Here is a 72,089-nt window from a genome sequence, read left to right as displayed (position 1 = left end):
ATACGGCCACCACCACCGTGACCACCACTGCCGCCACCACGACCACCACCACCATGATGACCATGACCACCACCACCACCACCACCATGATGACCATGACCACCACCACCACCACCATGATGACCATGACTGCCACCACCATGACCACCACCACCACCATGATGACCATGACCACCACCACCACCATGATGACCATGACTGCCACCACCACCACCACCATAACCACCATGACCACCACCATGACCACCACCACCTTAACTACCACCACTGTCTCTGCTCAGCACAGAGCCTTTAAAGCATATTTCCCTCACCTAGAACACTCCAAAGCCAGAAAATATTGTAGGGAATTGCCTTCTTCCTGACACTAGAGCATACTCACATCCAAGACACTTTGGGATTCCAACTAACTACGTAAATAAACACCAATATGGTGCCCAGATCTTGTGAGTGGTGAAGTGTATCTGGAAAGATGACCAGTTCTTTAAAACATTACCCCATGAAATACCTCTAATTTTTAATATTTTTGTAGAGGTAAGTGATGTGCATTGGTCTAAATATCATCATTTTCAATAAAGTAATACTTTTGGCAAGGCATCCAATAACATCTAAATTTAAGAATTACTGCTATGTAATTTACATAATGACTGGAATATAGTAACATATAATTTGCTGTTATATAATTTACTGTTCTTTTCATTATTTTGCTCAATTTTTTTACTTTTGTTCTAAAATTGTTTTCTATAAACTCTGAAAGTTGTTCTATTGTAATTTGTTTCTTTTTATGATGCTTTGAATCTCCAGGAGAAGGCCATTTTATGAAAGTGTTTTGCAGTACTATATTGATGAGTTACTCTATCATTTTTATTTGCCAATAGTTACACCTATACTTATCATAATTTACTTATTTATATCTTCAATAACTCAGGTCACTGTCAGAACACATAAGATATGAGGTGGAGCAAAAATGAATTTTGCACACAAAGATACAGAGCTGTATCAGTTACCAAGTGGTTGACTTTCTCTTCTGGCTGTGGTAGACAGAACTGAGGTTTGGAATGAGAAGCTGTGAGTGCTGGTCTTGGCTCAGCCATTAACCGCCTGAGGTCAAAACCACCACCCTCCCTGGCGCTCAGTTTTCTTCCCACTGTAAAGAGAGGAGCATGATCACACTGGCTTTCTGCTCTGCAATGCAGGTCATAGGAAGATCAAATGATAAAATGCTTTACTACCGGTACATTTGTGGGCTGGTTGTTATCATTTCGTGGCATGCCAAAGCTGTCCGTGGGATCGTGATCCCTAATGCTGTGGTCGCATTGCTTTTCTTTGACAGATGTTATCAGAACAAATAGCAGTCCTCTCTCTCTTTATTGGAATCCTACCTTGGGAATGAGTGCCTTCTTAAATTGTGTGTGTTGGGGTGCCTGCCTTGCTCCACCTTAGCCGTGGCCCTAGTGCCCTGGGAGAGATGCTTACAAAGCTTGCAGATACAGAATAAACCATTGGAGTTGTTTCCTGGCCTATCGTGCTCTGGTTACTGAAGCTCCATCACAGAGGGGTTGGCCTTCTGCATTCCTCTGTATTGAGCTAACCATGGACCTAGAAGTCATTAGCTTTTAACTTGTGGCCGCCCACGGATTAAATCTCCCCTCTCTGCAAACTTTACATCTATGCATACACTTCAGGAAAAAAAATCACAAGAGCAGCTATGAAGCTGTATTGTAGATTCTCTTTTGTTTTTTGGTGGGTTTTTTTTTTTTTTTTTTTTTGGCAGGGGAGAGCATGCAAGCAGGCAGGAGTGGGAGGGAGGGGCAGAGGGAAAGGGAGAGAGAATCTTAAGCAGGCTCCATGCCCAGAGTGGGACCCGTCACAGGGCTCGATCTCATGACCCTGAGATCATGACTTGAGCCGAAATCCGGAGTCAGAGCCTTAACTGACTGAGCCACCCAGGTGCCCCTGTAGATTCTCTTTTGAATCTTGGACCTGGGGTTGATGTATCTCACCAAGTTGGGGGAATTTTGAACACTGGTATTTGTTCTTTTTTTCTTTTAATAATTTTTTTAAAGATTTTTTATTTATTTATTTGACAGAGAGAGACACAGCGAGAGAGGGAACACAAGCAGGGGGAGTGGGAGAGGGAGAAGCAGGCTTCCTGCGGAGCAGGGAGCCCGATGCGGGGCTCAATTCCAGGACCCTGGGATCATGACCTGAGCTGAAGGCAGACACTTAACGACTGAGCCACCCAGGCGCCCCTTGAACACTGGTATTTGGAATATATTTTCTCCCCCGTTCTTTTCTTCGTCTCCTTTTGGCACATAATAGACCCTTTGATACTGTCCCAAAGGTCACTGAGATTCTATTCATCTTCTTCAATCATTTTTCCCTATATTTCATTTGAATAATTTCTACTGACATGTCTTCCAGTTGACTCTCTGGCATTCAGCAGTTCCAAGTCTGCTCAATTAGGCCATCCAAGGGATGTTTTTGATTTCTGATCACTCTCAACCCTGGGCTTACTTGTAAGTCACGATCCTTTTGGTTTTCAATAGAAAGATGTAGGACTTCACTGAGCCCCTCCTACCTGTCAGGACTTGAACTTCAAACTAGTATAGACATTTCTGCCTAAAATTCTAGCCAAAACTTTCAGCTGGGTTCCCTGAGGTCTTGCCATGTGCATGTTCCCTCTAGGAGTCAGCCAGAGATTACAGGGAATTTATATGCACATTTTGTAGTTTCTCCTTATGACTCTCTTCTTCTGGGCAGCCCCCTTCAATTCCCAGCTGTTTTGGCAGCCCTAAAATCTAAGCTCCCTCTCTTCAGCTAATAAGACCTCCACTTGATATTTTAACTCTACTGGACCATGTCACATGTGTTCCTGAGAACTGGAAGTGCCCTCCGAGGAAAAGCCTAATAAATTGGAGCTAACCCTGTTTCCTTCCCTTCTTACAATACTCATGTTCCCTTCAATTCCTGCCCACTTTAGGTTATTTACCAGTGCCTTCAAGCAATAGCATTAAAAAATGTGGGGGTTTTTTGGGGGGGGTGCCCGGGTGGCTCAGTTGATTAAGCATCTGCCTTCAGCTCAGGTCATGATCTCGGGGTCCTGGGATCGAGCCCCATAGCAGGCTCCTTGCTCAGCGGGGAGTCTGCTTCTCCCTCTGCCTCTGCCCCACCCCCTTCATTTTCTCTCTCTCTCTCCCTCTCTCCTTTCAAATAAATAAACAAAATCTTTAAAAAAATGTTTTTTGTCCAGGGCTAGTAATTGCTATCAACAGGTAAGTGGGTCCAATACAAGATACTGTCATTTCCAGAATTAAAACCCCACCTTCCATAGCATTTTATTTATTTTTTTAAAGGATTTATTTAAAGGATTTATTTGAGAGGAAGAGAGAGAGAGAACCCAAGCAGGGAGAGGAGCAGAGGGAGAGAGGGTCCTCAAGCAGACTCCCCGCTGAGTGCAGAGCCCGACGCAGGACTCGATCCCAGGACCCTCAAAACATGACCTGAGCCGAAACCAAGAGTCAGACGCTTAACCAACTGAGCCACCCAAGCGCCCCTCCATAGCATTTTAAAGGAGCTACTTTTTCTCTGACACTTAATTGTAATAAACTCATACACAGTGAAGATAGAAATCTTAACGGTTTCCTTTCTTTAAAAAAAGTTTTTATTGTGGTATGATATCCATAACATAAAATTGACCAATTCCACCATTTTAAGTGTGCAATTTAGCAGCATTAAAGGTATTGACACTGTTGTACAACCATCACCACCACCTCCAGAACTTTTTCCATCTTCCAAAACTGAAAACGCTGTACCCATTAAATAAATACTCCCCACTATCCCCTGCTCCAGCCCCTGGTAACAACCATGCTACTTTCTGTCTCTATGAATTTGACTACTTTAGGTACCTCATACAAGTGGAATCATACGTTATTTGTCCTTTTGTTGGAATATCCCCTTTTCAAAATGAGTGAACTCCTGGTTATAAAGATGGCTGGATTTTTGTTTTGTTTTGTTTTGTTTTTTGTTTTTTAAGATGGCTGTTTAGGGACGCCTGGGTGGCTCAGTCGGTTGAGCGTCTGACTTCAGCTCAGGTCATGATATCAGGGTCCTGGGATCAAGTCCAGCATCGGGCTCCTTGCTCAGCGAGGAGCCTGCTTCTCCCTCTGCCTACCACTCCCCCTGCTTGTGCTCACTCTTTCTCTCTCTCTCTCTGGCAAATAAGTAAATAAAATCTTTTTTTTTAAAAAGATGGCTATTTAATCCCACCTTTTTATCTCCATGCCCTCCCAATACCCTACTAAAATAATAGTAAAGGAGGTAAAAGGTGCAAATCCACAACAAGAGATGGGAATTTCAATAGAAATCAAGAAATAAGACATTTCAGCAGAGTTATTAAAGATGTAAAATAGAGAATGGACACAAAGAACAAATATTGTATGATTCCCCTTATATGAGGTACCTGGAGTAGTCAAATCATAGTCACAGAAGATAGAATGGTGGTTGCCAGGGGCTGTGGGGAGGGGTGAACAGGGAGGCATTGTTTAACAGGTACAGAGTTTCAGTTTGAGTAGTTGGAAAAGGTCTGGAGGTGGATGGTGGTGAGGGTTGCACAACACTGTGAATGTAGTTAATGCCACTGAGCCATATTCTTAAAGATGGTGGAAACGGTAAATTGTATTTATGTTTATTTTACCCTATATATACACAAAAATAGAGAATGGAGGTAACCACTAAGCCAAGTACAGAAGGCCAAAGACTGGAATGCACATGGTGGGGGAGAGGGAAACGGCAGTCAAGCAGGGAGCAAATCACCCCCGGGACCCCCAAGTGGCTTGTGTCATATAAATACCCAGTACTACAAAGGGTAGGCATAAGACAAGGGCTGAGCCTTACCCTCTCCCCACCACTCTGAACAAACAGCCATGTGATGGCTTGACATGGCACCCCACGCCCAGAAAAATGGCAGAGGTTCTTCTCTAAAAAAGAATTGAACATCCCCGAACTCCCACAGTCTTGCTTTTAGAGGTCTGCCGGTTAAATGTCTAAGAGAGCGGCTTCCCACCTGATGACCCTAAGTGAAGTCCTTCAGTCTGAGTCCACTGCAAGCACAGAGGCCCCATCACAGAGAGGATTTACGATCTGTTTCTCCTATGTGCTCCAGTAGTCACCAGAGCTGGATGAAAGCCTCCAAAATGAAGACTCACTCGAAGACAGCACACAAAACATACACCCAAGAGGCGAGGGGCATCCTCATACAATGGAACTGTCAATAAAGCAAAGGCTGCACATAGAACAAGACACCACCCGGACATAAGGGGCCCACCTAACAATGCATGCAGCCTCGGTCCCGCACGACAGAAATAAAGGCAACTCGGGAATGGAAAAGAAGTTTAAAGTACCTCTAAGTACTACCCCCGTGAGAGAAACCTTCATTTAACATAGCTAGAAATTAAGATAATGTCTAAAATGGATGAATCAAGACCTGGTGATGTAAGCATATTATTTAGAGAAACCACCAAGAGAAACAGCCGAATGAGTTAAAAGGGGTTGGCCTCCATGGGACCACGGCGGGGGAGAGGTAGGCTGGGAATAATTGCTATCCAATATAAGCCCTTCTGCATGATTTGATGGTTTAACCTTATGCATGTATTAGCAGCACTTTGATTTTTTTTTAATTTTTTTTTTAAAGAAAATGCCTGGAAGGTTTTTGTTTTTTTGTTTTTTTGTTTTTTTTCTCGTGTAGCGTTGTTTCATTCTGGAATTTTCCAATTAAGCTTTTGGCTAAACACATACATATGATAATGATAATTATTCAGGAATCAGGAGGTTTGTAAAAACGTTGTGTGCCATTAGAGTAATCAAGCTCAGCTCTAACACATCTTGGCTTTTCAGGATAATTAGACCACACTGGAGGCCCAGATGGGGTGAATGAGAAAGCCATGGGTGTCTGCCACATAGTAACAAGAAAACATCACCCAGAACTACTCAACTGGCAATTGAAATTTGCATGTTAGCTTAGTACACAACAAGAAATGAATAAAAAATGCCTGGATTTGAGGCAAAACATTTCACTTTAAAAACCAAACATAGAACATAGGTGTGATAACGAAGCTCCTACACAACTCATTTTAAGCCCTCAAGCATTAAAATAGAATCTGTAGGGCTCCTGGGTGGCTCAGTTGGTTAAGGGACTGCCTTCAGCTCAGGTCATGATCCTGGAATCCCGGGATCGAGTCCCACATCGGGCTCCCTGCTCAGCAGGGAGTCTGCTTCTCCCTCTGGCCCTCCTCCCTCTCATGCTCTCTGTCTCTCATTCTCTCTCTCTCAAATAAATAAATAAATAAAATATTTTTTAAAAATTTAAAAAATAGAATCTGTAAAGCTAGAAGTGGTTCCTCCATATCTCCTATTTTTTAAAAAGGTCACCTTCTACTGTGAGCATCTTTCTTGAAAATTCACAAAACACCAAAAAATCGTGTGTCTATTAATTCACCCGACAGAGATGTTCTGCATGTCTGCACAAGTTCCTGAGTTGGTACTAAGAATGCAGAGACGACAAGGCATATACAGTCCCTGCTATCAGCACAACTTACTGACCCGGGTAGAAAATGGATACAGAACTAGGCAATTCACCTCAACGTGATTAGCTCAACAGCAGAATTAGCACAGGTTGGATAGGATCGTATGGACCAAGCAACTGTCTCAGACAGCTGCTCTCGGGACAGCAGTGAGAAGGCCCTGGGACTGGTATCTAGACGAGGAGTCTCAGGGAAAAGACTTCAGAGGGAGAAGAATCCCAGAGAAGTCTAATGTGGCTTCCCGAACCGAGGGACGAAGGCTGGAGGGTAGAGACAATGAAAGAGGACTTTAACTGCCTCCAATTTTGACCTCAAACTTTCTAGTTGGGTTCTTCTTTCCAGCCTGTCCCTTGGCTCAGGTGGAAGACCCTATGGGCAAAGCATCCCGTGCTGGGAACCAAAACTACCCCCTCAAGCAATAATGACTGTCCTGAGCCAGTAGACCCTGCCCAGGACTGTCTTTAAGATAGTGATCCATTTGAGCTTCACTGCCTACCTGCTCACACCCACCCACCTTTGTCCCACATTTCCCTAATAAACCTGGAAGTATTTTCTGCACTTTGGAGATAATCTTTGAGACCCTAGTCTGCTGTCTTCCCCAAGGTTGGCCTCACTGAAGTAAAGTCCTTTCTCATTTCCCCACCACCCATCTCGTGCCTTTGGATTTCGTCAGTGGTGAGTGGCCAAACCTCGTCTGTCTGAGACACCACCACCCCCCACCCGCCCACCAGGGATTGTGCACCACCCCAACTGACTACAAGAGCAGACAGTCGAGGGGTTAGAGGTAAGACAGGAGAATTAAGCAGGAGCCAGTTCACACAACAGACCCTAGGTTATTCTAAGGTCATAGAGCTGCAAGGAGTCATTGAAGGTTTTTTGGGATAGGACTTGAGGACCAGGTCTGGCATCATAAGATTTGCATTTTAGAAAGATTTTCCTTGGATAAATTCATTAGAGACTAGTTTCTATTATTTTGCTTACTTTCCAGTCACACACACTTCTTACCCATTTCTGTTGTTTGTTGTTAAGGTCATTGGACAGATATTTGAGTAGTGGTAAGATTAATAATATAACTAGGGGAGCCTAAGTGGCTCAGTCGGGTAAGAGTCTGACTCTTGATCTTGGTTCAGGTCATGATCTCAGGGTCGTGAGGTCGAGCCCTGCCTCAGGCTCCTCGTTGGGCATGGAGTCCACTGGAGATTCTCTCTCTCAAAATAAATAAATAAAAATATTTTTTAAAAAAGATTAACTAATTACAGAGTGCTATTAAGTTTACAAAGCACTTTATGCACTCTCATGGCAGGTACTTAGGAGGCAAATGGTATAGACTGAGATTTCCAGGTATCACCACTCTTCCACCTTGTGTCCACGGAAGATACTGATAACCAATCATGGCACAAAGTCCTGATGGTTTCAGACACATCCTCAGAATTGTCAACACGAATCTCCTGGCAGGCAGTGCCATCTACTTGAGTTGTCCTCTGATGAAAAATTCGATCTGCCATCCTAGAATGAGGTAAAGCACATCCATTATAGAAGCATACGGGGGCGCCTGGGTGGCTCAGTTGGTTAAGCGACTGCTTTCGGCTCAGGTCATGATCCTGGAGTACCTGGATCGAGTCCCGCATCGGGCTCCCTGCTCGGCAAGGAGTCTGCTTCTCCCTCTGACCCTACCCCCTCTCATGTGCTTTCTCTCTCATTCTCTCTCTGTCAAATAAATAAATAAAAAATCTTAAAAAAAAAAAAAAGAAGGTATCCACATTTAAAAAAAAAAAAAAGAAGCATACGGATGAGGTTGAAATTCATGACTTCCCATCTTAGTGTTGGATCTAAGTTACTTGATATCCCTGAGCCTCAGTTTCCCCATTTAAAAATAAGAAGGGCACCTGGGTGGCTCAGGTGGTTGAGCGGCCAACTCTTGATTTCAGCTCAGGTCATGATCTCAGGGTAGTGAGATGGAGTCCTGACTCAAGCTCAGGACTCACCAGGGAGTCTGCTTGAGGATTCTCTCTCTCCCTCTCCCTCTGCCCCTCCCCCCTCTCAATCTCAATAAATAAATCTTTTTAAAAAATTAGAAATAAAAACATGTTATTCAGAGCTACTATTAATTAAAAGGCAGCAAATAGGGGCACCTGGGTAGCTCAGTCAGTCAAGCGCCTGACTTCGGCTCCGGGCATGATCTCAGGGTCCTGGGACTGATCCCTGAGTTGGGGGGGGGGGGCCCTGCTCAGCGGGGAGTCTGCTTGTTCCTCTGCCTCTCCCCCTGCTCGTGCTATCTCATGCTCTCTCGCTCTCTCTCAAATGAATAAAATCTTTTCAAAAAGATAAAAATAAAAGGCAGCAAACAATGAAATTGTATCATCTGTGCATTTACTTACGGAAATTCGATGATGATGCTCTGAAAAGAGAGAGGGAGAGGGACAGAAATCAGTCACAGTTCCACATAATGTACTGGCACCGCAGACCAAACATGGGACCATCAATTAGTCTCAGTTTTAGTGTGTATCTCATAGAATGAGCATCTCACTGCACAGAGAGTGGTTCTTTGAAGGGACATATTTTCCAAAAACATAAGCCTTAAATGCAAGCCAACAATGTCATGTTACTTAACTGAAAGGCTAGCAGTCTATCCCAACTCTACTAGAAGAAAAACTGACTGGGAGGACCTCTCTAAGGATAAAATGTACATATGCCTAATGGATATATATAACCAAAAAAAATCTCCCAAATTCCACTTCCAATTAGATTGAAAAGGTCACAGCAGACAATCACTTCCCCTGTAATAATGGGGGGGAAGGAATGGGTAAAGTAAAATATGTTTCTTTTTACGGATATCACAAAGTAGTCTAAAGGAACTAAATTCTGGAGAAGGGGGACAAGACTTCATAGATGAGAAGAGATTAGTGGCTACCGGGGGCATTTACCACATCTGGGCATGGGCAGGCAAATAACGGGGCCTGCCACAGTCAGAGGGCTCTGCTTGGCAAAGAAGAAACTACTAATACTTTAAACATCTCTATGGGGTAAAGCAACAGATAAAAATAGATGAAAATTCAAAACACAGAGCTAGTCTTCCTCTTTGGTTAAATGGGTGGCAGTGCAGAAGGCTGGGGCCTGAACTGAAAGACATCATCATCTCCTGATGCTTGCGTCCAGGTCCTACTAGAAGGGGAAGCCGGTAGGACACATAAATCATATCTTGCCCTAAAGGCATTTGAAGCCCAGGTGAACTTGTTATACTGTGATTTATAATACATATTTGGTCTTCATCCTGTTTCTGGAACAGAGCTCCTAAAACACTTGGAATTTCCTAAGTAATGATAGTGATAAAGGTGTCTTCTTGTATGTAAATGAGGTAACTTCTAGAAAGCGCCTAAGAATGGAGGCTGGTTGCCAGTACAGCGGACCTGGTAATTACAGGGTTAGACCTCTCAGTGCCACCCTCCCATTCTCTACCCCCCACTCCGTTGCCTCCAGGGAGGCAAGAGAGTCTGGAGATTGAATCAATGGCCAATGGCCAATGAGTTAACCAACCATGTCTGCGTAATGAAGCTTCCATAATAACCCAAAAGGATGGGGTTTTGAGAGTTTCCAGGTTGGTGAAGATGCAGAGATGCAGGGAGGGCGGCATGCCTAGAGAGGGCATGAAAGCTCCAGGCCCCTTTCCATATACCTTGCCCTGTGCATCTCTTCCATCTGGCTATTCCTGGGTTATATCCTTTTATGATAAACCAGCAATCTAGTAAGTAAAATGTTTCTCTAGTTCTGTGAGTCACTCTAGCAAATGAATTGAACCCAAAAAAGGGGGTTGTGGGAAACTCTGATTAATAGCCAGTTGGTCAGAAGTATGGTAACAACCTGGACTTGTGACTGAGTCTGAAGTCCAAGGGGGCTGGGGGGTCGTTGGAACCCCCCATCTGTAGCTGGTTGGTTGGAAGCACGGGTGATAACCTGGGCTTGTGATTGGCATCTGAAAGGGGGGCAGTCTTGTAGGACTGAGACCTCAACCTATGGGATCTGATGCTATCTCTATGTAGATAGTGTCAGAATTGAGTTGAATTGTAGGACACCCCAGCTGGTGTCCAAGAATCGCTTGTTGTTATGGAACTCCCTATATGCACATTGGAATTGGGATCTTGTGGCTCTTAAGCAGGGGAGCAACATGGGATTTGGGTTTTTGGAAGCCATGGTAAATGAAACATGTCACAGTTCTCAACTGTTTCCTAGCACACAAGGTGGAGATTCATATACATAATATACTATGGGCTATCACACTGATCAGCTACAATTATGCATGGTTCCTGGTGCCATAGGGTGCGGGAAACCATGAGTTGCAAGACATTAACTAGAAGCAACAAGATTGGTGATCCATGGAGTGTAGCTAGAGGAATACTCTTGGTTTCAGTATTGGATACCTGGTTCAGTCCTGGGGCCAGTGATGCAAATGAGGAGCATGGATAAAGGGCAGGTTTATTTGGGGAAAGGAAGGGTACAGATGCAGATAATTTTGAACATGTTGGGTTGCAAGTGCCTGTGAGACACACCCCAAACAACTGCATCTAGAAAGTACATAGTTTGTGTGACATGGGAGTCAGGAGATCTAGAAGGAAGATGTAAATCTGGGAATCATCAGCTTTGAGATGGAAAAGGATGAGCTCAGGAAGCATGAGAAGCTAAGCTAGGTTCCAGGCCTGGAAGGGAAAGGAATGAACACGAGTAAGAGCTCAATTCCCTGTCAGGAAGGCGGTACTGAAGCAGGTTATCTCATAGCCTTCCTTTGAAGCCATTGTGCACCAGGCTCAACACAACCTCTAGTCTTCTTTCCTGCTTCCTGCTCTCTGCGTTGCCGCGCTTCTGGGTGAAGAAAGGGCGGCTAAAACAGAATCGTGAAATGAGGCAACAAGGGACTAAACCATACATGTTTTTATAAGCCTAAGTAAAGAGTCTGGCTTTCACTCGGTGTGACAAAGGATCACTGGGGAGAGGAGTATTGAGTAGAGGAAGGATGTGATTTGACTTAGATTTTGGCAAGATCCCTCTGGCTGCTGTGTGGAGAATTAACTACTTGGGGCAAGAACAGAGGTAGAGGGACCTTTTAGGAGGCAATTGCAGTAACCCTGGGCAGGGTAAGTTGGGTTTGTTGTAGAGGGGTAGGGATGGAGATGATGAGAAGTGATCAGATTCAGTTTATATTTTATAGATGGAAAGGACAGGATTTGCAATGAGAAAAGATTTCAGGGTGAGAGAGAAGTCAAGGATGACTCCAAGGATGAGCAGTTGAATAAATGGTACCAGTTACCTCAGTGGTGAATAGTGGGCAAAGGTTAATTTTAGAGGGAAAATAGGGAGCATTGCTTTGGAGACACAAAGTTAATTAGATGCCGATTAGACATCCAACTAGAGAGGCTGAGGAGACTATGGCTTATATGAACCCAGAGTTCACAGAACTGATCAAAGCAGCAGACAAATGCTTGGGATTGGTCTGTGTAGAGTGGCACTGAAAGCCACGAGTCTAGATGAGACCATCTCAAAAGTGTTGGACAGAGTCCCAGCTCCAGCAGCTGCGAGGGGACTTGGTTGGGTTATGGGATGCTGTAATGGGGTCTTGAGAGCTTCAAGAGGGGCACAGTAGCCTCAAAGGGGAAAGGACCGGGTCTTAAAAGGGCTCGCCAGGAGCTCACAGGCGGATGGGCCACTTTCCAGGCTGAGAGATCCGCATTAGCAGACACGGGACGCAAGACAAAATACGACGGGTCTGGAAATGGCGGAGGCCGCAGGCGAGGTCAAGAGGGCCGCGCGCGCCTCCACTCCAGCCCACCGTGTCCTGGCGACACAAGGTACTTCGCCTCTCCCTGAATCGCCTCTCAAGCGGCGCGACCACCGCTGCCCTGAACTAGGCCAAGCAGCACCGACGGGACTACTGCGACCGCCGGGGAAGGCTGAGCCGCCCGCAGCCGGCCGAGTCTCGCGAGAGCGCGGCCTCGCCAGCCCAGCATGCCCCGCGCCGCCGCCGCTGCTGCCGCCGCCGCCGCCGCGCCGCGGCTTGAGGGCGGGAGGCTGGGGGAGGGTAGCGGAGCCGGCGCCGCCGCCATGTTGGGTCTGAGGCGGCTGCTGTAGGCGCCGACGGAGCGAGCGGGCTTGCGGAGCGGCGACAGCGGCGTGGGATCTGCCTCTCTGCGAGCGGCCCGGAGCGGCGGCGGCGGCGGCGCCATGAGCGGGGGCACCCCTTACATCGGCAGCAAGATCAGCCTTATCTCCAAGGCGGAGATCCGCTACGAGGGCATCCTCTACACCATCGACACCGAGAACTCCACCGTAGCCCTCGCCAAAGGTACGCCGGGGCGGGCCTCGGGGTGGGGTGCTGCGCCCGGCTCTCGGCCCGCGGCCTCCTCGCTCCCTCCTTGCCTCCGCCGTGGTCCTCCCGGAGGCCGCTCCCTTCCCTCCCTCCGGGCTCGGGCGTCGCGGGCCGGGCCGCGGCCTCCCCTGGGCTTCCTGGCTTCTACCCCGAAGGTCCGCGCCTTCAATCCGGGAACTACAGGACCGAGAGCGGGGCGGGCGGGGCGGCCCTGAAGTCCGAGAACGGGCCGGAGAACACGGAGAGACGTGTCTTCCAACTCCGAAATTCGGGGGTTCTGTCGTCTTGCCACAAAACAAAGCCTGAGTATTCAAAGAATTTTTCCGCCTAGCTCGAGTTTAGTGATTTGTTGATTCTAAGGCACCTATTTTCTCACGTTCTTAATTTCGATTCGTTACGGTATTCATCAGGTGAACTGTTAAGTAATGTGCCAAAACTTTGGGTTTGCTCAGCGACGCAGACGGTCTCCAAATGCCACCGGGTACCATCGAGCAGATCGCATCCCACTTGTCTCCTACGTGGTATTTACCTGTTAAACCGGAATCCTCAAAGACTGTTGTGCAACGATCTCTTTAAAAACGCTTGCGCTTCTCGCATCGACCCTGTTTCTGGAAAGCCGGTGGGGAGGAGGGGTCAAGCTTGATCCAGGACCCTTGTTCCGAAGGCAGATCTGAGGAGTCGGTGGGCGCTGACCGGTCCCTGTGGAGGCTCCCTGGGATGGCGAGTTCTGGGCGTTGAGGAGGAAAGTGTCGTACGCGTAGTATTTCATTAAGCGTCGCACAGTCTGAGTGGGTTTTGTTTCCGTTCACACGTGCTGTGCCTTAGCTCCGCCAGAAAACCAGGAAGAAAATAAACTTTAGCTCCTGCTCTTAAAACAAATCTTACAAGTTTGAAATACTTAGGAGAGGGTGGCGAGATAACGAAGGTAGCTTTCCAGTACATCTAGTAGAATTATGGAATGAATACCGGCGTAGAGACAGAGGTTCAGGGCTAGGAAGAAATTTTCTAAATCTGTAAAAAGAAAAATTTAATCTATAACTAGTAGGAGAGTCATTTCACAGTATCACACAAGTATTTAGTGACATTTTTGGGGTCCTTTTTATTTTTTTTTAAGATTTTATTTATTTTTATTTATTTGACAGAGATAGAGAGCACAAGCAGTGGGGAGCGGCAGGCAGGCAGAGAGAGGGGGAGTAGACTTCTGCTGAGCTAGGAGCCCCATGCGGGGCTCGATCCCAGGATCCTGGGATCATAACTTGAGCCGAAGGCAGACGCTTAACCGACTGAGCCACCCAGGCGCCCCTTGGGGTCCTTTCTAATGACACTCGTGTTGGGACAAATTTTATACCCGAATAAGGAGTCTTAATTTTATTATTATTTTTTTAAAATCTTCGCTTCTTTTCCACTCCCACCTCATGGATATTTAGCTGTATAGTGTCTTAGTTTTTATGGCTTTATGAAATTATTAAAAAATCTTTGAATGTATCATTTTATATAAGAAAACAAAAAGTCTATATTGTTAATGAGCCACATTTTTAAAAAATCCTTTTCAGCTTCTAGAGTCAAAAAACTGCAATTTTATTAGTCTGTAATAGTTCAGTTCATATGCCAATTTGTTCCTTGTATCATGACTTGATCAATATAGCAATGAAAATATTTTTTTAAATCATTGAATGTATATCCGTACTTATGGCTTTGATAATTAATCCCACATACATAATATATGCTTTTCTTAAGCAGTAGGAGTTATTTAATATGTAACAGAGGTTTGGGAATCCAATTGTATTTGCAAAAACTGAAGTTACAAATTTTGGTAGCTTATTCTACTTAGCAGTATCTAATCTAAAACTCCTACATAGCTATCCAGTCAACACTGGGCACCTCAAATTTCAGAATTAGAAGTGGGGTGTTTGGTCTTAAAATTTTAGAATTTATATGACTTGTGAAGTAATTTGCTTTCTGATATTCCACCTTTTTCAAAATTTGGAGGAAGAATGGCACTCTAACAGATTAAAGCCAAAGTTTGTTTATGGAGTTTAGAATACAATGTGTATTTGCATTTAGAGATCCCTGTTATCTTTGTGAACTATCATTTGAGTTAATCTCTTCAAATGACATTCTTAGAATTCTCTTTTGGAAGTTAATTTTTTTCCCCTCTGGGAAGAGTTTTTTTCCCCCCCTTTTATTGTGAAATACCCCACATGTTGAAAAGATACATAGATAAGAATGAAGTATTTTTAAACAGAGATCCTTGTAACTACCACCCTGGGCAAGACAGACATTGCCAGCATCCCAGAATCCTCCCACTCCCTGCATCTTCCCATCACCACTACTACCCACTTAAGCTGGATATAAACATTATTTAACATTTATAGTCTTATCACTTAAGTTTACATCCCTAAATAATAGAGTTTACATTTGTCCTTTTTTGAACTCTATATAAATGGAATCATCTTGTATATATTTGATTTTGTTTTGTTGTGGCATAGTATTTCATCAGGAATATAACAAGTTTATTCTGCATGTTTTTAATATTCTACAGTTAATGTTTAAGTTGTTTACAGTTTTTGCTATTGTGAACAGTGCCTTTATGAACATTTGTGTTTAAGTGCACTGATGCCTGTTTGTGTACTTTTCTTGAGGGTGTATATTTGAATTGAAGGATCGTGGGGAAGGTGTGTCTTTATTAGGTAATGCCAAGCAGTTTCGTTGTTGTTTACTAGTTTTTATTTCAGTTATTAGTATATGAGAGTTCTAGTTCCACATCCCTTACCAACAATAGTACTTAGTACCAGATATTTTAATTCTGTCCAGTCTGGTGAGTGTGATTGTACCTGGCTTTAAACTTCCTGATTACTAATGAGCTGAACACTTTTTCATATCCTAGTCATTTGGATTTCACCTTTCATGAAATGCCTTTGAAATCTTTTGCCCATTTTACTACTGAAATATGGGTCTTTTTCTAGAGTTCAGTATTCTGAGTACGAATCCTTTGCTGGGTATATCTGTTGCAAACATCTTTTCCAATTTAATGGTTTCTTTTGGTGAACAGAAGTTCATTTTAATGTAGGCATGTTTATTACTCTTTTATTTATGGCTAGTGTTTCTTTTTTTTTTTTAAAGGAATTTTCCTGTACCCCAAGGTCATGAAGATACTTTGATTACTTTTTCAGAACTTTTTTGTTTTCCCTTTTCACTTAAATTTAGTAAGGGATTCACTTGGTTTACATGATCCAGATTAAAACTTAGGTCCTTTGCTTGGATGTTACTTAAAATTTAAATTCATGTGGGGCGCCTGGGTGGCTCAGTCGGTTAAGCGACTGCCTTCGGCTCAGGTCATGATCCCGGGGTCCTGGGATCGAGTCCCGCATCGGGCTCCCTGCTCTGCGGGGAGCCTGCTTCTCCCTCTCCCACTCCCCCTGCTTGTGTTCGCTCTCTCGCTGTGTCTCTCATTGTCAAATAAATAAATAAAAAATCTTTAAAAAAAAAAAATTTAAATTCATGTGGAACTATACAATGCTCTTAAAATTTTGGATTAGTTATATTTGATATGGCATATAGTTATGGTGACCATAAGGCCTGGTTTACCCTGGTGGAAGGTCCTTGTTTGTGCCTGTTGTTGTGGCATAATTATTAAAACATCCCTTTTCGGGCGCTTGGGTGGCTCAGTCGTTAAGCGTCTGCCTTCAGCTCAGGTCATGATCCCAGGGTCCTGGGATCGAGTCCTGCGTCAGGGAGCCTGCTTCTCCCTCTCCTTCCTGCTTGTGCTCTCTCTTGCTATCTCTGTCTCTCTATCTCTCAAATAAATAAAACCTTTTTTAAAAAATAAAAAAAACCTTAAAAAAATAAAAATAAAGCATCCCTTTTCTCTCTTGAAAATGTTCCAGTTTGGGTAATAAATTGTATGATCACACTAAATATAATCAAAAGCCCAGTCCCGGAGGTAGTAACTAACTGGGTGATGTCCTTTATTTTCTGCTAGAGATTTCACAGACTAGCTCTAGCTCTGTAAAGGTAACATTGAAGTAAGTTTGATGGGCTTTGATACACAGAATCTTCTATATGAATGTCAAGGAGTCTTAAAGGCAACCTAGTAAGAGACTGATGTCAGTCTATTAAGTATGTTAATAGATCATTTGGTCTGTAGTTTGTCTCTTGGAGTCTTTGTCACAGCTCTGAGTTTACTTTCTTCCTAACACTGATTATGACCTGCATGTAATCTTCTTTGCTCATTTGCACGTGTTTATGTCACCTTCCCTCCCCCCATAGAGTCTGAGCTCCTGGGAGAACGAATGTTTATTTAATGAATAAATGGAAATGATTTAACAGTTTTAGTTTATTAATCTTGTAGAAATCTCTTGGGGGAATCTCCAAATAGTACTTTCCATGTTCACAATTGTATATCTCTTTAAAATTGAAATGCTTAAGATATGTTGCCCCCCACCCCGCCCCCAATAGTGAGAGATTTTGGAGAACAGAAATGCAGGAGGATAAAATCTTACAACAAAACTGACATTGTTAGGGAGATGGAGTTTTTACCTTATGACTCAAGCTCAGTTATAATTTTCATTTAAAATTTAAGGGAAGAATTAGTTCAGGATGTTTGAGGGAATTGGAAGTGGTGGCATGCATGAATAGTTTGTAGAGTATTTCCGATTACTGTATATTCAAACCCATGTCTGTGAATATGATGCCCAAGCACATATACTAGAGCCTGGATACCAAGAGATTGCCCACAGAATGGAAGTTTCACGAATGCAGAGTTTTTTTTTTGTTTTTTTTTTTAAAGATTTTATTTATTTATTTGACAGAGAGAGACACAGTGAGAGAGGGAACACAAGCAGGGGGAGTGGGAGAGGGAGAAGCAGGCTTCCCGCGGAGCAGGGAGCCCGATGCGGGGCTCGATCCCAGGACCCTGGGATCATGACCTGAGCTGAAGGCAGACGCTTAACGACTGAGCCACCCAGGCGCCCCACGAATGCAGAGTTTTTGTCTCATTCACTGCTCTATCCTTGGTGCCTAGAACAGTGCCTTGACATAGCAAGCCCCCGGTAAATATTTGAATAAATGAAAGGATAGTTGTAGTTATCGAAGATTTCTAATTATGGGAATTTCAAAGTTGGAGAAAGTACATATTTCCCATAAGTGTTATGTTTGTAGATTTCTACAATATTTAAATAAAATGGGCTAAAATGAGTGAAATTCTTATGTAATATATATTTAGTTAGCTATACCGGGATAATTCACCACTCAAATGAAAACCAGGTTGCCACTGCATTAGGAGAAGAGACTTTGTGAAGAAGAATGATTAATAAGCCAGCTGCTTTTGAAATGATTTGTCCTTAAAATCAAGGCATTCGTAGAGGACTATCAAAGCTGGTCATGGATTATTTACTTAAGTCAGCTGCTAAGTCCTGCCCATTGGTATATCTTAGCCACTTCTTGATTGTTAATTAGCCACATACTCATAAACTCCATTGAGTGAGTAGGAGAGCTTTGTAGGATGAATGAAATTCCTGTGAAGTGCTTTATTGGTTTTTTGTGTTCTCACATGAGTTGGGGACCTAATCTAGCAATTCACACAATCACTACCTAGAATGTCAAAGATCTGGTAACACTTCAAGCTGCAGTTTCTTTTGGTTGCCCTGTTTAGTGAGGTTGCTAGAACTTGGAGCCTTGGAAACAGTTTATTGTTGCTATACAGTCCACAGAAATATTTAGTAATTTGGGGAGTCTGAAGTCAGTGCCAGAAACTAACTACATTTTCCAGTGGAGTAAGATAAGCTGTGGCTTTCTGAATTAGAAGTAGAGAAAACAGCATAAAGCCTGAAGAAAATAATAGAAGGAAGGAAATAGGAAGAGTAAAGAAATTTTATCTGTGCTTGACACATAGCAAGAGTTTTATAGTGTTTATAACTCAGTGCCAAAGTAATAATACCAGTAACTGCAGATGGTTTAACTTGAGTTTACTACTCCATGGTAGAAGATGCCCTCTACAGGAACAATTTACCTTTTTATTTCTCTATGCTTTACGTTAAGAGAGAGGCACATGTGTGCACGTGGGGGAGGGGCAGAGGGAGGGGGGTTAAGCTGGCTCTAATCTCCTGGAGCCCTACCATGGGACTTGATCTCACAACCCTGCGATCATGATCTGAGTGGAAATCAAGAGTCCAGCAATTAACTGACTGAGCCACCCAGGCATCCCTGAAGTAATACTTTAATTAGCCATATTAAAATCTAGATATCATTGAAGTAAGTTTTTTAATGTTTAAAGTGTGAGTTAGTTTGTAAAATATTTTATTCACGGGGATGTTATTCTAGTTTTGTTTTTTTGTTTTTTTTAAGATTTATTTATTTATTTGGGGTGGGGGGCAGAGGGAGAGGGAGAATGAGAGAGAATAGAATCTCACGCAGACTCCCTGCGGGGCTTGATCTCAACCCTGAGATCATGACTTGAGCGGAAATCAAGAGTCCAACGCTTAACCAACTGAGCCACCCAGGTACCCCTCTTATTCTAGTTTTGTGGGGTGTTTATTTCTCAAAGAAAATGTGGCCCAAAAGGCCAGTTGGAATGCTTAGTAGCTCTTTGGCCTTGGACATGTTATTTAACCCCTAGTTTTAACTTGTTTGTTTTTTCTTTTAAGTTTTTTTTTTTTTTTAATTTATTTGTTTGACAGAGAGAGACACAGCGAGAGAGGGAACACAAGCAGGGGGAGCAGGAGAGGAAGAAGCAGGCTTCCCGCCAAGCAGGGAGCCCAATGCGGGGCTCAGTCCCAGGACCCTGGGATCATGACCTGAGCCGAAGGCAGACACTTTAACGACTGAGCCACCCAGACATCCCTTAACTTGTTCTTTTAACTACAGATAATAGTGCCCATCATTCAGTCATTCTGAGAATTAAATGAGGTAGTATCAAAAGTGACTAGTTTATTGTAGGTGCTTAATAGAGTAACTCATTGTTTTTTCCAGCCGCCATCTCCAGCTCTCTCTCTCTAGACCTGAACTCCGTAAGTCATTCAGACCTACTGTAATCTACAGTCTGTTGAACTTACTACCTTTCGCTGTTCCACATCCCCCTCATGGCTTTACTCCCCTCTTTATCCTGTTTAAATTCCATGAGCAGTTACAATCAGTACTTACCATAACCCCTCTGCACTTCTGCTTTCTTGTACAAGCTTAGAGAAACCACAGTCCTGATTATATCAACACAGACATGCTGACCAGTTTTACTCTAAATTTACCTTCACTAACCTCATCAGTCGTGGTTACTTTCCTGCAGTCATACTGTATTTCCATAGTCTACTCATTCCATTTTTTTTGCATGAATCTTTCATTCCTTCTGTTTTCCTCCTCCAATACCTCCTACCCATCTTCACTTTCAACCTGTGGACCTTGCTTCCTATTTAATTGAGGAAAGAATAGCAAGCAGAAGAGAATTTTGATTAACTCATCCCACAACCCCACATATTCCCACTTACTCACATCTGTGCTCCACACCTCTACTTTTTCACTGGTCAGTGTAGAGAAAGTGTTCTTTCTTCTCTATCAGACCACCCTTCCCCTTATGCAGTAGACTTCATTCCCTCTTGATTCGAGGTCGTTGCTTTAGCAATTCTCTACTCTGTCCTGTGAATTCAGTTTTTCCTTCTTTACGAGATCTTTCCTGTCTATGTGGAAATATGATGCCAACTCACCCATCTTAAGAACAAGCAACAAGAAAACACTACTATTTTTTTTTAAACACTACTACTCTTAACTGTTTCTTCTATCACCCCATTTCTATCCTTCCCTTTACACCTAAATTCCTTGAAGGAACTGTCCACACCACTTACTTATATTACTTTTTGAACCCAGTTTATTTAGGTTTTTATTTGCACAGATGACAGACTTCTTACCAAGATCACCAAAGACTTCCGTGTTGCTAAATCCAGTGGTTGGTTCTTATCCTCAGTCTGCTTGACCAGTCACCAATATATGGCACAGTTGGGCTGTTCTCCTTGAAATACTTTATTCATCTGACATTATCCTGGTTTTCTCTCATACCTCATTGGTTGCGTCTCAGTCTCTTTTGTTGATTATTCAACTCTTAAACCTCCAAATGTTGGCAAGCTCAAGGTCTCATTCTCTGTTTCTGTGTGTGTGTGTCTTTCACTGTATCTTTTAAAAATTTATTTTACCATCTGCACTTTTCTCTTGATAATCTCGTGCAGTTCCTGGCTTTGAATACTCTCTGTACATGATTGACTCCTATCTCCAGCCTGGACCTCCTCACTTGTATACCCAACTGCCTCCTTAACACCACCACCTGGAGAAATGTCCAGTAGGTATCCACATACCTGTTTCTCCATCTAATTGAATGACAGTTCATCCTTTTAGTTGGTACGTCCAAAAACCTTTGAATCATCCTTAATTCTTCTGTTCTTCTCACACTTCATATGCATTTCTAGTCCTATCACCTCTGTTTTGAAAATACATCCAAAATTTGACCTCTTACTGCCTCTACTGCTCTACTTTGGTTTATTATCTCTCACCAGACTTCAGAGACACTCAAGCACTCGTATTTCAATGTTGGCCTCTTATTTGATTCTCTTTTCACCCCCGGTTGTGTTTTGAGTGCATCTTTACCATTAAAAAAAAAAAAAAAACTACATGGAATGTGTGGGTGGCAAGTTTTTTTAGTGAGCCTGTGTTTTTCTTAATTACTTGGCTGATTATGTCATTCTAAATTCAGAATTTTTTGTTTCAAGATTTATTTATTTGAGAGAGCGCCTGCGAGGGGTGGGGGCGAGAGGGAGAGTATCCTCAAGCAGGTTCCCTGCTGGGCAGGGAGCCTGGCGCAGGGCTCGATTCCAGGACCCATGAGATCATGACCTGAGCTGAAACCGAGTTGGAAGCTTAACCAGCTGAGCCACTCAGGCACCCCAAGAATCTTTTTCTATAAAACTTTGAGGGTGTTGGTTTGTTGTATTCTAACATTCTGGCGTTGCTGATGCCAATCTGATTCTTAGTCACTTTTCTCTCCAGAAGCTTTATTTTTGGAGTTCAGAAATGTTACCACACTGATTCCTGGGTGGTTCTCTGTGGACCTTATAAATCCGAAGATTCCAAGTATCTTTAACCTAATAAATTCTCTGTCTGCCTTAGTTTCTGTTCCTCCGTTCTTCACCCATGTTTGTTTTGAATTCCTCTTGAAAGCAATATTGTGTGTGTATGTATATATATTTTTTTTGTGTGTGTTATTTTCATCTATGTCTTTTGGTTTTATAGTCTGGGAGATTGAAATATAAAACCAACTACAAGCCTGGGTGGCTCAGTCATTAAGCTTCTGCCTTCGGCTCAGGTCATGATCCCAGGGTCCTGGGATCGAGTCCCGCATCGGGCTCCCTGCTTGGCGGGAAGCCTGCTTCTCCCTCTCCCACTCCCCCTGCTTGTGTTCCCTCTCTCGCTGTGTCTTTCTGTCAAATAAATAAAATCTTTAAAAAATAAAAAACCAACTACAAGAAAGAAATCACAACTGAAAGCAGCTTAAAAAGTAAAGATTAAATTTAGACTGCAGATTGGACAAGCTTTTACTTGCTGTTGATAAATCCATATAGCTAAAACTATATGCAAGGGACTTTTTTGTTGTTTTAGGCATAAAACCATAAAGGACAAGGTAGATTTGGAAAGGAGACAAGAGCAACAAAATATTGGAATTTGAAAAGCAAATGGATGAATTTAAATGACTTAGAAGAGTTGAGAAAGCTACAACCTAAGTAGATGGTGGGTTAAGCCAAGAACTAACCTGATTTATACCCAGACTCCTAAAAGGCTCAGCAATTGGCATCACCAGTTGCAATGGAAACTAGAAGACCATGAAGTAATGAGGACTGAAGATGGGAGTTCAAAACTGGAGGATTAACTCAAAATTTGTTTTAATGGTGGTCAGATTTCCAATCCCTTTTTGCATTTCACACAACTGGATAGCTATTCTTCTCCAAAACTGGGACTCTCTGGAGAGGGTAAAATAGAGTTTCTGGGAAAACGTGGGCACTGTTAAGAACAGAGGTATTTCCACACTAAAAACAGCTTGGAGCAAATGGGGCATAGAAGCAGCTTGCATCTGCCTGGTGCTTATTATTTAATAAGCTATTCATTGAGGAGAATTACTGAGCACCTACTATGGCTACATGCTAGACAGTATGCTAGGTGCTAGGAAACAAAAGAGCATTAGAGACAAGATTCTTGAGAACATAGCATTTAAGATGCAGCCTGACAGATAATTACAGTTAGCCACATGAAGAGGATATCTAGGAGTAAGTGTCTGGTCCCAGGCCACAGAGAGTTTGCAGTCTATCAGGGAACAGCTAGAGCCCAAACTTTTATCCTGACCCATAACACCTTGCAGCTCACACTTAACTCTCATTCAGGTCCTCAGGTCAGTCAAGTTCCTTCAGATTTGAGGCCTTTACACAAGGTGCCTTTGAATTGGAGTTCTCTTCCCCTACTCCTTATATGGCTGTGGTTGAAGAAATGAACAGTGCAACAGATTAAGAAGTCACAGTGGAAAGAAAAAAACTAAGCTCTGGAAGGCTTAAGTGACAATGAAAATGTGTCAAATAACAAGCTCAGGCACTGTCCCCTCCCCTTTTATTTTGCTTCCACTGCTAAATTTATCTTAATATATTCAGTTTGTCATTTGAATGACAGGCTACACACAAGTCTGAATTTTCTGGTGGATTTAGGGAGCCATTGAAAGTTTTTTAGCCAATAAGGTAACATGTCAGAGTCTAGCTTTAGGAAGTTTATGCTACAGCATTGTGAAAAAACTGATTGGGGGTGAGGGGAGAGGCTGACAATAGTGATGTCAGTTGGGAGTATTTTAAGAGTTTAGGAAAGAGGAAATATAGGCCTAAACTAGTTAGGAGAGGGAAGAACCAGATATATGAGAAATTAGGAAAGTGGGTTGGCCTTAAAAACGTTGACTGGGCAAGGAACAGGGAAGAAATGAGTGATGGTACATATAGTGGTTCCTATCAACTGAAATTGGGAATGGATCAGGAGGGAATTAGGTTTATTTTTCCGTCTGCTTGAGCATCATCACCCCTGCAAAGCCTTCTCTGATTCCCCTAAGCCAAGAAATGCTAGATGTACCTTCTGTGTTCTCTTTTTGTCTTCTATTTTCTTCTTGTGCTTCATGCCTGTCTTACTATGTTTCACAACTAGACATCAGCATCTTTTCCCCCTTGTGTTCATTGTACATAGTAAATTAACTATTTGTTGAACACATAAAGCATTATTGTTTCTGAAAATTTACCTGGTCTGAAAATGTGTAGTTGAACAGCGTGATATTTAATAGAAAAAGACCGTGTGATAAATGAAGACAGTATTAAAGATATTTTATTCTCTCAGATTAATAATGATGAGTGTAATTCAGTTTTCTTTTGCCATCCTGTGCTTTATAGAAATGTTTCAGGATCTTTCTTGTCTACAGTTTCAAAAGGGTCCTTGTAAATATGTTTAGCATTATTATTGCTGTTTTGTTGTTACTGCCTCACCATCTTAATTTTTGAATTGCTTTTTGGTTGTACAATTCTCTCTTCATGCCACTCTGCCTAAATTCTTATTCTCACAAGTCATTATTCCCTTATGCTTAGCCTGACATTCTCATGGTTGAGAAAAATACGTCAGGTAAATCTGCAAATATTAGTAATTCAAGGGGAACAATCTTGCATGGGGAAAGCAAGTGAAGTTGCAAATGAAAGGAGCTAATGAACTGAGCAAGGTCTCAAATCTGTAATTGTGGGAGATGACTTTAGGTTAAAAGAAATGTAAGGGTCCTTCCTCCTCTGAGTGCAAGCAAGAGGGAAGAAAATGAGTGAAGATGATGAAATGTATTAATGAAAAGGACAGGATGCTTTGGGATCTTTTTAGACAAACCAGAGGTTACTTTAACCTTTAGAGTCAAAGTAATAAGGAGTTGGTTTTAAGAATGTTTGGAAGGTGAGGGGCACCTGGGTGGCTCAGTCAGTTAAACATCAGACTCTTGATTTTAGCTCAGGTCATGATCTCAGTTATGAAATCAAGCCCTGCATCGAGCTCCACACTAGGTGTGGAACCTGCTTAAGATTCTCTCCCTCCCTCTGCCTCTACCCCCTCTCTAAAAAAATAAAATAAAAATATTTAAGAATGTTTGAACAAGGGCGCCTGGGTGGCTCAGTCAGTTAAATGTCTGCCTTCGGCTTAGGTCATGATCCCGGAGTCTCGGGATCAAGTCCCACACTGGGCTCCCGGCTCAGCAGAGAGCCTGCTTCTCCCTCTGCCCCTTACCCTGCTCATGCTCTCTCTCAAATAAATAAATCTTTAGGAAAAAAAGAGAATGTTTGAGTGGTGAGAGGAAAGTCACCTGCATTTTGAACTCGAGGTGGAGGTGGTTTTTGTCTTCGGATTGCCAGTGGTTGGTGTGTGATAAGTGCTGAAGAGATTGAGAATATTGCAGAGAGAAGGTTGCTAGAGATGTCTGTTGGGGTGACAGGTCTGTAATTGGGTAAAGGAAAAGGTGATAGAGGCCAGAGACAGATGTTTTCACTCAGTGCAGTAATATTCCCTAACAGAAAGTAGTGTGGGTGAGGGTGAAGAAGGGGCCAAAGAGGAGAGTGCAGGTGTATAGAAAGTGAAGCTTGTGGAAGACTGATGAATCACAGACCTGTACCTCTGAAACAATACATTATATGTTTAAAAAAAAAAAAAAGATAGTAGGAAGGGAAAAATGGAAGGGGAAATCGGAGAGGGAGACGAACCATGAGAGACTATGGACTCTGAGAAACAAACTGAGGGTTCTAGAGGGGAGGGAGTGGGGGATGGGTTAGCCTGGTGATGGGTATTAAAGAGGGCACAGATTGAATGGAGCACTGGGTGTTATATACAAACAATGAATTATGGAACACTACATCAAAAACTAATGATGATTAACATAACATAACACAATATGGTGATTAACATAACATAATAAAATAAAATTTTAAAAAAAGAATTCCATTTTGATATATCTATTCTGTTTTTGAGCATCTCTGTATAATTTTATTAATGATTGTGGTATTAAATAGATGTAACTTATCACAAAAAAAAAAGAAAGAAAGTGAAGCTTTGTGGAGGCAATTTTTGATGTGATACACAAGCAGTCCTGTGACCCTCCCAAGTAAAAAATCAGGAGGGTGCTTACTACCATCCTCCCATCAGGGTCTGTGCAACGGTACTACATTGTAGAAGAGATAGCTTTATAAAGCTACTCTTCGTATTTAAATAATTAAACCATATGTAACAGCATATTCCAAATATGCAGTATCTCAGATTTTTTCAACGATAGTGTATGATACTAGTTGTGTAACAAGAACTGTACTTATGGATAAATATCAGAAAGAGAAGAAAAACGCCAAGTGCAACTTTTCACTTTTTTTTCCCCTGGTTCGATGCTTTTGCATATATTCTGTTTTTTAAGTAATGCTGTTTTTCTATTTTCCCATCCTATTGATATCCAGTTGTTCTTTCTTTTTGATGTAGTCATTCTCCCATTTTATTCTAAGTAGGAGTATTGTATAATTTAATTCAATTCCCTTGATATTAAACAATGTTCAGTAATTTTGGAAATTGCTTACTTAATAGCTTTTTCCACTGTGGAATTTATTCAAGAAATATGCAAATGTGAGCAATATGTAAGATACAGTGTTAGATGTGAGGGAGTTGCAAAGATTATTTAGATACAGATTTTACTCCTGAAAAAAAATTTTTTTTTTAAGATTTATTCATTTGAGAGAAAGCAAGTGGCAGGAGGGGCAGAGGGACAGGGAGAGAATCCTCAAGCAGACTCCCAGCCGAGCTCGGAGCCCGACACGGGGCTTGATCCCACAACCCATGAGATCATGACCTGAACTGAAACCAAAAGTCAGATGCTCACCCAGCTGAGCCACCCAGGTGCGCCTCTCCTGAAGATCTTTAAATTCTAGGATGGGGCAGGTGTAGACACTGTGACAGAATGCTGTGTCATTTTTAGAGGAAGAATGTCTTCTACCTGGAAGTATTATTGATAGAGTTGTGTGATGGTTGATTTTGTGTCATCTTGGCTGGGCCAAGTGCCCAGTTATTTGGTCAAATATTCTGGATGTTTCTGTGAAGATGGTTTTGAATGAGATGAATTTTTAAATCAGTAGACTTTAAGTAGATTACTCTCCATGATGTGAGTGGGTCTCATCCAATCATGTGAAGGCCTTAATAGAGCAAAGAATGACTTCCTCTGAGCAAGAAGGAATTTTGCCAGCAGACCACTTCTGGACTCAGGCTTCAGCTCTTCCCTGGGTCTCCATCCTGCCAGCCTACTCTGCAGATTTTGGATTTTCACATTAGCCAGTTCCTTAAAGTAAATCTGTGGGGCGTGTGTGTTTCCCTGGAGAAAGTTGATGAATACAAGTAGCATATAAGCTGAAATTTAGGGTGTGTTGAGTGTGGGGAGAAGCTATGGTAGAGGACAGAGAACCTGCTCTGGCTATAGAGAATAATGAGCTTTGTTAGAACTTAAGTTTGTATAAGTGGGATGGGACTAGGTCTTACAAGTGATGCTTGACAAAAGTTTTAACTTTAAGGCTACATCAAAAATCTTATTCTAGGGGCGCCTGGGTGGTGCAGTCGCTTCAGTGTCCAACTCTTAGTTTCAGCTCAGGTGGTGGTCTTGGGGTCGTGAGATTGAGCCCAGCATCGGGCTCTGTGCTTGGTGCGGAGTCTGCTTGGGATTCTCTGCCCCTCGCACTCTGCTCACTCGCTCGCTCTCTCTCTCACTCTCTCAAATAAATAAATCTTTTTTAAAAAATCTTACTCTAGATTTACATTTGAATTTAGGCTTAGATTTCTAACTTACTTTGGGCATTTCTTGAATAATTCAACCTTTCATTTATTGCTCTCTCATTTTGGTATTCAACAGACTTGTTTTTCTTCCTTACCAATCCGTATTAGAGCCTAATTTACAATTTTTAATTTGTGTCCAAAAGTGAAGTCTTTTGGAAAATGCTAATGATGTCATTTTGGGCATACTGACTGTATTTAACTATGTATATGTTTGTCAAGTTTAAACTTATAAAGGTTTGGTATTTTATAATGGAGAAACTGTATTAGGAAGTTGGTCATTATAGCTCTTCCCTCCATCCATGTAGTATGACTGTATGTTCAGGTATTAATATACTGGTAACTAGGTTTGATATTAGTGTGATGTTTGAACTTGATCTATTAGAAATAGAGTTTTTTTTTTTTAGATAAATGATTTTGCCAGAACCTTGACCCTTTTTATGTATTTTTTTTAAAAGACAATCATGGGATGCATATCTCAGTAAATTGTAGTCAGAAATAAGGAATTGATTATATTCTTTCAGACTAATAGAGAAAAGTTTTTCCCTATTTCCCACTCCCTTTTTTTATTTTTTAAAGATTTTTTTATTTATTCATTCCAGACACAGAGATAGAGAGAGAACATTAGTAGGGGGAGAAGCAGAGGGAGGGGGAGAAGCAGGCCCCCCCGCCGAGCAGGGAGCCCGATGCGGGGCTCGATCCCAGGACCCTGGGATCATGACCTGAGCCGAAGGCAAACGCTTAACCATCTGAGCCACCCAGGTGCCCCTCCCACTCCCTTTTTTTAAACATGGGCCTAAAACTTGGGCTTTTCTAGTTGGAGAATAAAAAAAACTAGGATACTTAACTAAAACATAGCACCATGATGAAGTTTAGAATAGAGAGGACAACCACTCCTAGTTCCAACATCTAACCCTGCCATTATTATTATTTTGTGTATTCTCTTTGAAGCTATATTTGTGTGTGGGAAGGGGAGGATTATTGAGATGAAATTCATATAACACAATTAACCATTATAAAGTAGTATGATTCAGTGGCTTTTAGTGTAGTCACAGCGTTGTGCAAACACCACCTCACTTCAGTTTCAGAATTTTTTCATCACCTTAGAAGAATACCCCTACCCATTAAGTAATCCTTCCCCATTTCCCTTTTCCCCCAGTAACCATTTATCTGCTTTCTGTCTCTATGGCTTTTCCCCTTCTGGATGTATGTAAAACAGACCATACAATATGTGACCTGACTTTCACTTAGCATAATGCTTTGGAGTTTCTTTCTAGTTGTAACATGTCTCACCATTTCATTCCTTTTTTATGGCTGGATAATATTCTATGTATGTGTGTCTAAATATAAAAAACACAATTTGTTTATCCATCCATCTGTTGATGGGCATTGGGCATTTGGCTCTTTTTTTTTTTTTTTTTTTTTTTAAGATTTTTTATTTATTTGACAGAGACACAGCGAGAGAGAGAACACAAGCAGAGGGAGTGGGAGAGGGAGAAACAGGCTTCCCGCCGAGCAGGGAGCCCGACGCGGGGCTCCATCCCAGGACCCTGGGATCATGACCTGAGCCAAAGGCAGACGCTCAACGACTGAACCACCCAGGCACCCCTGGGCCTTTGGCTTTTATGAATAATACTGCTTTAAACATTCATGTGCAAGTTTCTGTGTGGACATAGGTTTTTACACATATGAGTGAAATTGCTGAGTAATATATATGGTAATTCTATGTTAAATTTTTTGAGGAACCACCAAGCTATGTTTTCCACAGCAACCGTACCATTTTACATTTCTCTTTGCAATGTCAGGGATGCCTATTTCTCTATATCCTTGCCAATATTTGTTATTTTATTTTATTATTTTTTATACATTTGTGGTTTTTTATTAAAATTCAATTAATATATAATGTATTACTGGTTTCAGAGGTCGAGGTCTATTTTGTTTTATTATTAAAGCTCTTCTAGTAGTTTGTTTTTGTTGTTTTTTTTATGTTATGTTAGTCACCATACATTACATCATTAGTTTTTGATGTAGTGTTCCATGATTCATTGTTTGCGTATCACACCCAGTGCTCCATTCAATGCCGTCCTTAATACCCATCACCAGCTAACCCATCCCCCACCCCCCTCCCCTCTAGAACCCTCAGTTTGTTTTTCAGAGTCCATAGTCTCTTGTGGTTCGTCTCGCCCTCCCCGATTCCCCGCCCCCGCTTCATTTTTCCCTTCCTACTATCTTCTTTTTTTTTTCTTTTTCTTTTTTTTTTAACATATAATGTATTATTTGTTTCAGAGGTACAGGTCTGTGATTTGTCAGTCTTACACAATTCACAGCACTCACCATAGCACATACCCTCCCCAATGTCCATCACCCAGCCACCCCATCCCTCCCACCCCCACCACTCCAGCAACCCTCAGTTTGTTTCCTGAGCTTAAGAATTCCTCATATCAGTGATACTTGTCTTTCTCTGATTGACTTATTTCGCTTAGCATAATACCCTCTAGTTCCATCCACATTGTTGCAAATGGCAAGATTTCGTGGGGTTTTTTTGATGCCTGCATAATATTCCATTGTATATATACACTACATCTTCTTTATCCATTCATCTGTTGATGGACATCTTGGCTCTTTCCATAGTTTGGCTATTGTGGACATTGCTGCTCTGCCCTTCTAGTAGTTTCGAAGTGGCATTTCATGATAGTTTTGATTTGTTAAATTAACATAATGACCAAGGAGGGGCGCCTGGGTGGCTCAGTCGTTAAGCATCTGCCTTCGGCTCAGGTCATGATCCCAGGGTCCTGGGATTGAGCCCTGCATTGGTCTCCCTGCTCCGTGGGGAGCCTGCTTCTCCCTCTCCCACTACCTATGTTCCCTCTTGCTGTGTCTCTCTCTGTCAAATAAATAAAATCTTAAAAAAAAAAAAAAAACAACAACATAATGATCAAGGATATTAAGCCTCTTTTCACAAGCTTGTGGACTGCTTGTCTTTTTTTTGAGAAATATCTTTTCAAGTTTTTGCCCATTTTTAATTAGGTGCTTTGTCTTTTTGTTGTTGAGTTGTTGGGGGTTTTTTGTTTATTTTTTTTTTTAAGATTTTATTTATTTGTCAGAGAGAGAGAGCAAGCAGTAGGCAGAGGGAGAAGCAGGCTCCCTGCTTAGCAAGGAGCCTGATGCAGGACTCGATCCCAGGACCCTGGGGTCATGATGTGAGTCAAAGCCAGACACTTAGCCAACTGAGCTACCCGGGCATCCCTGTTGTTTAGTTGTTAGGAGTTCTTTATATATTCTAGATATTAAGCCTTTTTATATGACTGGCAAATACTTCTCACGTTCCATAGCTTGTCTTTTACCATTCTCAATATTGTTCTTTGATGCACAAAATGTTTTGATTTTTGTGAACTCCAGTTTATTTTTTCTTTTGTTGCTCTGCTTTCAGTGTCAAATCTAAGAATCCATTGTCAAATCTGAGGTCATAAAGATTTACTCCTATGTTCTCTTAATAGTTTTATAGTTTTGGCTTATATGTAGATTGTTGACCCACTAAAAGAAAAACTGTGTGGGATGCCTGGGTGGCTTAGTTGGTTGAGTGTCAGATTCTTGGTTTCTGCTCGGATCGTGATCTTGGGATCGTGGATGGAATTGAGCCCCATATTGGGCTCTGCACATAGTGCAGAGTCTGCTTGGGATTCTTTCTGTCTTCCTCTCCCTCCCCCTGGTGCACGTGTGTGTGCACTCTCGCGCGCTCTCTCTCTCTCTCTCTCTCTCTCTCTCTGTGTCAAATAAATAAATATTTTAAAAAGGAAAAAAAAAAACCTGTGCTTTTTCCTCTACTCGCAAGTTTACTCAATAGTTCTCGCCACCACATGTTCAGTCATCACATCAACCAATTCTCCCAGCTCCCTAGACTGGGTATCCTGCAATTTAATTCAGTTCTGACACTATCTATGTGAAGTTAGTGTCATATCTCACAGGTTAAGGGCTCAGTCCCATGAAACAACCCACACCAGCCTACTTCACACACCAGTCTCAAGTTGCAAATTATCAACTGTACTTCTGACCAACTGGCTAAAAATTGAGGCTTCCCACAACCCCCTCCTTGGTTTGATCATTTGCCAGAAAGGCTCACAGAACTCAGGAAAACAGCTTACTTACTGCATTACCAGTTTATTATAAGAGGGTACAACTCGGGAACACCCAGATGGAAGAGATACATAGGGCAAGATATGTGGGAAGGAGTGTAGTGATCCTGTCTTCTCTGGGCAAGTCATCCTCCCAGCACCTCCACATGTTCAACAACCCAGCAGCTCTCTAAACCCCATAGTTTAGGGGTTTTTACGGAGGCTTCGTCACATGGGTGGCATGATCAACTCCATCTCCAGCCCCTCTCCCCTCCCCAGAGGATGGTCTTTCTGGTGACCAGTCCCTTTTCTGAAGCTATCCAGGAGCCCACCAAGAGTCTCCTCATTAGAACAAAATATGCTCTTATCGCCCAGGAAATTCCAAGAGATTTAGGAGCTCTGCATTAGGAACCAGGGTCAAAGACCAGATATTAGAACAAAAGATGCTCTTAGTACCTTTATTTCTTAGGAAGTTATAAAGGTTTTAAGAGCTCTGGCCAGGAGCTGGAGACAAAGACCAAATATATATTATTATATCACAACATCACATCTGCTTTGAGTTAGTTTTTGTTTTGGAATAGGTAGAGTTCCAATTTTATTCTTCTGTATATTGTCATCCAGTTGTCCCAAAACCATGTTTTGAAGACTCTTCTTTCCCCTGTTGAATATTCTTTGACCCTTATCTAAAATCACTTGGCCAGGGGCGCCTGGGTGGCTCAGTCAGTTAAATGTCTGCCTTCGGCTCAGGCCATGGTCCCAGGGTCCTGGGATCAAGCCCCACATCGGGCTCCCTGCTCAGCGGGGAGCCCGCTTCTCCCTCTCCCACTCCCCCTGCTTGTATTTCCTCTCTCGCTGTGTCTCTCTCTGTCAAATAAATAAATAAAATCTTTTAAAAATACATTAAAAATAAAATCAATTGGCCATAGATGTTTGGCTTTATTTCTAGACTGTTCCATTCCATAAATCCTTATGCTAGTACACACTGACTACTGTAACTTTGTAGTAAGTTTTGAAATTGGGAAGTACAAGTCTTCCAACTTTTTCATGAATTTGAAGTTTGGTTTTTCCAGTTTGGGGGTGGTGGATTGTAATTTTGATAGGGATTGCACTGAATCGGTAGCTCACTCTGGGAAACATTGTAATCCTTTTTTTTTTTTTTTTTTGAGAGAGAATGCACACACAGAGGCAGAGGGGGAGAAGGGAGAAAGAGATGCACACTCCCCACTAAGTGTGGAGGCTGATGTGGGGCCTGATCCCAGGACCCTGAGGTCATGACTGAGCCAAAGTCAGCTACTTAACCGACTGAGCCACCCAGGCACCCCGCAGCATTGTAATCTTAATATTAAGTCTTCCAGTTCATGAACATGGGATGACTTTCCATTTATTTAGCTGCTCTTTAATTTGTTTCAGTAGTCTTTTATAATTGTCCGCATACATGTCTTTCACCTCCTTGGTTAAATTTTTCTTAGATGTTTTATTCATTTGGATGGTACTGTAAGTGAAATTGTTTTCTTAATTTCTTTTTGATTGATCATTGTTGTATATACAAACAGCTGATTTTTGTGTGTTGATACTGCAGCTGTAACTTTGCTGAATTCATTTAACTCTAGTTTTGTTTAGTTTTTTTTTATGGATTCAGTATAGGTAGAATTCCCATATATGGAATCATGTCATCTGCCAAAAGAGAGTTTTACTTCTTCCTCTCCAATTTGGATGCCTTTTATTTATCTTTCTTGGTAATTATATTGGCTAGGACTTCTAGTACATTGAATAGCAGTGGTGAAAGTGGACATCCTTATTTTGTTTCTGATCTAAGGGTAAAGTTTTCAATCTTTTACCATTAAATATGATGTTAGCTATTGGTTTTTTATATATGCCATTTATCCTGTTGAGGTAATTTCCTCCTATTCCTTATTTACTAAGTGTTTTTATCATGAAAGGGTGTTAAATTTTGTCAGATGCTTTTTCTGCATCTATTGAAATGATCATGTCAGGTATTTTGCCCCCTTAGTCTATTAATGTGGTATGTATTACATTGGATTTTTTTTTTATGTTGAATCACCTTGCTTTCTTAGGATGAAATCCCCATTGGTCATGATATGTAATCCTTTTAAGATATTCTTGGATTCTGTTTGCTATTATTTTGTTGAGAACTTAATGTATTTGTGTTCATAAGAGATACTGGTCTATAGTTTTCTTATGGTATCTTTGTCTGACTTTGGTGTCAGAGTAATGTTGGCCTCAAAGAATATATTAGGACATATTCCCTTTTCTTCTGTTTTTTGGAGGCGTTTGAGTAGGGTTGGTGTTTTTTTTTTAATGTTTGCTAGAATTTACCAATGAAACCATCTGGTCCTAGTTCTTTGTTTGGAGGCTTTTGATTACTGGTCAGTCTCTTTACTTGTTGTAGATCTGTTGAGATTTTCTGTTTCTTCTTGAGTCATTTTGGTAATTTGATGTTTCTAGGGATTTTTCTATTTTATCTAGATTTTCTGATTTGTTGGTATTTGTTTGTAGTTTCTTTCTTATAAGCCTTTTAAATTCAATGAGGTTGGTAGTAATGACCTTACTTTCATTTCTGATTTTAGTGATTTGCATTTTCTCACCTTTTTCCCTTAGTCATTCTAGCTAAAGGTTTATCAGTTTTGTTTGTCTTTTCAAAGAACCTACTTTTGGTTTTGTTGATTCTGTTTTTCTGTTCTCTATGTTGTTAATCTCTGCTCCAAACTCTTCTTTCCTTCTGCTGGATTTGGGTTTAGTTTGCTCTTACTCTAATGTTTAAGGTGCAAAGTTGATTTGAAATTTTTTGTAAGACTTATTTATTTGAGAGAGAGCACAAGCAGAGGAGAGAGAATCTTCAAGCAGACTCCTGCTGAGCGTGGAGCCTGACGTGGGGCTCAATTCCACAACCCGTGAGATGATGACCTAAGTTGAAACCAGGAGTCCAATTCTCAACCGACTGGGCCATCCAGGCACCCTGAGATTTTTTTTTTTTTTTTTTTAAGATTTTATTTATTTATTTGACAGAGAGAGAGATAGCGAGAGCAGGAACACAAGCAGGGTGAGTGGGAGAGGGAGAAGCAGGCTTCCTGCCGAGCAGGGAGCCCGATGTGGGGCTCGATCCCAGGACCCCGGGATCATGACCTGAGCCGAAGGCAGACACCCAACGACTGAGCCACCCAGGAGCCCCTAAAGCTGTAATTTTCAAAAGATTACAACTACCTAAAATAAAAACACAGAGATGACTGACATGAAAGATGGCGAAGTAGAAGATCCAGGAATCAGTCCCAACACCGAAACAACTACTGACCCGGCACGTGAAGTCTGAATAAACCATTTTGGAATTATGGAGTCTAATCACACACTTGTAGCATCCATGGGAGTACTTGATGAAATAAGGCTGTTAACTTGTGGTAAATTTTGACATTTTGCATAGTGGCTAGCTGTTACTATTCATTAACTCCCATCTCCACAAAGGCAGATATGGGGGTGGTGGCTCATGATCCTGGTGCAGCTTTGCTAGTCCTAGGTGGGCAACATATCCCACAAAAGGGGATATGCTAGGAAGCATATCCCACAAAAATCTGCGTTGTATGATTTGAACTACCTGGTAATTCACAGAGGGACTGTTGTTTCAATCCTCAAGAGCCAAAGCACCTCCCCAGCAGTGTCCTGAAAGTTTTTAAAAGCAACAGATTATCCTTTCCCCCCTCAACAACAGCAGAATATACATTATTCTCAATTGCACATGGAACATTCTTCAGGATAGACCACATGTTAGGCTAAATTCAATTCTCAATAAATTGAAAAAAACCTGAAATTTTACAAAGTATCTTCTCTGACCACAATGGAATAAATAAAAAAGAAAACTGCTTGTGTTCCCTCTCTTCACTGTGTCTGTCAAATAAATAAAATCTTTAAAAAAAAAAAAGAAAAGAAAATTACAGTTTTGTAATCTGCCCCATATAACATGTTTAATGTTACTATATATATTCACCTGATTTTTAAATTTTTTTAAAGATTTTATTGATTTATTTGAGAGAGAGAGTGAGCAAGCATGAGAGGGAGGAGAAGCGAGGGAGACAGAAAAGCAGACTCCCCACTGAATGCAAAGCTGGAAGCGGGGCTCAATCCCAGGACCCCGAGATCATGACCTGAGCCGAAGGCAGACACTTAATTGACTGAGCCAGCCAGGTGCTCCTTAATTCTCTTTTTTAAGTAGGGGCTTAAGTTGGGGGCTTAAAAGCCCCCAACATGGGGCTTGAACTCACAACCCTGAGATTGGGAGTTGCGTGCCCCTCCAACTAAGCCAGCCAGGTGCCCCTGTATCTACTTAACTTTTTGATATCACAAATAGTATACCTATTTTGAAAAATAAAAAAAGACCAGAGTTGTAGAATTCTAAGTAAGAAATTGCATCCAATAAATCATATTCTTTTGGTGAGTTTGAGTCTCAAGACTGTTGCCTTTCTTTTAAGTTCCTCTTCACCGTTACTTGTCTGGTAACTTCCAAACTGGTCTTCTTCCATTTTCATTTTGTTTCCCACCATCACAGAAGGACAAATACTGTAGAATGGTGGTTGCCAGGGTCTAGGGGGGTGGAAAGGAAGAATCATGGTTCTGTGGGTATAAAGTTTCAATTAAACAAGATAATAAAGTTCTATATCTCTACAACATTTTGCTATATAAATACTGTACTATATTGCTTTAAAAATTTTTAAGACGTGTTCTTACCATGATTTTTTAAAAATTAAAATGATAGCATTAACAAAAGTGCTGGTAGTGAATTATATCTAATAAAGTTGTTTGTCAGCTTCAAAGAAAAAATTGAAAGCCTGATGGAAGAAGATACAAGAATTGAGGCTTGTTGCTGGAGACAGGGAAAGAGTGCATCAAGATCAGGGAGAACCGTGCAATAAGTACTTTTAAGACTAATTATGTAGCCGAATTGAGCCAAGAGGAAACTTGGGGTGAGTGGATATCATATACTAGTTTTCCATGGTTTGCTGTGTTTAGCTTCTGTTACCTCCAAGTGCAAAAATTAAATAACAAGAAAAATTGGGGATGAACCAATGTGATTTCTCACTGTACTGACAGTTCCTTTACTTAATTTGCACATAAGCTAATTCATGTGTTGAAATGTGTTGTAGCTGAACAGTAGTGGTGATTTTCTACCTTTTCTGTGCTCACCATGCCTTTCTTTCCACTCTCAATGCCCAGGTTGTTTGTATTATCTTCCAGTCATGTGTGTCCTTCCGATCTCTGTTAATTTGTTCTTTACAATGGTACAAGAATTGTCTGTTGGAAATATTATATCTGATCAAACTAGTCTCCATCATTAGAGCATGTTTTTCATACTCTTGGTGTGTGTAATTCATTCTCCATGGTCTCTGTTTTCATACTTTTTCATTTTCCTCTTTTGCTGTATGATACAGGTTTTCTTCACAGCACATTTTGGAAAATATGCCCTTAGTTTTAAAGTTTAATGTTGGTTACCTTTAGGACCTCAAATAACTTTTTTTTTTTTGAGAGAGAGGTAGAGAGAGAACCAGAGAGAGCACAAGCAGGGGGAGCGGCAGAGAGAGAGAGAAGCAGGCTCCCTGTGTGGGACTCGATCCCGGGACCCTGGGATCATGACCTGAGCCAAAGACAGACGCTTAACTGACTGAGCCACCCAGGCACCCCTCAAATAACCAAATGTTAAGCCTACATATATATATATTTTTTTTTTAAGATTTTATTTATTTATTTGCGAGAGAGAATGAGGGACAGAGAGCACGAGAGGGAGGAGGGTCAGAGGGAGAAGCAGACTCCCCGCTGAGCAGGGAGCCCGATGCAGGACTCCAGGATCATGGCCTGAGCCGAAGGCAGTCGCTTAACCGACTGAGCCACCCAGGCGCCCAAGCCTACATATATTAATTTATCAACTTCCCAAAAAATTTTATCAAGTGACTCCCTGCTATAACAGATGAGAGTATCAATTTATGTATTTCCTTTTGTGTTTTCCTCTATTTCCACTCATCTTTGTCTTCCAGTATTTGTTAGACTACTATGTGATAAACCATCCTGACTTTTGTCAGTATGTAAGTTAGTAGCTTTTTTCGGAACTATTAAACTTACATTCTGTTCTAAGACCATAGTAAGTTGTCATACACATTTGTGTGCTTAAATGAATTTATTCTTCATCTCTTATTTAAATTCAATTAATTAACATATAGTTTATTATTAGTTTCAAAGATAGAGTTTAGTGATTCATCAGTTGCATATAACACCCAGTGCTCATTACATCAAGTGCCCTCCTTAATGCTCATCACCCAGTTCCACCATCCCTCCACCCATCTCCCCTCCAGCAACCCTCAGTTTGTTCTGTAGACTTAAGAGTCTCTTATGGTTTGTCTCCCTCTCTGATGTCATCTTATTTTATTTTTTCCTCCCTTTCCCTATGATCCTGTTCTGTTTATTAAGTTCCACATATGAGTGAAATCATATAATTGTCTTTCTCTGACCTATTTCACTTAGCATAATACCCTCTAGTTCCATCCACATTGTTGCAAATGTATTCATCATCTTTTAAATTTTGTTTGATACCACTGTTTCTGTGAGTTCTTTAATTTGATATAGCAAAGGATAATTCTCTATAGCTTATAGTGCACTAGATCTTTTTCTGGAAATACAGCAAAACCTTTTGATCAAATTTAGGTCTTCATGTCAGGAAATTTCTGTTACATCTTTATATTTTCTCTTATTCTCTTGTCTGGATCTGCATAACAATCATCTTCAACCATTTTATTTCTGTACTTTTTCTTTACATCTTACTTCCTTTTTCTCAGAATTGTTCTCTATTAATGACTTGGTTTTACTGCTTTGACTGTTGTGTTGTTGATATAGTTATTCTGCTGTTACATTTGTCTTGTCTGTTCTTCTCTTTCCTTAACTCTGTATGCTACCTTTTCTTTTCAGTGTCATTTTGATCATAAGAATTTTATTTTTTCTCAAGAAGGTAAAGCAATTCTTTTTGAAATTTTCTTCTATTTCCTGTGACAAATATTAATCCTGAATGGATTTTTCATCTGTCTAGTGAACACATGGGTATACTTTGAATGGTTTCGTTAGGCCTTGGAAAACCTAATGGAGCTTGTCGGTGGTTTTTGTACAAGGAGGACTTTGAGAGGGCGCCTGGGTGGCTCAGTCAGTTAAGCGTCTGCCTTCGGTTCAGGTCATGATCCCAGGGTCCTGGGATCGAGTTCCGCATCGGGCTCCCTGCTCAGTGGGGAGCCTGCTTCTCCCTCTCCCTCTGCCCCTCCCCCCTCCCACTTATGCTCTCTCTCGTGCTCTGTTCTCTCTCTCTTTCTCTCTCAAATAAATCAATAATCTTTTAAGGAAAAAAAAGGAGGACTTTGACTTTTCCTCCCTCTGCTTCAAGACGAACTAGTGTATTACTGATGAGGCCTGAGGCTGTATATGGTGTACTGGTGATGCTGCTGCTGCTGCCGAGGTTAGGGCTGATACTGATTTGTATGTAATTTTCTTAATCCTGATTTTTCTAGCTCTTTATTCTTTCTTTAAGATAAAGGACAAAATATAGAACCTTGTCACTTACTCCTGCTGTTATAAAGTACTCTTTGGCCACTAGGGGAAGAGGAACTTCAACTAGGGTATTCCACATCTTTTCCCTTACCACATCCATGTTCCTGTCCCCATCTACTAATGTGGAGGTACCAGTGAGCATTTCTCAGGTCATGCTGCATATGGATTCTCGGATTGGTCTTCCAGTTTGGACTAACTCATTCAGTATTGGAGTGATACTTTTTAATAAAATTTCATGCTATAAATGTGAGATCTCCTAGTTTAGGGATATTTTAACTCTTTTTGGCTATTTAGTTTTAAGGAAGGATATCCTCCTGCAAGCCTACATCTATGCCACCATCTTTTCTGGAAGTATCATAAGTAATAGAAAGACTTTTTAGGAGGGAGGCATTATTTAAAATGAAATGATATTCATATTTAATCTAACCCTGGATCAGTTCTACAGAAAAATGCATATATTCAAAACGTTGCACAGTCTTAAGGGGTTTACTCCCTCTAGGACATTCTTAAATAGATAATACATGATCTTTCAAACTTTCTTATTTGAAACTTCTGTATGGATGCAGACATATTCACAAGTCTAAGATAGTGAACCTGAAACTTTAGTATTCATAAGAAACTCGAGGAATTGGTTTAAAATGCAGATTTACAGACCCACTCCTCAGAATGTCTTGATTCAGTGTATTTGAATAGGATCCCAGAAATCTTTTTAGCCAGGGGCGCCTGAGTGGCTCAGTCGGTTAAGCGTCTGCCTTCGGCTCAGGTCATGATCCCAGGGTCCTGGGATCGAGCCCCACATCGGGCTCCCTGCTCAGTGGGAAGCCTGCTTCTCCCTCTCCCACTCCCCCTGCTTGTGTTCCCTCTCTCGCTCTCTCTCTCTCTGTCGAATAAATAAATAAAACCTTTAAAAAAAAAAATCTTTTTTAGCCAGCTTACCCTGGTGTAGGTGGTCCACAGTTTAACTTTGAGTAATGCTATCTTAAGTGTTGAAATAATCCGATTTAATTATGAGATAGGTATTTTAGGTAACTAGGGCGTTTCAGGCTGTCCCCTGGGGCTGAATACCTGACAGCTGCTTGGCTTGGCTTCTAGAGGACCTACCACTCACTGAGATAGATGTTCCCTTCATTGTCTTCTCTTAATCCAAAAGTTTAATTTCCCAAACTTTGGGATTTTGTGGATGGGGAAATCTTCACTTGCCATTCCACCCCCCAACAAGAAATCTCATATAGGTTTGCCAATTTTTTATTTTGCTGAATGATATTAAAAATAAATCAACAATGAAAGAGGACATTTTTAACACCTCCTCTCACCACAACCACCAAAGATATAAATAAATAAAAACGTAGGAAGAACATGACCTCATAATACAGATTGTCTTTTAAATTGAGTACATTTAGCTCTTTTAGCTCTAGGCAGAACCCACTCTATTTTCCTCTTTTTTTAAACAAAATTTCTTGAGCTACAGATTAATGAATATTTTCTCACAGATGACATTTAAGAACTGCTGTTTATTGGTATTTGGAAGAGTGCATTTCTAAGAGGCACTACGTGAATATGATGAGTAGACATATCTCTCATATCCTCTGTTTTCTCACCAGTTCGGTCCTTTGGTACAGAAGACAGACCAACAGATCGTCCAATACCACCTCGAGATGAAGTCTTTGAATACATCATATTCCGTGGGAGTGATATTAAAGACCTCACTGTTTGTGAGCCACCAAAACCACAATGTTCTTTGCCTCAGGACCCAGCTATCGTTCAGGTATCTGATAGTAAATTTGTCTTGGAGTATAAGAAAACTTCAAGTACATGGCTAGTCTTGGCTTTTACCTCTCTTCTGTTTTGGTTTTGGGGTGTTTTTGTTTGTTTTTCCTCAATTGAATGTTCGTGTGCTTATCATTTCCTAGTTACCTAGACCTAAAATACCTGGATAATGTTTTCATCTAGGTTTTTTTTCTTTAGATCATAAGTTGGGACTAAATAAAGTAAGAAATACGGGGTGCCTGGGTGGCTCAGTCGTTAAGCATCTGCCTTCGGCCCAGGTCATGATCCCAGGGTCCTGAGATGGAGCCCTGCATCAGGTTCCCTGCTCAGCGGGGAGCCTGCTTCTCCCTCTCCCACTCCCCCTGCTTGTGTTCCTGCTCTCGCTCTTTCTCTCTGTGTGTCAAATAAATAAACAAAATAATTTTAAAAATAAAGTAAGAAATAGCAGAGGGATTTATTTTTATCATAAAATATTTTATAATTTTAGCAAGTTAAAATAGCTTACATTTATTGAGGTCTAACTGTATGAGAAGCACTATTCAAATTACTGCACATACAGTAAGTCAGTCTTCACAATACTCTCTGAACTTGGTACTATAATTATAGTATAAGTATATAATTATCCTTTTTTTTTTTTTTTTTTTTACAAGTGAGTAAATTAAGATAGAGCCACAATTTGGACAGAACCAGATATTCTGGTTCTGGAATCCAGGATCCATGTCACTTACTATGTTTTTCACATTTGGTTCATATTACAAACCAGGGTGGTAATGGCTACTCTTAGGTGAGATTATTAGGTTCAATGAAAAAAAGTAATAAATCATATTGGTATCATACATATATATAACATAATACACATGCAGTATTGTATAATACAGCACAAACATAAAGGGATTTTAACACACATAGGTGTATTACTCAGTTCTCTAAATAAGGTATAAAACGTGATGGCTGGGTGGCTCAGCCTGTTCAGCATCTGCCTTCGGCTCAGGTCATGATCCCAGGGTCCTGGGATCTAATCCCACATCGGGCTCCCTGCTCAGCGGGGAGCCTACTTCTCTCTGCCTGCTCTGCCTGCCGCTCCCCCTGCTTGTGCTCTCTCTCTGACAGATAAATAAAATTTTAAAATAAAGAAATAAAATAAGGTATGAAAAAAGAAGACCCTAAGTATTCTCAGTAAAAGAAATAAAAAATTTATATTTTATTAAAAACAGAAATACATGATTTCTAAAAGATTATGTTATGAATTGAGGAGCATATTTATTACAGTGCTTGTTTACATGATAATTGGAAGTATATAGAAACTGCCTGAATTTTAGTTATAACAGGAGAGGAAGCAGATTGATGTAGCAGTGTTTTCATTTTAGGGCATAGCTGATTAAAAGCTTATGGCCCCCATGATTTTCCTCTTGGATCCATTTTCTTCTCAACCCTTTTTCTTGTCAGTCTTTGGTCATTTGCACTAAAATATGCTTGTTGATTTTTTTTTTAAAGTACTGTAATACTTTTAGATTTTTTTAAATTAACTTTGTTTTATGCTGTGATGAAATCTTAGTTTTCCACAAAACTGATTCTTAGAATATATATTATCTTGCATAAGATTTGTCTTACTTCCAATATTAAAATACCTAATGAACTCTTCTAAAGAAAATAATAAGTGGTATATAAAATTATATTAACAAAAACATTTTTTTAAAATCTTTTTTAAATAGAAAAAAAAAGAGGGGTGCCTGGCTGGTTCATTTGGTGGGGTGTGTGACTCTTGATCTCAGGGTTATGGGTTTGAGCCCCATGTTGGGCATAGAAATTACTTAAAAATAAAATCTTTTTTTTTTTTCCCTCAAGATTTTATTTATTTAAGAAAGCACGAGCACAGGTGGGGAGGAGGGGCAGAGGGAGAGGAAGAAGCAGACTCCCTGCTGAGTAGGGAGCCTGATGTCGAGACTCATTCCCAGGATCCTGGGATCATGACCTGAACCGAAGACCAACACTTAACTGACTGAGCCACCCAGGCGCCCTAAAAATAAAATCTTGTAAAAAATGGAAAAAAAAGAGAAAGTACCTTTTAATATTTATTTAATATATTTATCTTTCCTGAATATGTTTTTTAATAAATAATTAAATTTATAAATTGGAGAAATTCTCTCCTCTTCTCCCCCCCCGCCCTTGTTAAGTCTAACTTTTAAGGAAATACGTCTGAAGGAATCCTGAGAAAATGTAGATTTTCTTAAATGGAGGGAGAAGAGACACATTTTAATAGAGATGGCCTACACCAAAGAGTGGTATTATCTGACTCTCTCATGTATAGATTTTCTGATAATTCTCCAGGGAAATAATTATTTAAGTTATCAGCTTTATGGAGTCCGAAGAACCAAGAAAACAGAAGTCAAACTGGTGTTGAATAACTTCTTCCAGTCACCATAAATTTTGACTTTTGACGTTTTGATTCATACATCCAAAAGTATTTATTGAACACCTGCCATGTGCCTGATACTAGCAGTGAACACACAGACAAGGTCCTACCATCAATGAGCTTATATCCTTTTGGTAATTAGTACACTTCATATCTGTATTATGAGATATTTTATATGAAGATAAATGAATATATAATATGCATATATACGTTCTATAATATATTTTAGGTTTAGTAAGTTGAAATTTTTGTAAAATGTCCTTTAACTTAATGAAAAATATATTTTAAAAATGTAAATGTAATAGGGCACCTGGGTGGCTCAGGTGGTTAAGCATCTGACTTGATCTCAGCTCAGGTCTTGATCTCAGAGTTGTGAGTTCGAGCCTCACGTTGGATTCCATGCTGGACATGGAGCCTACTTTAAAAGATAAAAAATAAAAATGTAAATGGTCTTGTGTGGGATAGTTTGTTTCTGCATCTCTTTCCTGTAAATTTAATAGTGTACTTCAAATGATTGAAATATGAGCAAAATCACAAGTGAGATACCTTATTTTTGTCAGCACCAGACTAAAACTCAGTATAACCAAATGTAATTTTTCCCATATTCTTTCTTAAAACAAAGTTACTTTACTTATTCAAGTAACTTTTCTTTCATTCTTTCCTAAACTTGCTATAAAACTCTTAACTCAACTGTAGAAAAATATATTTATAAGTCACATCAAGTATAATTGGCACATATACAAATATTGAAATCAGGAGGTTGTTAAACTGTTTTGATATTAAGTGCATGTTGTAAGTTATTATAATTGCTTTTGTATCTAATAGTTATAATTTAAAACCTTCTTTAAAATGTAAATATTCGAATTTTTTTCGTTATATACATGTTGTATAGAGCCTGGAAAAATAACCCATGATCTTTCTTCAGTCTTCACTAGGCTCATCTACTTCTTCATTCCAGTCAGTGGGTTCCTATGGACCTTTTGGCAGGATGTCGACATACAGTCAGTTCAGTCCAAGTTCATTAGTCGGGCAGCAGTTTGGTGCTGTCGGTGTTGGTATGTTGTGCTTTTTTCTTAAATTTACCTGTCTTTACCATAAATTTACAGACATGTTGTTTGGTGTTCCTTTTGTAACCTATTAATTTAAAGGTTTTATTTAACGTCCTTAATAACTAGTGGTTCTATAAAGGTCATCTGTCAGAATAGTCACTTTTTTTTAAATCTAGATCTATTCAATTGCCAAATATCATTGAATGTTATTTTAAATTTACATAAGATATCTCCATTTAAAATAAGCATTTTTTTCCAGAGTACCTGGCTGGCTCAGTTGGAAGAGCATGTAACTCTTAATCTCGGGGTCATGAGTTCGAGCCCCACATTGGGTGTAGAGATTACTAGAAAAATAATCTAAAAAAATCATAAAATAAGCATTTTTTTCCAACAGGATGGGTTTTCAAAAAGAGGGTTGGAGATAATGCTATTATTAGGGAATAATAATGCCATTAAGGAGTATTTATATTAGGTAGAATGTGAAAAGATAATCACACATAGCATGTTTGAGGGCATGATGCTTTGTTTATTGTAACAATGTTTTAGAAACATTAACACTGTAAAGAGAAAGCTAGATATAATCAGATCAGCTCTGTTCTTTTTTGTTTTTATAGCTATGCATTTTAGCTCTTTAGTAGAAATTTTCATAGTAAAGAATAACTTTATTTTATTTTATTTTTTTTTAAGATTTTATTTATTTATTTTGACAGAGAGAGAGAGAGACAGTGAGAGAGGGAACACAAGCAGGGGGAGTGGGAGAGGGAGAAGCAGGCTTCCTATGGAGCAGGGAGCCCGATGCAGGGCTCGATCCCAGGACCCTGGGACCATGACCTGAGCCGAAGGCAGACGCTTAACGACTGAGCCACCCAGGTGCCCCAAGAATAACTTTTTAAATCTCAAATTCTAGCCCTTAATCTTTTTTAATTCAATTGAAATAACCATTTATCAGTTTACCTTGTTTCTCTGCATCACAAATCCAGTTTCAGGTGTATCTTAAAACCCATTAGCATGTTAAGTTTTGTTAAAATTAATTCCTTTTTATAAATATACTTTTTTTATGTAGTTGTGACTTTTCAAGTATGTAAATGTTTTGCTTATTCACAAAATCAAAAAGGATGGGAAAAAATAAATCCTAAAATTGAATGGATATAAACAGAAATAACTGGTGCTAAGTTTATATCAAATTGATAGTATAACCACACAGAAAAAAATAATTTAAGTAACTTTTACACTCTTAGTAGGGGTATATTGTAAGAACAAATGAAACTGTAAAAATCCCTTGACTTAGGGTTTGTAATTGGTAGTGGTATTGGTGTTAATTTTGAAACTGTTTTGTATGTATTATAGGATAGGGCAAATGACTAATATAGTGACGTTGTTGGGAAATGCTGTTCTTTCCTTGGAGAAGGGAGAAAGAAACATAGGAGTAAGGAAGAACCCTGTGGTGTTGAATGTGAATTGGAAGCATGAATGTGAACTTTTAAAAAACTGGTTATTTCCTAACTCTGTTCATAGAAAGGACTTAGAAGCAATGATACCCTGTAGCAAAGAATATGTGTAGACCCAGTTCTTGGTTTCTAAATACCATTCCCCACCAGAAGGAACATGGGCCCCTTGAGAAAAGAAGGGAAAACACTGCTGGGTTTTTTTTTTTTAAGTTTATTTATTTAAGTAATCTCTACACCCAACGTGAGGCTCAAGATCAAGGGTCACATGTTCTTCCGACCGAGCCAGCCAGGTGCCCCAACAATGCTCTTTTTTAACAGAAAAGTCCCAGCTAATAAATAGAAGGAATGGTAGATACAAAAAATCACCATTTTTTTAATATCCAGTGTATTAATTAGCAAGGATTATCAGTGGATGCTAAAATCATTGGGTGAACAGTGTTGGACAGAGTATTAAAATGGCCTTAAAATATCATCCCACAGTTAATTAATTACAGAGGGGACGACATTGTGCCTTTATAATGGAGACCTCTCATAGTCACCATTTTAATCAAGTCTTAAAGTTTGGCATTGCCATAGTTAACTAATTAAATATCTCCTAATGTGATGATGTAGGAAGTTGGTAAATCCCGATTTACCCTGTTAGCTATAACTGTTAGAATCCTATTCTGAGGACTTAAATAAGGGGCAGTTGCAAATTATCCTTTTGAGACTCCTTTCACTAAATTGAGTAGTTGGCTAATATTGAGATTATTACTGCACTTACCTCGTACATTACCGTGAAGTTTGTATGACTTAATAGGTGTAAAGCATTTGAATAGGGTCTAGCATATAGTGTTACATAGTAAATACTGCTACCATTCTTCAGAGCCTGCTTTTCTAATCAGAGTATCTATTTCTTACAAATGCTTTTATCTAATTTTGATATTATTGGGAGTTGCTAGTTTACTGTTCTTTGGGTGTCACAAAGGTAGAGGGTTTTATTTGTATTTTCCATGTCAGTTGAGTAATTTTTGCAGTAGATGATTATTTTTCATTTGTTGATTTCCATATTGGTAGGATAATTTGTGGAGTGACTAGAGAGCTATATATAATATTCAGAAGTTGTTAAATGAGGAGGAGGAAGAAAATTACTGCACTGATTAAGGTGGTAGGTGATTTTTAGAAAAGGAGTTAACTCACGTATGGTTTGTGTTAGCATGAATGAAGCCAGATTTTAATCGAAGCCTCTTGTTTTTGATCCCTAATGCAGTTGACCCTTGAGCAAATGTATTTGAACTGCACAGGTCCACTTACATGTGGGTTTTTTCCAATAAATACATTAGTAAATGTATTTTTTTCTACCATGTGATTTTTTTTTTTTTTTAAGATATTTATTTGAGAGAGAGAGAGCATGTATTAGCAGGGGGAGGGAGAGGAAGGGAGAATCTTGAGCAGATACAGGCCTCAGTCTCACGGCCCTGAGATCATCACCTGAGCTGAAACTAAGAGTAGGACGCTTAAATGACTCAGCCATGCAGGTGCCCCCGTATGATTTCCTTAATAACATTTCCTTTTCTTTAGCTTACTTTATTGTAAGAATACAGTACAGTATTCTGACTTAAAAAGGAAGCTTAAATCAGGGAAACTCTTGCTATTTGGGAAAATTTTTTTCCATTTTAATTTTTATATGTTATAGTCTTTTTACAGGTTTTTTTTGTAGTTTATATCATGAAGATTAATATCTGTAACATCTATAGGGCTTCCAAAACTAAGGACCTACAACCCAACAGAAAAAGAGGCAGGTGTTAGGAACTAACTTTGCCTTTTTCAGAAAGAAAGTAATACAAATGTCCTTTAAATGTGGAAAAATGCTTAAGTTTTGCTTATGATAAGAGATACACAAATTAAATCTGTACTGAGGCACCATTTCTCACTATCAATTTGGCAAAAGCCCAAAAGTTTGAGTGTGTATATATGGTATTTTTGCAAGATAGTGAGGAAACAGATACTCTCATACATTGAAAAGAATGATACACCAGACAGAATTAAAACATTATTTTTTTAAAGCTGATGCTAAAATAATTCTTAAGTGCAAAGATTAGGTCTTTATTGACTTTAATTCATGGATCCTTAGGAAAAATTAATGACCCCACAATAAAGGAAACAGCAAAACTGCCATGGCATGCTAAGTCTCATAATACCCTGTGGACAAGACTGAGAGCTGTTGGCTGAATAGACAGACAAATGGGTACATTTTAGCTGGTTAAACATAGTCAAGCCAAATTAGACAATGATTCTCTTAGGTCTCCAGTATTTCATACAGATTAATTTTTAATGAAAATTTAGATCATTTTGATGAACATTTAGAAGTAGGCTTATGAACTTTATAGTTAGCATAAAGCCAGTTGAGTATTTCATACATTGGGGCTGACAGACTAAGGATTGTTCAAGATCCACTTTGATAAAGTGTAAGGGAATTAAACATCCCAGTTAAAAGGCAGAGATCATCAAACTGAACTCAGAAAAATAACAAGACCTAACTATGTAATGTTTATAAGAAATACACTGAAAGAGGAGAAAACAAAAAACAGCATGGCATATCATACAAATACTAATAACAAAACTATGTTAGACAAATTAACAGCAGACAAAGAAACTTAAAAGATTAGGGGTACTACCAGAGATAAGAAGGATTCTTCCTAATGGTACAGAGGACAGTTCATCAGGAAGCTTTAATAATCCTAGATGTAACTTTTATAAAATAGTGCACCCCAAAATTGTAGAATATAGATTCTTTCCATGTAAATATGGACCACTTAATGGGATCAAATCCTGAGCCATAAAACAAGTTACATTAAATTTAGGACTGAAGGGACGCCTGGGTGGCTCAGTCGTTAAGCATCTGCCTTCGGATCAGGTCATGATCCCAGAGTCCTGGGATCAAATCCCACATCAGGCTCCTTGCTCAGTGAGGAGCCTGCTTCTCCCTCTCCCTCTGCTGCTCCCCCTGCTTGTGCTCTCTCTCTCTCTCTCTGACAAATAAATAAAAATCTTAAAAATAAATAAATAAAATTCTATTAAAAAATAAAATAAAAAATAAATTTAGGACTGAAATCATACATGGTATGTTCTCATAACCATAAGTTAAATAAATATAACTTGAGGGGCGCCTGAGTGGCTCAGTCGTTAAGCGTCTGCCTTCGGCTCAGGTCACGATCCCGGGGTCCTGGGATCGAGCCCCGCATTGGGCTCCCTGCTCGGCGGGAAGCCTGCTTCTCCCTCTCCCACTCCCCCTGCTTGTGTTCCTGCTCTCACTATCTCTGTCTCTCTGTCAAATAAATAAAATCTTAAAAAATAAATAAATATAACTTGAAAAATTCCAAATAACTGGAAATTGAGCAAACTTATGAATCACTAATGAATCAAAGAAGAAAGCATAAGAGAAATTAGAAAAGACTTTTTAGTGATCATAAAATGCAGCATATCAAAATTTGTGAGTGGAGCTTAGAGGAAATTTTACACCTTTAAAAAATTTTATACTTTCAAATGCATGTATTAGAAAATAAGAATGTTTTAGAATTAGTGCTCTAGACTGCCATCTTAAGAAGCTAAGAAAAAAAGGAAAGAAAATTAGCCCAAATGTAGTAGAAGGAGAAAAAATTAAAAGCATAAATCAATGAAAAGAAACAAGCCAAAATAACTTGATGTAATGAGCACTGGGTGTTGTATGCAACTGACGAATCACTGAATTCTACCCCAGTAACTAGTAATATAGCATATGTTAACTAAATTGAATTTAAATAAAGAATTTTAAATAAACAAATAAAAAAAAGAAAAGCCAAAATATACATAACATCAACAAAGCCTGATCAAGGAAAAAAAGAAGACCCAAATTACCAGTATGAGGAATGAAAGAGTAGATATCATTATAGATCCTTAAAGAACAGATCTTATGGACGAGTTTCTGTCAACAAATTTGACGTCTTAGGTAAAATAGATTCCTTGAAAAATACAACTTTCCTAAACCCAAACAGGAGGTGATAAAAACATGATATCCTGGCTAACTAAGATACCAAAATCTAATGAGGTTATTACAAGAAAAGAAAATTACAGCCCACCATCTCTGGGGACATATATTTAAAAATCCTTAACCGAATATTAGCAGTGAAAGTCAGCAGTTCATAAAAAGAATAGTACATAATGACAAAGTAAAGTTATCTCAGAAATGCAAAGTTGTTTTAACATTTGAAAATTATTAGTAATTTACCACATTAACAGAATAAAGGAGAAAAATTGTAATCCCAAGAGATACAGAACAGGCATTTGATAAAATTCAGCACCTACTTATCAACAACTGAGGAATGGGAGGGAATTTCCTAAATTTAATCAGTGAAATGAAAAGTTTACATACATAAAGGCAAGAAAGAAAGATACAAAGATTGAAAAGGAAGAACTAAAAATGTCTCTATTTGAAGGTGATATGATTGTGTACGTAGAAAATGCAAAAGAATATTCAGACCATTAGAATGAATAAGTGAATTTAGCATGGTAAGGGAATACATGGTAAATATACAAAATGAACTGTGTTTTTTATTCTAGAACAGATGGGTTGGCAAACTGTGATCTGTGGACTGAATCCAACCAGCCTCCTGTTTTGATAAAGTTTTATTGGAATACAGGCACACCCATTTATTATATGTTGTTTATGGGTGCTTTTACACTACATAGGCAGAGTTAAGTAGTTATAACGGAGACCATATGGCCTGAAAAGCTTAAATATTTATATCTGGTCACTTGTAGTTGAAGTTTATTGACATGTGATCTAGAACAGATTGTTCAGAAGTGAAATGTAAAGTGCACCACAGCTTGCAGTTAGCACCAGTAACATCAGATACCCAGGAAATAATATAACAGAAGATATTTGAAAACATCTACAACAGTGGTTCTCAGTGGAGGACGGTTAATTTTATCTTCCTCCTGCAGGGGATATTTGGTAACGTATGGAGACCTTTTTGGTTCTCACAACTGGGGGATACTAGTATGTAGAAGGTAGAGGCCAAGGATGCTACCTAACATCCTACAGTGCATAGGACAACTCCTCACAAAATGTCAGTAGTGCTGAAGCTGAGAAAACTGCTCTGTAATGAAAACCACAAAATATTGCTGAGAGAAATTAAAGTTCTAAATAAATGGAGGGTTGATCCAGGCTCGTGGGTTGGAAAATTCAGTATTATTTTTAAGGTGATATTTTTCCCAAAATTGATTTACAGAGTAAACAGAATCCCAGTAGACATTTTAAAATAGAAATTGACAGGGGGCGCCTGGGTGGCTCAGTCGGTTGGGCATCTGACTCTTGATTTTGGCTCAGGTCATGATCTCAGGGCCGTGAGATCGAGCCCCATGTTGGGCTCTGCGCTGGACACAGAGCATGCTTGGGATTCTCTCTCCCTCTACCCCCCACCCCCACTCCTGCTCTCTCTCAGAAAGAAAGAGAGAGAGAGAGAAATTGACATGCTGATTCTAATATTTGGTGGAAATACAAAACCTAGAATAGCCAAAATAGTCTTGAAGAAAGGGGGCATCTGGGTGGCTCAGAGAGTTAAGCGTCTGATTCTTGATCTCAGCTCAGGTCTTAATCTCAGGGCCGTGAGTTCAGCCCCTGTGTTGGGGCTTATGTCTTGGTCATTGCCCAGAAATAACTAGGGATAATGGGATGGATTTAACTTCCCACAATCATTGAGAGCATTAGTCCCCACTTTTCTGGAGATGTAGAAAGTTATGTTAGGCCTCTCCTGAACTGGCCAGGACTGTAGCCTGACTGGATTCCACCTTCAGGGGAGTCCCATGAATCTAATTATGAGATTCTGTACTAGGTTCTGATGCCCTGTTTTAAAAGGGATATGAATAACTAGGATTTATTAAATTGGAGGGGGCAGTATTAAAGACTGGGAAGTGGGAAGGTAAGTAGTGGTTGAAGGAACTGGGGTTGCTTAGCTGGGAAATCAGAAGATTCCTAGAAGCGTGATCATGATGTTCAAATATTTAAGAGCAGACTGGTGAAAAGAGGGAAAGTGGTGAGAAAAGAAGTAGACAGATAAGGGGAGGGCCTGATAAACTGAGGTAAGTAATCTGAACTTTTTATCTTAAGGGCAGTGGAAAGCCATCACAGGGTCCTAAGCGCTGTGGTAATGTGGTTATATCTGTATTTCACAAGAGATCGTTCTGACTGCCATCTTCAGATTGGATTTAGAGGTGGGGGAGGAAGGGCTACTGAAATAGTTCCTGCTGGAGAAAACCTACATAAATTAAATATTAAGTCAGAAGGGAACACAGCATAAGAAAAGTAAATGATCCGTAAGGACTATAGAAATTTAGAGGAGATTGACATAAGCTCATATAGCAAAGAATTTGGGCCCTTTCTAGGGATTTGTTATTCATGTTACCAGACTTTTTGTGGTTGCTTTAGGCAAAATGCAGCCCCATGGTACCATCCTGGAGGGAAGCATTAAAATGAACTGTAGTCCATTGGCTCCTTGGAGCCAATTGGAAATGCTGGACAAGCTCTTCATAGACCTGTCTGCTAATTTGGCTGTGTGTGCAGATACTCGGTATTAAAATAATTACACCTTGGGGCGCCTGGGTGGCTCAGTTGGTTAAGCGACTGCCTTCGGCTCAGGTCATGATCCTGGAGTCCCGGGATCGAGTCCCGCATCGGGCTCCCTGCTCGGCAGGGAGTCTGCTTCTCCCTCTGACCCTCCTCCCTCTCATGCTCTCTGTCTCTCATTCTCTCTCTCTCAAATAAATAAATAAAAAAAATCTTTAAAAAAAAAAAATAAATAAAATAAAATAATTACACCTTAATACTGGTGTAGAATGTACCTTTTCTGCTACTTCTCTATCTGACATCAGTCCTTGCTGTCCTATCTATGTAACTGCCTAGGACAGTATTGCTGTTAAAAAATTGTTTGCATCCAAGGATGCTGGAGTATATATTGGTTTTTTTTTCCATACAGTGTAAAAGATTTCTCAAACTATTTTTGATGCATTTTGGTTAATTTCCAGGATTATTAATTTGCACACATGTTGCAGGGGGGAGGGGTGGCAAGTTATTATCATCGTTAAAATGGTATATTACTTTATATAATTGAAAGGTTTAAATTTAAAAATATATATTTTTGTCATTTAAAAAAAAATCTCTTAAAGCTGGAAGTTCTTTGACATCCTTTGGAACAGAAACATCAAACAGTGGTACCCTATCCCAAAGTACTGCAGTTGGTTCTGCCTTTACACAGGATACAAGATCGCTAAAAACACAGTTATCTCAAGGTAAGCTGTTTTTTCTTTCATATATTTCCATTCCTAACATCTTTAGTCGTTTTTGTCTTTCTCTTTGAATGTAAGGAGCTTTTGCAGCTTGCAAATCACATGTATACTTTCTATTTGGTCCTTTTAAGATTTTTCTCCTCGTTGCTGTTATAATAAGTATATTATTGAATGACATCCACTATTTAGACTCTTTGCAATTCTCAGATCATAAAACTGGGAACCAGTGAACATTCTCTAAGTTTGAAACTTTCTTGCAAGGCAATTATATGACATGTATATAATACTTAAATATATCAAATTAGTCCCAGACTCACCACTGAAAATGAACTATTCTTGATGAACTTGAAATAGCAGCTTAAAGAACCAAACTATTCTTTACACTGTTGGATCTTTCCTAGCATCCTCACAGGATCTAGAGCAGTGGTTCTTAGTGTGGACCACCCACAACCAAATCATGTGGAGTGCTTCTTAAAAATGTAGATCCTGACAATTGCTATATCAGAATCCTTGGAGTTTGGCAATGTGCATTGTAATTAGCTTCTTAAAGGATCCTGTTTAGGGCGCCTGGGTGGCTCAGTTAAGCGTCTGCCTTCGGCTCAGGTCATGATCCCAGGGTCCTGGGATTGAGCCCCACATTGGGCTCCCTGCTCGGCGGGAAGCCTGCTTCTCCCTCCCCCAGTCCCCATGCTTGTGTTCCTGCTCTCACTGTGTCTTTCTCCGTCAAATAAATAAATAAAATCTTAAAAAAAAAAAAAAGGATCCTGTTTAATTTTTTTAAATCTATTTTTCTACCAGCCAGTTTTATAATCTTCGGTGGTCCCAAGAGTCTGTATCTTTTTTTATCTGCAGCTGAAGTGGTTGTGTGTTTTTGTTTGTTTTTAATTCATTTGAGACACAGAGATAGAGAGAGAGCAGAGAGCATGAGCAGGGGAAGAGGCAGAGGGAGAGGGAAAAGCAGGCTCCCCGCTGAGCCAGGAGCCCGACGTGGGGCTCAATCCCAGGACCCTGGGATCATGACCCGAGCCGAAGGCAGACACTCAACCAACTGAGCCACCCAGGCACCCCTGAAGTGGTTGTTATTGGCTCGTTGCTTTATATGGATGTTCACTTTTAAATAAAACAATGTAAAGTCATTTCAGAAGGATGCTATAATCACAGGATAATATTGTTTAAAGCTGTTGAGGGTAAAATCAAGCTAATACTAAACATAATCCTATATATCTCACTTTAGATATTTTGAAATAGTCATTCATATTGATTTAAAATAACTTAATTTTTAATTTTTTAACATTCTAAAGATTTGTTGTAGATGAATTAGAAAATATAGTAGGTATAAGGAAGAAAATAAAAATAAAAACACCCCATAGTCCCACTATCCAGAAATAACAAATAATTACTTTTTGTTGTATACACGTCAGACTTTTTTCTAGGTTAATAGAAGTGTATATTTCTCTATAGGTCTTTGGGTCTTTTTTCTTTTAAGAATTCTTTGTTACCCTGCAGGGAACCTGCTTCTCCCTCTGCCTGCCGCTCCCCCTGCTTGTGCTCTCTCTCTCTGTCAAATAAATAAATAAATTCTCAAAAAAAAAAAAATTCTTTCTTAAATAAAATTCTTCACCTTTTTAAGCATTAGTTTTCTGAACTATAAAATGGGACTTTAGGGGCACCTGGCTGGCTCATTTGGTGGAGCACATAACTTGATTTTGGGGTTCTGGATTTGAGCCCCGTGTTGGGTTATAGAGATTACTTAAAAATAAAATCTTTATAAGGGCGCCTGGATGGCTCAGTCATTAAGCATTTGCCTTCAGCTCACATCACGATCCCAGGGTTCTGGGATTGAGCCCCGCATCAGGCTCCCGGCTCAGCAAGAAGCCTGCTTCTTCCTCCCTCCCCCTGCCAGTGTTCCCTTTCTTGCTGTGTCTCTGTCAAATAAATAAAATAAAATAAAATCTTTATAAAAAATAAAATAAAGGGGCACCTGGGTGGCTCAGTTGGTTGAGTGGCCAACTGGGTTTTGGCTCGGGTCCTGATCTCATGGTCCTGGGGGATGAAGCCCCACAGTGGGCTCCATGCTGAGTGTGGAATCTGCTTCACATTCTCTCACCCTTTCCCTCCCCCCCCCCCCCCCCCGGTCCACACTCTCTAAAGTAAATAAAACCTTAAAAAATAAATAAGAATAAAATAAAATGGGGCTCTATGGGTAAGTAACTTATTGTGAGAATTACATTTTTTAAAATGTATGCAGTGCCCTTAGCATAGTGTGTGGATGTTAATTATTTTAATCAATAGTGAACATTAACCTTAATATTGAAGCACTTACTAAAATCATAAGGATGCCTGTTACCATTACTACTCAGCATCATTCTGGAATTTTTAGCTAAATCAGGAACACATGAAAAGAAATATGAAGCATAAATATTGGAATTGGTATTATTTGCCAGTGCAATTGAGAATTGACAGTTGAGAATTCACTGAAAAACCTAGAACTAAAGGACTGAAATTACAGGTATTTAAATTCACACATATAAAAAGCAATAGTTGTTCTAAAACCTAACCCACTGATTATGTAATGGAGATAAAAGATGTCATAATAAGAAATAGAAATTAAATATAAAATACATAACAAATATGGCAAACTTCTGTAGAAAATACAAAATGTAGTAGAGGGACATAAAAGAAGTCAGAGGTCATCAGAGAAACCGATCTTATTCCTAGATACAAAAATTTAGTATTAGGAAGAACTTGTGTCTCATATTAATTAAATTTACTATACTTTTAATAAATCCACATGAAATAGTAGGAGAACTTAATTAAAAAGATACACAGTCCTAAAAATAAACATGGAAGTATAGTTAGACATATTTTTCAAATGAAAGTAATGACATAGGGCTTACCTACTTGATAATAAAGTACACATAAAGTAAAGCAGTGTAGGAATAAAAGCCAGAAATAGTTCCAAATATAAATAAGTGATTAATACATGATAAAGATATTCTTAAATTAGTAGAGGAAGGCTGGCTATCCAGTAAGTGATATCGGGACAGACAACTGCCTGATCATTTGGGAAAAGTAGATCTAGATTCCTTCCCTCATACTTCGGACTCAGATAAATTTTAAATAGATTAAAATATTTTTAAATTCTTCAAGTACATATTGTAAGAAAGGTATATTTATATAAAGCAGTAATGGAGAAAGTCTGGGACTCTGCATTTAAGTTTCATCAGTGAAAACTGAACTTAACAAAATACCTAGAGTTTTCTTCGAACTGGTAAGAATGTGCAGATAAGTCAGGGGGTTGTGTTTTTATTATGCCGAAACCAGCTTCTGGGTTTATCCTAGTGGTATATCTAGCATTACCTGTATTTCCCTGTGGATGACACAGCTGCCAATAAGACTAGGAGACTTCAGTCACAAAGGTTTTGAAAGTACACAGCAGGGGACACCTGGGTGGCTCAGTTGGTTAAGCATCTGCCTTTGGCTCAGGTCATGACCCCAGGGTCCTGGGATAGAGTCCCACATCGGGCTCCTTGCTCAGCGGGGAGCCTGCTTCTCCCTCTCCCTCTGCCACTCCCCCGCTTGTGCACGCACTTTCTCTCTCCTCTGATAAATAAAATCTTAAAAAAAAGAAAGAAAGTACTCATCAGATGAGTCCTTGCTTGCTGTGATCGCCCCATCACTTGTGGTTCTGCAACACTTGTGGGTCACAGGATTCTTTTCTCAAAAGCCTCAATGAGACAAATTTTAGAAATTTATAAGATCGGAACGCCTGGGTGGCTCAGTCGTTTAAGTGTCTGCCTTCGGCTCAGGTCATGACCCCAGGGTCCTGGGATCGAGCCCCCTTTTGGGCTCCCTGCTCAGCGGGGAGTCTGCGTGTCCCTCTCCCTCTGCCCCTCCCTGTTGCTCATGTTCTCTCTCCCTGATAAATCCTTTTTTAAAAAAAAGAAATTTATAAGATCATTTAATGTCATATTATAAAATTGAACAATAGGCTTTTCAAAAAACTTAGCACTTGTTTTATAAGTAAATCCCTGTACAAGGTGATAAATGATCACAAAATGTTTTCTCATAGGCCAGAACTTCTACAAACCACTATGATGCCCGTTATAATCAATGGGAACATTGCACTGTTTCTCTTAATGGTAGAGTAAACTTTGGCATTAATGGCTGGAAATGGTGATACACATTTGTAATTACATACTTTAGATAACTATAAACGTGGGAAAATTGCTAATGAACGGTCCCTGAAGCATCTGGTGCATAATAACCAGTGCATTGTCAGCACTCACCAGTTCACCAGTGGTCGGAGCCTGTGCAGCTCTGCACTGGTGGGGAGTAACACTTGCAGCGTACTTGGAATTTTTTTTTACATGAAATGAGCATAATTTTCTTAAGCAAAACACATCCCGTGCAATATCATGAGATATGAGAGCACCTTGAGAAGAGATTTACAGCATACATAGAGACAAAACATGATGGGAGCATTCGATATTATATTCTTCTCTTTGTACTGTGACCAGGCTCTGAACTCATAAAAGGAAAAATGTAATTTGTAAGTGCACAACTCATATTTAGCAAAAGCTTCCAAAAGATCTTTCAAATGGCCAGAAATGAATATGGGGCTACTCTGTTATTTTCTGAAGGGTGTATTTGTTGCTGGCCTTTGAGTATTGACATACAATTTCCCAAGCCCCTAGGGTATTGAAGGACTTCACCTGTCTAACTTTCTAGTTCTTTACTTCCTTTATAATGGAAATGTAATGGAGATAATACCTATACATATAAAAAGTACCACTTTGGACATATCTTCAGAAAGTACTAAAAATTTTAGGTTACAGCCTCTGGAAATAATGGCTGAAGTGTCAATATAATTTTGTGGTTGTCATTATTGGGGAAAGCCTGCATCCTACCTGCATACAACATGATCTTTGATAATATTCCTGGGAAGTCTTGCCCAGGCAGCAATTTTTTAAAAACTTACTTAAATCTTATTCCACCAGGTAGAAATACAGAAAAAGTTCCTTTGGTTGGTTGGTTGGTTGGTTGGTTGTTGGGGTTTTGGGGGGTTTTTTCAATGTTTCTTTCCTAGCCTAGTGACCCAGCCCACTAAAGATAACCAGTTTTAAACTCTGGTCTAGTAAGTAGATGAATTCAGATTTGTGCTAAGGATTTAAATTGGTAGAAATAAAACTGTAGACCTTTTTTTTGAGGGTCTAGATAATTTTGAAATCCCCAGAGGATAGGGTAGTTTCTTATCTTTTGGTTACGTTTTAGGTCGTTCAAGCCCTCAGTTAGACCCTTTGAGAAAAAGCCCAACCATGGAACAAGCAGTACAGACCGCCTCGGCCCACTTACCTGCTCCAGCACCTGTTGGGAGAAGGAGCCCTGTATCAACCAGGCCTTTACCATCTACCAGCCAGAAAGCAATAGAGAATCAAGAGCACAGGCGAGGTAGAACTTTAGCTATTTACTATTCATTAATTGACTGATCAACATTTTCCATTCACCTTATTTTTTATTGAAAAGATTTACTGTGTATGAATGATCCTAGAAGGTTTAAACTGAACTTGATAGAACGTTCAGTCTTTCAAACTTGACTCAAAAGTAGTGACGGTGGTGGGGGTATAGATTTTTTGCTTTTGTTTTGGGTTCCTTTGTTTTTCCCATTTTGAACTTTACGGAAGTTTTTGATTTTGTGTCCTGAGCTCATTCCTGATTTTGTATATCTTTTATAGCTGAAGTACACAAAGTTTCAAGACCAGAAAATGAGCAACTCAGAAATGATAGCAAGAGACAAATAGGTAAGTTACTTGAATCTGAAAGCCATATTCTGGGCTTCTCAATTAAAAAGAACATTTGATGCATAATTACTATTAAAAAATGAAAGCCTACAGGGCACCTGGGTGACTTAGTGGGTTGAGCATCCAGCTCTTGATTTTGGCTCAGGTCATGATCTTGTGGGTTGTGGGATCAAGCCCCATGTCAGGCTCTGCTCAGCAGGGAGTCTGCTTAAGATTCTCTCTCTCTCGGGGCGCCTGGGTGGCTCCGTCGTTAGGCGTCTGCCTTCGGCTCAGGTCATGCTCTCGGGGTCCTGGGATCGAGTCCCGCATCGGGCTCCCTGCTCGGCAGGAAGCCTGCTTCTCCCTCTCCCACTCCCCCTGCTTGTGTTCCCTCTCTCACTGTGTCTCTCTCTGTCAAATAAATACAATCTTTAAAAAAAAAAAAAATCACTGTTACATTTCTGGAATAAACTCTACTCGATGGGAGGCAGTTGTCTTTCAGTATATTGAATTTATCTGCCATTAAGATTTATACACTTATATTTACATTGTTGTGTGGTTTCCTCTTTAGTACTATCTTTTGTATTTTTTTACGTTTTTATGTCAGTTTCTGGTTAACATTATAAAATTTTTATTGTTTTCGGGAGCTTTTAAGAGTGGATTTATCTGTACCTCGAAGGTTTGAGGTTTTCTCATTATAATTATTTAAGCCTTGAGTTTTTTCTTTCATGGTTATTGAATTAATAGGACTGTACACTTTGTGTTTTGTAATCTATAACGTTTATCCCCAGATTCATTTATTTTATCAATACTTTCAAATATATTACCAGAGAATAAATTTATTATTTTAAACGTCCAAATTAAAAAATAAAGGCAAGGTGTAATCACCTTATTTAGATAATAGAAAATGATCTTTCACTTAATTTCAGAAAATGTATACTGAATTTCTCCTGTACATTGCTGTATGTGCTATGTCCCGTGGAATTCAGGGGTTTTGGTTTGATTTGCTATATTTCACTTTTTTTTATTTTGGAAAAGAGAACTTCTCTCTCAAAATAAGATAACTGCCATACTACCATCATTTAAAAATCATATAAAGTAATAAATAAAAGTACCTTACAGTGCGCTTCAAAATTGATCCCCCAAAGGTTCATTAACAGAACAATGACTATTCTTTCAGACTTTTTTTCTTAACGATTTTACAAACATTGACTATACTTAAATTTTTTTTTTTTTTTTAAGACGGAAAGATTGTGCTATATTTACTTCCTGGCTTGTGGCCAAGGTGTTTTTAATAGTGAAGTTGAATGTTTTAAACATCCTGCTTATCTAGATTTAAGTGTCTGGATATGCTGCTGTAGGTTTTTGTGGTTTGTTTTTTCAGATGTGTGCAATTTGCAAAACTTCAGCAAACACTGAACATAACCTGTCTGTTACTGTGTAGTCACTTTCTGATCTTTGTCACTATATATTAAACATTTCACATAATTATAATCATTGAATTCATACTCCTTTGTGCTCTGTTTCTGTTAACTCACATGAACTACTGTTCCATATTCCTCTTTTATTTTTTTCTTAACTCTTTCTCTTGTGTTGGATATTTGGGTTCTCAACTTTTTACTGTAATTTATGCTATTTTGCTATTGCTTTATCATACTTCATAAATCCTTTTAGCACAGTAGAGAAAGTAGATGCAGGAAGATTTGAATAATATGAAGCCATTTAGAGGAAGACAAGAAAGGTGAAAGAGGAAGTGGTTGGAGTAGTTGAGACGTGGTGGTGCTTTTTGTTTTCTGTGATATTTGTGCTTATTAGTGTTCATTTATTTTCTTATTATAAATCTTGGTTCTTGTGATACTTTCATGGAAGACTTCCTAAATTTTGAGAACCCATTACATGTTTGGCACTTTGTAGGAATTAGAACTATAAGCAGAGCAGAGCCCCTCCCTCAAGGAGTATGACAGTAATTACTATAGAAGTCTTCAAAACAGTTTGGTTGTGTACTTGTGAGAAACATGTATGAGTTTGGACCCCATAAGTATAAATTTCATGTGTGCTGTTCTCAGTTCACTATGTATTAGGTTAGTGAAATTTCATTTCTTTTTTAATTTTTTTTTTAAGGATTTGTTTATTTTAGAGAGAGAGAAAGAGTGTGTGTGTGAGTGGGGGGAGGGACAAGGAGAAGATCTGAAAGCAGACTCTCACAACCCATGAGATCATGACCTGAGCCAAAACCAAGAGTCAAGCACTTAATCGACTGAGCCTCCCAGGCATCCCAATTTATTTTTATAAAAACTACAAATATAGTAATGTGTATAGAGACTTTTAAGAAGCATTTTTGTTGTTGCCCATTTAATAAAGACCATTGTAATAGCTTCTGTCTTAAACCAGCTTATTCTTCCTTTATTGACATAGTTCCAGGTGCTCCTTCAGCTCCAAGGAGAGGGCGTGGGGGTCATCGAGGTGGCAGGGGACGATTTGGTATTCGACGAGATGGTCCAATGAAATTTGAGAAAGACTTTGACTTTGAAAGTGCAAATGCACAATTTAACAAGGAGGAAATAGACAGAGAATTTCATAATAAACTTAAATTGAAAGGTGAGTTCATTTTTCTATTCAGAAAATGTTCTTATTTGGCTTGTGAATTGTGGATGTTTAATAAAAATCTTGACTTTCTGGTATGTGCTTGTTTTTCACTAGAAGATAAACTTGAGAAGCAGGAGAAGCCTGTAAATGGTGAAGATAAAGGAGACTCAGGAGTTGATACCCAAAACAGTGAAGGAAATGCAGATGAAGAAGATCCACTTGGCCCTAATTGCTATTATGACAAAACCAAATCCTTCTTTGATAATATTTCTTGTGATGATAATAGGTACAGTCTTTTAAGCTTCTCTTATGCTCTTGGGAGGTTGAAGTATGAAATGATTTCCTATAAATTCACAAAGTTTAATGAATACTTAAAAATATCTAAGGACTACAATTTTTTAATGTTTTATTTTGCTAAAAGAAAATAATCCGTACTAAAATTTTCAGTAACATTACTCCTTATGAAGAAGAAATAACTATGTACTTTTGTTTAGGGATGCACTGACATTTGAAAATTAGTAATTAAAACAAAAGCATTCATCTGACATCTAAGTAAGACCTTTTACTTTACTCCTCTACAGTGTAGTTCAAATGAAGTCACGGCCAAATATGCTAATGTTACTTTGAAGTTTGCTGATACAGTAAAACTTCGCCATATCGCAGCAAATGTGGATCCAGAAAATTGTCAGGTTAATTAAAGGATCCAGCATAACAGGAGTTCTAGAGTTTCTGTTACCCGTTCCAAATTTTCCTTCTCCTCTCTGTAGTTTGGTGCCACCTGGTGGCAGTTGTCTGCTTCAGCGTAAACATGGAGGGGGATGATCTGATCTGAGTCCTGCTGCAGGACTGGGCTGTACGACAACAGCAGTAGCAATTTAAACACTTGCTTCTGACATCAGGTCCAGGGATTGGGCTAGGAGCATACTAGGACCTTACTTCCTAGCATACTTGGACTTACTTTCCTTCTCCCAGCTTTCTGAGACAGAGTTCCCTTTCCTGGCTTTGCGCTCTCTCACATTGGGGCTGAGGGGAGAGTAGAGTCAATTGCCAATCCTACTATATTTGAATTCCCATTATATTGGGGGCTTTTACGATGTTTGTTTCATCAGCTGTATTCATGAAAGAAACTAACACCAGTCATATTTTCACATGACGTTTAATAGAATATTATGGGAACATACTGCCATGGACAGTTTGTGATGACTTAGATAAGGTGCTTATTTTTATTTGATCTAGGATTTATTTATCCTTAATTTGGGAATTCATGCCACATTGTTTTGCTGGAAAATGTTCTTAAACCCGATACACTAGAGATGATTTGTTCTTATAACAGAGAACGGAGACCAACCTGGGCTGAAGAAAGAAGATTAAATGCCGAAACATTTGGAATCCCACTTCGTCCAAACCGTGGCCGTGGCGGGTACAGAGGCAGAGGAGGTCTTGGTTTCCGTGGTGGCCGAGGGCGTGGTGGTGGCAGAGGTGGTACCTTCACCACCCCTCGAGGATTTCGTGGTGGATTCAGAGGAGGTCGTGGGGGCAGGGAGTTTGCAGATTTTGAGTACAGGGTAAGTATTACATGCTTTGGGGTTGGCATGCAGTTTTATGAAATTCAAAATGGTTTTATTTTGAGTGAATATTTTTAAGACATTTGTATAACTTCCAATTTGACTGTTCAGTGGGGGATTAGGTTGTTTATATAATTTTAAGGAGCAGTAACTTCTCGGCTGATGAGTCCAAAGTTTTTAACTGTTTTCTTTTCAATTGGAGGAAGTAAGAGATAGAAATGAGATTGGGGTGGGAGGGGTCTTTTTTATTGTAGAACTATAGTTTTAGATTTCATGGACTAGTAAAATTTCCCCCAAAAATGTATTAGAAATTGATTTAGGGTGTTTTTTTGTTCTTTCTTCCTTCCTTTTCTTTTTTTTGGAGGCATGGGGGATTACTGAAGTATTTATACCAAAAAAAGACTATATCATATCACCTTTATTTTATATTACAAAGTGTGTTTTCACACCAAAAGAGTCTAGGAAGGACATAGCAGCCAACATTTATATAGTACTTTGCATGTATTAGGCATTGTTCTAAATGTTTTTCACATACTAACTCACTTAAATCTAACGTAACTGTATAAGATAGTTCTGTTCTTATCACCATTTTACAGAAGAAGAAATAGGTATAGAGATACTAAATACCTTGTCCAAGGTCAGCTAGTAAGTGATGCTGCAGGTTCGTGAGCCTAGTAAGTTTGTTCCTGAGTCAGTGCTCTTAATTTACTTTTATGGAAAATTCAACTGCATTTTCCCTGGTTTTCTTATTTTACCTTGGTCTTGAAAATATTGTGATATATTGGCATTTGAGAACTGCTGCTAGAAAACTATGTAGCTCTGTATAGTTTGTTTATATGTGTAGTTAATTTATTGAAAGGAGTCGGTAGATGAAGTCAGTGTCACTCTCCTAGTTTATTGATTTTTAGGTTCAGTAGAGAGGAAGGCTATATAATCACAGAAAGGATCAAAATCCTCTTGTAAAGAGATCTACTAGAACAAAGGGCAGCTGGAAACAAGAAGACCTGCTGGCAGGAATTTTATTGTCCGTTATTTGAAACTGGCCATTGTTGAGATCCCTCTTGAAGGATCGATGTTAGTGGCTTTGGGGTCTGGCCTGTTAATTCTGACACCTCTGATATTGTATCATCCAGCCAAGACTGCTGAAAATTAGCCTCAAGTCATTAACTCAGGCTATTCAGCCACCGTGGCCTGGTGCAGCAGCTGCAGGACTTGTAACTTGCAAAATTGCCATTCTAGCTGGGAGAGCCCATTGCTTGTCACTATTATTGTTCTTATTACTGCCCTTGCCAGTGGGGCCTTTTGCTTATAGAATTCAAATATTTGCCCTTAACCCTTCTGAAGTATTTGACACTGATAACTGCCCACCCAACTTGGAATCTTTCTAGTTTTTTAAAAATACTGTTATTTGGGGTGTTTTTGTTATGTTTTTCTTTTTAAAAATGACACATGTTCCAGGGCACCTGGCTGGCTCAGTTGGTAGAGTATGTGACTCTTGATCTTGGGGTTGTGACTTTGAGCCCCATGTTGGGTGTAGAGATTACTTAAAATCTTTTTTTATATATAAAATCTTTAAAAATAATAATAATACATGTTCCTCAACACAGCCTGTAAACACTTCATGATCTGCTTCTCCAGTTCAGAAGTCTTGTACTGGCTCTTGTCCTTTTTGCCATTGGGACTCCCCTTTTCTGTATTCAGTCTGCTGCAGAAATGTGGACCACCTTCTTGCTCTTGTTCAGTGCCAAGCTTATTCTTATCTCAGGACCTTCTCACCCATTCCTTCTGCCTAGAATGTTCGGTTTGCTCCTTAAAAGCTTTCATGCTCGGGGTGCCTGGGTGGCTCAGTCAGTTACGCATCTGCCTTAGGCTCTGGTCATGATCCCAGAGTCCACGGGATCAAGTCCAGCTTTGGGCTCCTCACTCTGTGGGGAGTCGGCTTCTCCCTCTGACCCTCCCCCCCCCACTCTCTATAAATAAATAAATAAATAATAAATTAATAAATAAAAAATAAATAAAAAGTAAAGCTTTCATGCTGATGTTTGTGCTTGCTCTTCTTCCCCCTTCTTTTTTGTCCCTACCTCTCTCCCCTCCCCTTTCTTTCCTCCTCCCTTTTGTGAGCTTGTTGATACGTAGCTTTTAATCAGTTTTCAGCTTGGACCTTGTGTGCTTCCACCTACATTTCTCCATCTTTATCTGCTTTATGTCCTTTGACTAACTTAAACTTGCCCTTCTTCAAAATGACCTTACCATCTTCTTGCCTTCCCACCACCCCAGCATCCACACTGGCTGACAGTGTGGCGTAGCCCCTTTCCACATTACCACATTTGTTCCTATTCGATGTCCCTGCCCACTACCATAATAACCCACTGATTGGTCTGCAGACATTCAGTCTCTTTACCTCACTTCAGGCGTATCAGCTACCTATTGAAGAACCTATGACAGCTCCTTGTTGAAGACCACATTGACTCAACTTGGCTTGAGAAAAAGTACATTTAAATTAAACTTGGATCCTGATGAGAATTCTAGTGATTGTTGCTAGTGTGACTTCAGTTGAGTCGTTAAACCTTTCAGGCCCTCAGTTTTTACATTTTTGGAAACAAATCAAATACACATTTTATCAAATACACATTTTAAAGATCATTAAAGTCTCAGAGATGGGAAGCATCTGAGAGGTCTGAGCTCCTGGCCAAGCCGTGAGTCCTGACGTATCCCTTATAGGGGCTGGCAGCTTACTTTTACTAAGAGCATCCATCCCACCCCAGGGATGGTCTAATTAGTAGGATTTCACAATGTGGGTGAAGATCTTTTCCCCTATATCTTCAGTCTTAGTTTAACTCTACCCTTGTAAACAAATAGAATATACATACTCCTCTTCATGATAATTCCGCAGATATTTGACAAAACCGCGGTCATATTGTCTACAAGATTGGACTGTTATTTCCCGTTACCTGACAGTCATCAGTAAGCCTTTGAATAACTGCCGAGTGCATGGTACATGCATTTATTTATTAATTCAGACTTTCTGAAGCTCTGTCTCACTGTTCAGTCATTTTGAGCCTCCAGTGAAAACCCCTATCCCACACATTGCAGAATTAGAGTGCATTGTAGAGGTTGTCTGCATGAGTCTTTACCCACATTAGTGTATCCTTGACAGATAGTCCAGCCTCTGCTTGGGTGTTTCAAGGCGTCATAGATTGACTGGGCCCTAGATATTGCCCTGGTGGTAAGAAGGTTCTAATGTGACATTGTACTGCCTGCTCTTCTTACTCTGTGCGGATCCCACTGCTATTTCCAGCCCCATTTCTCATTGCCCTTTAAGCTGTCTGGTTCAAGCAAGTTGACTCATGGTCAATGCTTATATGCACTGTCCTTGATTCCGACTTTGACCTCATTTGTTGACCAGACATATTGCATTCTTCATATATGGCATGCACTGTGCTGGATATTAGTGGTAAGCAAAACGGATGCAGTCCCAGCCTTCTTGGTGTTTTAGTCCAGTGGAGAGATAGACACAGCTAAAAGTCAAGGGGTTCCCTTTCACACCCTTCACAGTCTTGTCCAAGGTTTGCTCTGTCCTTGGAAACTTCTCTTCTTTCCTACACTGATTTCTTCTTTTTCTGACTCCTATGGTATCTGCTTTCATCACACATTTTAAATACACTCATGTTCCGTATTTCATGTGTTTTGTTCTGCATTTCCAGCTAGATATGAGCCTCTTGGCATTAGTGAATGTGTATTTTACTTTCATTTCCTCCAGTGGACATGGAACCATAGTGGGCTTGAAGTAAGTGCTCAGCATTTTGATTAGGAATACACTACTTCAGCCTTCAGTAAGGCAGAAGGTCCATCAGTGTGGCTAGTCCTTCCTTGTCCATTCCAAAGTTAAATGACCCTGAAGTCTGGCACTAGAGCCCTGACCTTCTCCGCATTCTACGCCTTCTAAATCATATCACCTGGCACCTTTAAAGGCAGAAAGAGTGAGTGATCACTATTACATGAAGGAAATTTACCTTCAAGGATTAAACTCCCTTCTAAAACTACATCTAATACTTCTTAGAGAAATGGAGGTCATTGGCATTTACAGCAGCCTTCATGTAATGGGTTGGCTTTCTGCTTTGTGTTCTGTTGGCATGAATCACTAGTTTTGAGGTGAGCATAAGCAAGTCTGGTTGTTTAATGAAAACATGGGCAAAGTGGGATTATAGATTCTTAGAACTCCTCAAAAATACCAGCTGAACTATAAGCTCTCTCTCACCCTACCCCCAATAGATCGGAAACCAAGGACCCAGAGAAGTTAACTCTCTTGATCGGGGTACAAGCTAGTAAAGCCAAAACTTAGTCTGTTTGACTTCTCGCCTAGTTTTCCTTAAGGATAATGTTAGAAAGATAAATTTGTGTTAAGCTTGGTCCTGTGGCGCTTTGTGGGGTTGGGGGATGAGGAGATCAGGTTGGGTTTGTAATAAGAGTATAGTCAGCTCCTATTTTATATGCTGCTGCTAAGGAGGTTAAATAAAACACCATGGTAGGTGAGACAGATTACCTTCCATTTGAGTCTGTTTTTTCAGATAGGGTCCAGAAACAAAGAGGTAACCAAAATGACTCAGCATGGTACTCTCTTTCCCTTTCCCCCTTTATTTTCTCCTCTCTTTCCCTCTACTTCTCTGTATCCCTCTCCCCCTCCCTTCTCTCTCCCTTTCTTTCTTGCTTTCTTTTTTTTACCTTTCAGAAAACCACAGCTTTTGGACCCTAAAGTAGGTCTGGATTGATCGTACAACTTTCTGAAAGGTAAAAAAAAAAAAAAAAAAATCGGGGCATGTGAAGGTTGGCTTCGGTGGGGGACTGTGGGGTGGGATTATCTTCAGTTTATTTCTTTCTGCACCAGTTCACACCATGCCACATGTATCCAGTTTAATGGCATTGTACAAATGGTTTGGTGCTGTATACACAGATAAAGTTAAGTCTTTAACATAGGAAATAATGTATTTCTAACAGTCAGGATGAGAATCAGCAATAAAAATCAGGAATGTGATAACAACTAGTCCTGAGGAAAACGGTAGCCCCCTGGCTCTGGTGTTATGTACAGGACTTTTGATTAGGTTTAGTCTCACTGGAAAGCTAGAGGCTCCTTGAGATTTTTGTTTTTTCCCTGGTTACTTTTTAAAAATTACTACCCAGTCAACTCTGATTTTCAGAACTTATTTTGAATTTAAAAGTTATCCTTTTAAAATGAATTTCTAAATCATTGCTTTCTCCTGGCATGAAACTTTGGAGAGAAATGTTATTTTACTGTCTGGATATTTTATTGCTTAGTAAAGACATCAAAGACCTCAGGATTTTATTAATCCTTTTCCAGGGTATGTTGTCAATTGTATTTGATGAACTTGACTGCTAAGTTGAAGGTTTAAATCATTGTGTTTAAAAATTATTAAGATGCAACCAAAGTTAGTGAGGTATGCCTGTATCTTAGGGGCCTTGCTGGAACCAGCCCACACCACACCACTGCTGTAACCTCTAGTAACTAGAAAATGCAGTTAACAAATAATGAGCTACTGCTGGGTGTGGAAGTCATAAAATGTTTCCTGGAAATTAGTGAAATGGATTTATACATGAAAGGAAAAGGAGGGTATATTTGAAAGTAATGGGAAATATACTTAAGTAAATTAGAAGTACTTACTAATAAACCGATAATTTAAAACATGAGCTAATTTTTTTTTTCCTTTTTAGAAAGACAACAAAGTTGCTGCATAGTCTACAAACAAGTCTTTGAAAATAGGTGAATTTCTAGCTCTTCATGGTCCTGAGAATTGGTTTCAGTCTTTGAGAAGAATGAAGAAGTGAATTTGCTGTATATTTGTCACCAGCACTGGGTTTTTGTTTGTTTGTTTGTTTGTTTTTCTGTTTAATTTCAAAGATACAATGCAGTTACTTTTGGGGGGGAAGGCTCATCTTAAAAAATGAGCATTAAATATATTTGGAATAGCAGAAGGTTAAGTAATTTCTTATGTATAGTTAAACTACAGCAGTACTTCAATGGGACTTATAAGTATTTTTTCATCACTGAAAGGATTTTTCTTATCACTAAATTGTATTTGGCAATTATTGTAAGTTGCCTGCAGATAGGGCCGTGATACTGTGTTTTGAGCCACAGAAGGTTGTGTGTGTGTGTGTGTGTGCGTGCGCGCGTGTGTGTCTGTATCTTTCGCTCTTTCTTTCTTTCTTTTTGGAAATCCTGTAATATCCCCTTTGAGGTAGCTTATTTGGTCAATTAATTAGGGTGCTGGATGGTAGAGAATTTTGTCAGTCAACTATGTACACACAGTAAATACTGTTTCTTAGGCAAAGGTAACTTTTTTATATAGTTGTAAAATTCCATTATATTCCATTGCCAAAGAAACATTAAGAACTTTGTATAGCTGTATAAAAAGCAACTAATTTTTTAAAGAATAAACATTTTAAAGTCAGCAAACATACTGTGTCCTTGCAGAAGTTGATGTGCTGAGGAGCAGAGCTGTGGGTGGTGGGTCTTTTTTCATAGCTTTCCAGGCTTGAGATTTTTGATTTTGATTTTTTTTTTTTTAATGTTTGGAACATAAATGAAGATTTGATACATTCTTCCATTATCTGAAAAGGATAAATTACTCATACTCATTGTAAGAGCTTCATTTTGTAACAAATGGCATATCACAGGATTTGTCCAAATAATAAATATTTTCAGTATATGAATGTAAATAATCATAGATAAGAATATACTTAGCTGTATTTTCAAATAAGCACCCTCCCCTTTTTTAAGATAATAAAACTGGGCATCGATTAACCTGTTCTTCCTGATATGCCTGGAATTTTGTCGTGATACCTTGATTCATTCCATTATATTTCAAGAGGATTCAGAGTGCTAGAAATTATTTTGGCAACCTATAAGATATCCTAACACTGGTCCTTGGGCCCATGGCCCACAAATGACTCAGTAATAGAGTTCATTGCTAATTATAAATCACTAGTAAATCTTTTTGATATTTTAAGCTAGGGTGGAAAAAAAAAATCTGGCCACTTTTGTGTTTTTATGAAGGCCATGGAATAAAGGGATCCAAAGATTTAAATATTTTTATCTATTTTGATTTTTGTTAACTTTCTCCTTAAAGTATTCAATAGTGATAAAGATGTGGAAAACTGCACTGTAGGAGAATTGGAATATTTAAAGATGGTTGATATTTTTAATTTTAATTTTATATCTTTTGTATAGCTGTACAAGGAAGTGTTTTGTAATTTGGTTTCGTTTAAGGTCCAGTACTTGGCAGCCGTAGTTTAGATAATGTTGCTTAATACTGTTTGCTTGCATGTTAACAACAAAACCTTTTGGAGGACCCACAAATCATGATATTGAACACATTTCCGAAGCATTCTGAACATCAAAGCAAGTGCTATGATAATACCTATGTAGACTGTTTGAGATGTCCCGGGCCAGTTACAAGCTGTAAATACCAGTTCTACGTGCTCTGAAAGTATAAATTCACGTGTTTTCCAAGCCCTCTGGGTCACTGACTAAGGCATTTGGTGCCCCAATAATAACTGGCAGCATGGCATACCTGCAGTGCACCTTACAATATTAAAGCAAGGTTTTTATTCTAAGACAGAATAAAACTGTTAAATAAAAAATGTTCGTCAAAGTTCTTTCTCTTTAAATAGTAGTATTATTTTACCATAGAAAGAAACATGATGAAAGACCTTTTAAGTATAGGAATGGAATTATGGTTATGTTTATATTCCCTAAAGTAACTAAGTTCTAACATTTTTCCTAAGATTGATTGATTGTTGTAGGTGCTTAGGAAGCTGGGAGCCCCTTTGTCCCCCACTAGGGTGCTTTGCAGTTGGCATCTTGAGGAGACTGAGCCAGCCACGCACAGGCCAAGCTGGAAGCCTCAGGCTAAAATGCTCCCTCTGTGGGCAGGCAGGTGTGAAAGTGGAGAGAGGGAAGGGCTGACTCCTAACTTCATTTGTTGGATTAGATCGTGTCTCCCCCTGAAAAAGCAGGACTTAGCAGGGGGTAGGGAGAGGGGTCAGGAATGTTAATCCAGCTCAATGGCTCTTAATCAGGGTTTGAACTGACATCCCGAGAGCATTTAGGAGTATGAGGGGATGTGTGTTGGTTGTCACAGTGACTAGGGACCACCACTGGCATTTAAGAGTAAGGGCCAGGGTGGCAAAATTGTACACTATGCTCGATGGTGCCACATCATCGGTTATCCAGCCCAAAGTACAATGGTGACCCTTCCAATTTCAGAAATACTAGCTGAGGTTCCTCTACAAGAAAAGACGATGAGTGGGGAATTAATTTAAAAACATTTACTGAAGAAATTGTCTACATGGAATATGAAAGGACAAGGTATAAAGGGACCTTACTTCCAGTGGCACAGTCAGTGTTTTGGAAAGCCATTATCACAGGAATTACCACTTCGTCCCAGTCTCTCTCAAGAAATGGTTCACCAATCTCTTCTCCAGATCTGCTCAGGAGCATTTGTAAAGTACAAATTCCCATACCCCACACCTCGAGTCCGAGTCTGAAGTTCTGTAGAGGAGCCCGTAGGTAGTTCTGATAAGCAGGTTTAGGAAAACAGCACAGCCAGCTCACCTCATCTAGCCCCCTCCTTAAAGGGCCTTGGTAAAGTTTTCACTGGA

At 39.6% G+C, this 72,089-nt stretch overlaps 1 protein-coding gene across 11 annotated transcripts; it reads left to right on the top strand.

Annotated features, from left to right (window-relative positions):
- The first annotated feature begins 12,592 nt into the window (after positions 1–12,592).
- Positions 12,593–71,074, top strand: LSM14A (LSM14A mRNA processing body assembly factor). Of its 11 annotated transcripts, XM_021700766.2 has the most exons (11): positions 12,598–12,909; positions 41,105–41,268; positions 44,609–44,738; positions 53,363–53,485; positions 58,757–58,933; positions 59,218–59,283; positions 61,678–61,860; positions 61,963–62,134; positions 63,182–63,413; positions 68,143–68,201; positions 69,141–69,227. In XM_021700766.2, the coding sequence occupies exons 1-10, from the start codon at positions 12,789–12,791 to the stop codon at positions 68,164–68,166; spliced, it is 1,392 nt and encodes a 463-aa protein (XP_021556441.1). In that variant the 5' UTR covers positions 12,598–12,788; the 3' UTR covers positions 68,167–68,201; positions 69,141–69,227. The 11 variants fall into 11 exon arrangements, with proteins under 11 accessions (XP_044767401.1, XP_044767404.1, XP_021556441.1 ...); XM_044911462.1 differs by lacking the exon at positions 68,143–68,201 and having other exon boundaries at positions 61,684–61,860; positions 69,141–71,074; XM_044911461.1 differs by lacking the exon at positions 68,143–68,201 and having other exon boundaries at positions 69,145–71,074.
- The last annotated feature ends 1,015 nt before the right edge of the window (positions 71,075–72,089 follow it).

The sequence above is a fragment of the Neomonachus schauinslandi genome, chromosome 16 (assembly GCF_002201575.2).
Source record: "Neomonachus schauinslandi chromosome 16, ASM220157v2, whole genome shotgun sequence".
Taxonomy (NCBI): Eukaryota; Metazoa; Chordata; class Mammalia; order Carnivora; family Phocidae; genus Neomonachus; species Neomonachus schauinslandi.
Note: the sequence above shows the minus strand (reverse complement) of the source record. Positions and strands in the feature narration are given on the sequence as shown.

What these genes read in the sequence shown, in the direction of transcription:
- LSM14A (XM_044911461.1), top strand. Translation starts at nt 12,789, where the DNA reads ATGAGCGGGGGCACCCCTTACATCGGCAGCAAGATCAGCCTTATCTCC. An exon ending in TGATAGCAAGAGACAAATAG is followed by an intron (nt 59,284 to 61,677) that starts GTAAGTTACTTG and finishes TTATTGACATAG; the next exon opens with TTCCAGGTGCTCCTTCAGCT. An exon ending in TTGCAGATTTTGAGTACAGG is followed by an intron (nt 63,414 to 69,144) that starts GTAAGTATTACA and finishes CTTTTTAGAAAG; the next exon opens with ACAACAAAGTTGCTGCATAG.